The following is a 72,089-nucleotide window of genomic DNA, read 5'->3' on the forward strand; positions in this document are numbered from 1 at the left end:
TTCCCTCTTCCTCAGTTCTGTATTCCTCCAACTATAACATTATGTATGATGGTAGTAGTTTTAAGTAAGAGGCATAGGGAGTCAAAGGTACTCTTTTTCATTGATTTCTTCTATCTTTAACTCTTTTGCAATACCAAGATATGACTTTTATTTTTTATTAAGCCTTCAGTAAAAATTCAACTGATTTTCTCTTTTCTTTGCGTATTATGAACCTCTATCTAGTTTGAAATAGGGTATATTGTCATAAAAGAAGTTTTTAGGAAGCCATTTTGAGGGGGAAATAGATTTTTTAAAATATCTCTCCCTCTGTAGAATTTCTTAAAAAATCTATTGAACATATTCAATTTATATTTAAGTACTTCTAATCCATGTTGCCTCTAATTCGTGCACTCCATATACCAATTTGGAACCAAATTGATGATCCCAGTTGCCAAAACTTATGAAAAAAAAAGGTAAAGTAAGTTGCCATCCAGGGAGATGGAGAGATTTCATGCACAATACATCAACATGGAATTGAAATTATGTGTCTCTCTAGTTGTGGGGGAAATTCAGGAGGCCATATTCCTGAATCCCTGTCATACTGCTAATATTTAAAAATGTAAAAAATATATTACTGAATACATTACAAAAATATTTGCAACAATAAATATTGTTTAGATTTTTTTTAGAAAATAGTAATATAATACATACTTTGGAGTATTGTATTCTGAATTGTCCCCAAACTATGGAGGTCTCCAATTTTATATCAGTGAAGAATTTATTAGAAGCAGCATCCTAAATGATATAGTCAGAAAAAAAAATAGAAGGGTCATTTAGTGAGAGCATAGATTCCTCCTTAGATTTCAGGCTTCTAACACGTTTCTTCTCCTTTCTATTTTAAAAGCATTTTATTAAATGGTTCCTATGTACCAGTGACTATGTTTGGTGCTAGAAATAAAATAAACAAACAAAATTATTCCTTGTCCTCAAGGAGGTAACACCTCAAAGAGTTAGGTGTACAAATAAGTAAATATTAAGATTATACAAAATGATTTGTCTGAGGTGGGGAAAGGGAAAAAGCATCCACACCTGGAGTAGGGGGAGGGGGGATTAGGTGATCTGGGATCTTATAGGAGGGAACATGAAACTATCTTGAAGGGAACTGAGGATTCCCAAGGCCAAGGTGAAGAGACAGAAGATTCCATGAATGTGAGTGGGAGATGAAACATGGCATATATAGGGAGCATGGAGGTCACTTTTGACTGTAAGTGGGAATGTTATTAAATTAGTTTGGATACCTATTATACAAGATTTCAAGTGCCAAATAACCAGAAACATTTGTATTTATCTAGAAGTCACAGGAAGCCATTTATGCTATCCAAGCAACATGGTCAAACTTGTTCTTTAGGAGGATGTGTTTGGCAGTTGTGCTGAGGATGGTTTGGCAAGAAGGAAGGGCTGGGAGATCAATTATGAGACCATTGCAATAGGTCAAATGAAAGGGGATAAGAGCCTAGATTGTAGTAGTGTCCACATAAGTGGATTTAAGAAGGGAATGGATATGATAAAATAAAAATAAAAAAATCTATGAAATTTGGCAACAAATTGAATATGAGGACTGCCGGATAGTGAAGAGTTGAAAGTAGATCTGTTTTGAGAACTTGTTAATGGCAGAACGTTGGTACTCTCATCAAAGATAATTGGAGGAACGACTAGTGTTGGGAAAAGTTAATAGGTTCCATTGTTCAGGATCCAATTCCAAGATATTTTCTCAGTGAAATATCAAAATGACACCACTACAAAGAAGTCTTGTAAGATATTCTGAGAAATGTAACATACAATAAATGGATTGTGCAACCCCTCCTATATCAGTAATGATATAATTGATGATCTATAATGATTAATGAACTGCGGCTCATCAAAATAAGCATAAAGATGTATATTAACAAATGTTTGATATGGGCAGGTATTTTTCTTGGTAGCTACTTATGCATATGGGGGTATGTGTGTTGTGAAGATGGTAGCAGAGGTTTTCCTTATTGATAATGATCCCTCAAAGTCACAATCAAATTTAATTTTGAAATTGTCCAGTAATGGCTTACTTTAGACTAGCCTTCAAAGTCTTTGTAAAAAGCTATTCTCTTTAATTTTAAAAACAAGACAGGCACACGAGATGGGTACCCTAAATATTTTGCTTTTACAAATTTCAGTCCTAGAAAAATTCTAATTGACAAGAAACCCCTCAGTCATCTCTGTTCACCAGCTCACTTTTTAGTTCTGAATCTTATTCATTCAGGTCTAAAACTCCAGCAGTGATCAAAGGCATAATTATAACATATTCATATCCTATTATTATTGTAACATTCTGAAGCAAAAAGGAAAAATTCCACCCAGTGAACTTGTTCTTCCTGTTACCGACACTAAGATTGAGACATTTAAATGCTAAGACATGGATCCCTGAGGCAGAACATAAAATATTTATAATGAAGGGAGTATGGACCAATAAATTTCAGTTATGAATGTTTTTAGCTACATGTAGTAATAAATAACCTTCCAAAGGCAATATTTCAGTTTGCACTTATTGCACCTCATCATAGTAGATTTTCAGGAAACAATAATGATTACATAGTAAGGTACTAAATTACTCTCATGTTTAATGAACGATTACCCAGCTTAGCTTTGATTAAGTTATAGCTGCTAAGCTAATTTGACTGGGGTGCAGTTTGCTTGAAAAGGTAGAGCTGTTATTACCATCAGTTCAGGGATACAAAAGATGTGTGCGTTCTCTTCAGAGATTTGCAATTTCAGTTGTAGGTCAGCTCTGGAAAGAAAATACTCATTATGGTCAGAAAAAAGGGAGGGACAGAAAAAAGGAGGCAAAAGTTCAATGATATATTAGGTGAATACCTTGCTTTCCAATTGCCACTAGCTCCATTATGAAATAATAATAAGTATTCTTGAAAGGAGACTAAATTATTTGATACAAGTCTAGGGATAAATGAAGATTCATACTGCTTTGCCCGCTCTTAATTCATTTTTTGAATGGTTGGATGATTGGAGATTCATAGATTTACTTGGGATTTGTTAGTTCATGAATTGATCACATTTCAAAAACAACAACAAAGCAATAATTACTAAATAAAAAGAATTATAGATCTAGAATCAAACTTTAAAGGTCATTTCATCCAGTCCTCTAATTGGACAGTGAAAGAATTAACCATCAGAGTGCTTAAGAAACTTGACTGAAGTCAAACAGACAGAAAGAGACAGACAGGATTCAAACCCAACACTCTTTCCGATATATGATGCTGTTTCATCATCCCAAAATTGATCATTCCATTTAAGAAGAACAAAAAGGAAGAGGTGGAGGAGGACAAAAAAGGAGAAAGGAAAAAGAAGAGAAAGAGAAAGAAGAGGAAGAATATATAGTATTAGTAGGATTTATTTATCATTTTAAGGTTTGCAAAGTGCTTTATAAGTCAATTTATATAACTCTCACAACAACCCTGCGAGATAGGTACTAATATTATCTTTATTTTATATATGAATAAGAGATTGAAAGAGGCTTTGTGCTAGTAAGTGTCTGAGACAGGATTTGAACTCAGGTCTTCCTGATTCTAGGTCTCATTTTTCCATTGGCCAGAAAACATAAGATTTAGAGTAGGCCTTTTAAGTAAATCAGCCACCTATTTTTAAAATGCAAAGTAACAAGTTAAATTTAACTTCAATGAAATAATTTAAATGACAATATATTTGTGAAATTCATATTATATATCTTTCCATGTGCTTTATAAAACTTCCTCCTCTCCTCTCCCCAAATAATAACCTCCTAATTGTTCCCAAATTCTAGGAAATGCAGTCTTCTTGGAAAAAGATTCCTGAATTGGATATACCAGGAATATAAGTAATTTACATGGTCACATGAGACATTCATATGGTTATATATTTGGTTATATGAGACCACAAAAACTTTCTGTTATATTTGTTGGAGATGTTGGGTAAGATCATTATATTTCAGGGGCAAGTGAAAGGGTTTGTGGATTGGTGAAAGTGAGAAGCATTGAAAGGAAGTGTGGTTTGTGTGGTCGAAGAAATGGAGTCAGGAGTCCTGAGTTCTCTGACATGGACAAGTGTGGAGGTGACTGACTGGGAGCATAGGATCCCACCAAAGACAGTGATGAAGAACTAAGAAGGATGTTGACAGAGGTGCCTCATTTGTGAGGGTTTTTTTTTTTTTTGCATAATAACTGAAAGTTAAACTTGAAAAAGGGAAACTTCTCCATAGTGAATGGTGAAGGGTGGTGATTTTTTTTTTTTTTACAGCAAACATTATGATACTGAATACTGTTTGCAGCACTGCTGGCAGGGCTAAGACATGAATACTAAAATTGTAGGCTTTGCCCAAGTCATCATTTAATAACTACCTTATTTACCTAATAACTACCTTATTTACCTAATAACTGAGAAGGGGGAAGCAAGAAGAGACAGAAGCTGCTGCTCACCCACTATTTAGCTTTGTGTTCAGCTTTGGCACTGGGCCATTTCCAGGTGTTTGGTGATGAGCCAGATTCTAAAATTAGATATTCAGTCCACCCCTAGATGTGATGCATGGCTTACCAAGGGAAACTTGTGCAGTCCTTGGCTTCTGATATGGCTACTAGAGCCTCCCTTTCCTGGGCTGTTGAATTTACCCACCAATTTAAAAGAAAATGAAAATAAATAAGGAGGAAGAGTGATCAGAGAAAAATTGTGAAGTTTCAAGAGCTTATCATTCCTCTCTCAACCCCTCCCCTCCTCCACCTTAATTTTTAAGGTCTTTTTCAAGAGACAATTCATTGTGTACTTCTATTTTCCTCAAGATAAAAAGGGATGTGTGATATCCACTTAAGTTTTAAACTTTAGTACAGATTGTACTATGAATCATACTAAGCTACAAGTGAATGACACTGCCCCAATATTCCAATATTGTAGGAAAATATTCTTTCCAAGCATTTTTTCCTGCCCTAACCTTTCCCATTCCTTTCATGCTAACATTCCCATACCTTTCCTCTCCATGCTTCTCTTCCCATGTGTACAAATTGTGGACAAATTGCTGGAACTCATGTGGGGAAACCATCATTTCAAATTCTGCCCTGATTTTTTTTCTAGCTGTTTAATCTTGAGCAAGTAACTTCACTTCTTTCTCCTTTTGGCTCCAAACCCACTTACTCTTTCCCAATGAACCAGGTGACTTCTGCAAAGGACAGGGTGCTAAATCCAGACTCGGGATCCTTGGGCTCTCTACCAAAATCTCACACAGAGCACAATTACAGCATTCTAATGAGATGGTTCAGGGTCTAGGGTGATGGACTTTGAATCAGGATGACCTGAACTGGGATTACTCCTCAGTTGCTGTTTGTACTTTGTTCTTGAAGACCATGACTTCAGGGAGATGATTCCATGACTTGCAAATGAATTGGATTAAAAGTGAGGGAGGGCTGTGCAAAGTCACCAGTCTATTTTCTCCTTTGGTAGCCAGCTATGGCTCAGGACATCTTCAAGTGGCCCTGGATATAGAGGACTTAGTTGCATTGGGACCTAGATGCAGGGAAAGATCTTGAACTTTTTAAGATAAAATCTTTAACAGATCTCAATTTGACTGATACCCATTCAGTTATTAAGGATAGGTAAGAAATGAGGTAAATAATAACCTCTTTTCCCTAATTTAAAAAAACAAACAAACAAAAATCAATCTCAGAGGGGAAGAGTCTCAGAAGTTCTGGTCAAAACAATAGTTTGACCTTGGGCAAGTTATTTAATTTCTCTCATCATCTCATCCTTATCTCTAAAATGGGGATAATAATTGCAAGTATCTCACAGGACCAAATGTTGTAAAGCCAGAGGAGATTACCTAAATGGAGTGTTTTATCAATGTTAAGAAGTATTATTGGAACTCTAGGAAAAGTCTCCATGACCCTGAGATCTCAAGAGGGTCATGATTAGGCCTAAAAAGATGGGTGATTAAATAGTTAGTGAATGGGAAGATGGGTGGCTTCCTAGCCAACCTATGATAGCCAGTTACTGGTTTTCTCCAAAATAACCACATTTACCATTTCTGCAGTGCAGTTCAATATTCCCCCACTATATGTCCTCTCTCTTTTATGCAGGGTGTCAACCTTCCTTCAGAGCTGAGTTTTGGTCTCTCATGGAAGGTATATTTTAACCTCAGTACCCAAATTAACCCTTATAGAGGTACCATTGGGGAAATAATCCAGAAAATTCACAAAATTTTTTTTTTAATAGGAATGAATGTTCAATACTTTAGGATTTCAAGAGTAAATGACCCTGAGGCTACAAGGTGTTTCCAGTTACCGGGTATATAGCTTCACTCACTCCACCCCAGCTAGTACACAGGCCTCTGCCTCTTGGGGTAGGACTATTGTGCAGAGCAACTGTTCTCTAAGTGGTCACCATGGTACCCTGTTTGGACCCTAACAAAATGTGCTCCCACACAAAAGTTAGCTAAATATGACTGTGCTTCTTCCTAAAATGTTCCTTAAAAGGAAGCAGACCAAAGATGAATATTTAAAAATTATGACAGAGCTGAATACATATAAGGTAATTATCAAAATTCTAGACATTGCCCTTCCACACCAGGTCCTAGCTGTGTTTATTACTAGTTAATAATGATTCATGGAATTAATGGCTGATAATTTGTCTTTGTTTTGTTTTACTGGGTCACTTACTAGTTTCTATTAAATACAGTTCAGATCTCTATCTCCTGAATAAATAATGAATGAAGATCATGAAAATCCCCCACAGGTCCTGACCTTGTCTTTGGAGTTTCCATTAAGTGTTGCTCTACCTGAGATTTAGTCTGATGTAGTCATGGGAAGGACCTTCAGAGGTATTCTCATCCAATATCCCTCATTTTACAGATGGGAAAACTGAGGCAAAGGATGTATGAGGCAAATATACACAAGAGTATACAGTAGTGTTAGAGCTGAAATTTGAACCCTGGTCCTCTGATTACAGATTTAATGCTCTTTCCACTGTATCTATCAATCTGTCTCTGTAGTTGCCTTCCAGTCCTACAGTATGTAAGCTTCTTAAGTAAGGGGAGGGGTGGAATATCTAATTTTGGTTTTCCATCTCTAGTATCCAACCTAATAGCTAGTAGACTTGCTGCCTTCCTTGCAAAGCTCCTGTCGATTTCTGTCCCTAAAATAGAGTTCTATATTTGTGACAAAAAAAAAATGAGCATAAAAATGAGACACATTAAATTCACAAATTATAGAAGGAGATTGGTACCTTGAGTTACACAAAATGTCTTCTGGATACAGAGACAATCATTACAGACAGGAGGAATAATAAAGAGAGGGGGAAAAATAATTTTTGGAGTTGAGTACCTGCCCCTAAGTATTTTAGCACCTCAGCAAATTCAATGGTGCAAATGCTCTCAGGTGTGAGATTAACTCTTAACCAAAGTCTAACTGTGCCTGCAGGCCTCCAGGGCAGGCACTGGAGCTCCATTGACTTGGACAGAGTCAAGGATGTAGTGGAAAGTAACCACAGTCCCAGGTTGGGAACCAGTGATCCATTCTCCTAGAAGCCTGTGTGCTATGTCTATTTGAAAATCCCTTCTGTCAATGTTGGAGCAGGGGTACTTACCACCTGAAATCTGAATCCAGGGGATGACAAGTCCCAACATACCACAGCTCCCAGTGCCTACAGAATTTGTTCTCTTCCTAACCTATTGATTCCTTCAACTTGTTGCCTGAGGCAGAGAGGGAGCTAATTAAAAGAAAATAAAGCTTTGAAAAACTCAGAGAATCTCTCTGAGATGCTGCCACTAACCTCTGGAATTTGAATCCTGGCCCAGCACAGGAGCTAACAAATCTTTTCCCCATGCTGCTGAACTGCGAGGGAAGTCCTTGGACAAAGAGAAAAGCAGACATCTCCCTCATGTTAAGAATCTTTGCCTAAGGTTGTGAAGATAGTGAAAAGTCTTCAGAGTGGAGGTAGAGAGGTATTAAGCATGAATCTCCCTAAGGACAGCCCTAGCCCTTAGTACCTTGTGTTGACAAAGATTTTGATTGGTTCCAGTTAATTGTTTAGTGACACATGATGGGGGATTTGAGTTCTAGACTTTACCTCTAGCCAACTTTGAGGAGAGCCATTCACTTCCCTGGATCTTTCTGTAAAAGGGGGTAATTAAACCAGAAGATCTTAGAATTCAATCTTTCACTCGTTGGGACAAATTTTATGGTCCCCATTTTCAAGATGAGAAGGCTAAGGCATGGAGAGGGAAAATATTTCTCTCAAGTCATTTGGGGAAGACAGATATAGCTCAGAGTTGTTTTCACAACAAAACACAAGAACAAATCACTGGATTTCATATTTGAATATAATAATAATAGTATCAGATCACTTATAAGTTTACGTTCCACCACAGATAACCCATACTATTATGGAGGTATAACAAAAAAACCAGTAAAAAAATAGTGAATATCACCTTATGATCATAAAATTTGAAGAGACCATTCCTATCCCTTCATTTCAAAGATGAAAAAAAAGCCCAAACCCAAGTCTAGACAGTTGCTGTCACTTGTCCAAGGTGGTGGCGGTAATTATTTTGAGGCACATTTTGTTGGCACAGTCAATAGAGCACTGGATCTAGAGTCTGGAAGACCTGAGTTCAAACCTAACTGTATGACCCTGGTCCAAATCACTTAACTTCTGTCTGCCTCAAGTTCCTTAACTGTAATATGGCAATGTTCCTTTTTTTAGACTGAATCTGTGATTTTTATTGGCACAGAACACTTCTTATAAGGAAGCTCTCCTGTGCAAATTTGCAAGCTGTAGTTTTAGACTTAGAGAGTCTAAATAGCTAGTCTCAATGAGACTTGAACCCAGGTCTTCCTGACTCTGGGGTTATAGCTCTGTTTCTCCACCATACCCAATAGAAGCAGTGTGATACAGTGGAAAGAGTATTGGATTTGAACTCAAGCCTGCTTCAGCTTTCTATTACCCGATTCTGTGGGTCTCAGTTTCCTTAACTGTAAGATGGGTGAATTGGGCTACATAACCTCCAAGATCCCTTTTAGTTTTAAAACTAAGGTCATGAAGGTAATAAATGACAAAGCAAGATTCTGACTCCAGAGCTGTGTTTTCAACAACTACTCTACACATCTAACATGAGATTTCACTACTTTCTTTTTGGACACTCCAAGACCAGTGCTTGGGTGGGAAACTGAATATAGTTATAATTGCATTAAATCTTTAGTATATTCATAGTTATAGGAAATTTTAAAGAACACTGGGAGGAATAGGATGCTGTTTGCTCACATGAAGAAGCCTTTTGGGGAAATTCCTAGGACACAGACTCACCAGATAAAGTATGTCCCTCCCCTTAGAATATAGATTAAACCACAAACTTGCTAAGAAGCATTTTTATAAGGTCTGAAGATAAAAACTAAGGTTCATCTTCTGGGATTTCTTTCTGTGTGATGATCCTGTAAGATTTCGCATTTAATAGGACCAGGCAGTTTGCCATCCACCTGGGGTCTAGCTAGTCTTCCAATTTCTTACTTAAATAGAGAAGATCAATTCTTCTGGGAAAATACAAGGGATCCTATTCCTGAATAACCAGATTAAGCTGTCCTTAATGAAAGAGGATAATCCCTATATGAGATGCAAACTGATGCACAAAAGGGACAAAACTTTCAACTACATAGTTTTAAAGATCAACCAGAAGCATCTGGAATATGGTCAATCCTATTTCATGCTAAAACCAAAGGAAACACAGATGTGAATCCAATGGAAGGAGAAATCTGTAAAGGGAACTCAGGACAAGAGTTGGACAAACAGGAAAAATCCAGAAAAGGAAGAAGAGGACTACATGGAGGAGAATAAGAGGAAAGTGTTGTCTGGCAAAACAGTGTTATCTCCTATGAAGTAAACAGTGCAAAAAAAAAAAAAGGTTAAGTTCAGTTAATACACTCCACTTACATTAAGTATCTGATTCTAGTTCATCAAATGATTTGAGAATTGGAGGAGGAAGGAGATCAAGGCATGTGGTTTTTTCTTCTTTAATACTTATCTAAAATTTAGAGTTTTAAGAAGTTGTTTGAATTCACACTAAAAGTAAAATAACTTCTATAGAATCACACAACCAGTTCTTTTAGATGCATGACTGGAACCCAGGACTTCCTTGACTCCCAATATGATCTTCTATCCGTTAGTCTGTGTTACTTTTCTGGCTTGTAATTTCCCCTTAAAAAAAAGAATCAATTCTTAGTACTTGAGATGGAATTGGAATCATTTCCTCTCCTTTAATTTATGTATGATGCCCAGAAGCTTTTGGGATTCCTGGAGTTTTTGGTTAAGCCATCCTACCCAGATAAGGCTGTAATAATTTCCAGATATCAAAGCCCCTGCCAAGACTTACTAGGTCCCGATTGGCTCCTGAACCAGACCTGTATATGCATGTCCCCCTTTCTAGATCTATTATTGACCAAAACTTCCCTACCTTCTTTTTTTGGTAATTGAAGAAGGGTGACAGATTGCCAAAATAAAACATTTAAGCACAAGTGAACAGGACGTCAGAAATTATAGCTTGAGAACTGAAAAAGGATCAGCTCAGAATTGAGAAGGCCTGGGTTCAAGTCTTATCTCTGATTTTTACTAACTGTATAACATTGACATCAGTTATTGTTTTTCTATGATATTGGAGAAGACACTTCCCTTCCCTGGGTCTCATTTTCCTCATCTGTAAAAAAAATGACGTGATTGGATCAGATGACTTCTAATGTTGCTTCTGGCTCCTGAACTATGATCAATGGTAGTTTCCTTCTTCTGAGGATCTCAAGGACATCTATGAATCAAACTTTACATATTGCCATTTTTATATTAGTTTTATAAGGGAAGTGAAAGGTGAGAAAGGGGGACCGAAGTAGAGGTGCGTCTAGGTGACTATATTAGAAATCAACAAATGAATTCTGTAGCAAACTCAGGAATAAAATACTTCAACACCCACTAGACAAAGCTTAGGCAAGAAGAGTTTTACTGTATAATACATTAAGAACTTAATTTGGAGTGGGCTACTCCAGGGATTTTTCTGTCATTTTCAGTTACCTTGTCCTTTGTTTGGTGGGCTCAGAGAGCTTTTCTTTTTTTCCTTTATAGAAGAAAGATGGAGATTGAAAAATCCACCTGGCAAGTCGAGTGTTCACATCTAATTGCTCTGGGAAGTTAAACCAGTTGGTTTACCTTTTGGGAAAGCCAAGCCATTCATAGTCTTTGATCTACACTCAAATGACAGGAATGTTAAAATATGGGAAAGTAGAAAATAAGAAACAGGCTATTATTTGGACTTAGTATACTGTAAAACCACCTGAAGAATTCTTAGAAAAGGAATTCTTAACCTAGAGTAAATGAACTTTTTTTTAAAGAATATTTTGCTAACTATTTCAATATAATTGGTTTTATAAACATATGTCTTTTATTTAATGTGTTTTGAAATCTGATTCTGAGAAGAAATCCACACAATTCATCAGACTGGAAAAGGGGTCCATGATAAAAAATAAATTAAGAACCCCTACATTAGGGAAACTAAATGGAGAGAAAGAACAAGGTATATTGAATCAGATACTAGACTTTAAGTTATAAAGATATGACTTAGGTACTTACTAGCTGTGTGATTCTGGACAATTTAACTCAGTTTCCTTTTTTTAAAAAATTAAATGAAAGGGTTGGACTTGGTCTTTTAGGTCTCATTCAGATTTAAAATTATGATTCTATGAGTTCTCTAAAGAGTGAATCCAATGCTATGACAGAGGGTGCATATGTTTTTTGAAAGACAGGTACAATGACATTAAAAGTATTCCTACAGCATCACAATTTCTTTATTGATCTTAGGAAATGTAAACTGTATTTTACTTTCTTATATAGCTCAAAAGAGAAAAAGTTTAGAAAAATGTTTGTATGACTACTTAGGAACTCATATAGATATAACTACTTCTTTCATTGATATTTTATGAGAATTTCAGGAGTGTCCTTAATTTTGTGTGATTTAAATTAATCTGTATATTGGATTAATATGCTTTAGAATGAATGTTGTGAAGAATAAAACTACTATTGAAGCATAGGTGGTATGAGACAATGGAAGAAAAGGGGCAAATTGCTATTATGTTTGATTGCATAAAGCTTTACCAAAAGACCTTGATTAAATAATATTTTCTGTCTTCATTTTGGTTGCCACCAATAATCTCTTCATCTCAACGTGTAGCACTTTCTAAAGAATCTCTCTATCTTAGACTAGAAAAGGACTTCAGAGATCACCTAATATCAGGAATCTCCTCTCCCACATTCCTAATTTCAAATTCTGTTTGAAAACATTTGGTCCTGGGAGGAGCCTGTTTATTCTTATGGTCAATATTTTCTTCCTTTAAATCTAAATCTGCCTCTCTGCCGCTTACACCTATCATTACTGTTAGTTCTACTGTCTAATGCCAAACAGACCAGATCAAACCTTCTTCCTCTTGATAACCTTTCAAGCTCTTGAAGACAACTACTATAAGGCACCTGTGTGATATCTTTAATCTATTCACCTGCAAAATGGCATAATAGCAACTCATACGAATATTTTAAGGATCAGGTTGTAAGAATCCATTTAGTTTCCCTAATACAGGGGTTCTTAATTTTTTGTGTGTCATGGACCCGCTTTTCCAATCTGATGAATTCTGTAGATTCCTTCTCAGAATCACATTTTAAAACACATTAAATAAAAAACATGTGTTTATAAAATCAATTATATTGAATACTGAGATAGTATATGTAAAATCCTTGTAAATCTTTTTTAAAATTGTTTTTTTGAACTCTACAATTTTCCCCATCTTGCTTCCCTACCCCCACCCAGAAGGCAGTCTGATAGTTTTTACATTGTTTCCATGCTATACATTGATTAAAATTGAATGTGTTGAGAGAGAAATCATATTCTTAAGGAAAAAAATAAAATATAAGAGATAGCAAAATTACATAATAAGATAACTTTAAAAAAAATTAAAGGCAATAGTCTTTGGTCTTTGTTTAGACTTCCCAGTTCTTTCTTTGGATACAGGTGGTATTCTCCATCACAGATACACTAAAATTGTCCCTGATTGTTGAACTGATGAAATGAGCAAGTCCATCAAAGTTGATCATCACCCCCATGTTGCTGTTAGGGTGTACAGTGTTCTTCTGGTTTTGCTCATCTTGCTCAGCATCAGTTCATGCAAATCCTTCCAGGCTTCTCTGAATTCCCATCTCTCCTGGTTTCTAATAGAACAATAGTGTTCCATAACATACATATACCACAATTTATTCAGCCATTCTCCAATTGATGAATATTCACTCAATTTCCAATTCTTTGTCACCACAAACAGGGTTACCATGAATATTTTTGTACAAGGGATGTTTTTACCCATTTTCATGATCTCTTCAGGGTATAGACCCAGTAAGGGTATTGCTGGATCAAAGGGTGCACATTTTTATTGCCCTTTGAGCATAATTCCAAATTGCTCTCCAGAAAGGTTGGATAAATTCACAGCTCCAACAACAAATGCATTAGTGTCCCACATTTCCCATATCCCTTCCAACATTGATCATTGTCCTTTCTCGTCATACTGGTCAATCTGAGAGGTTTGAGGTGGTACCTGTGAGATGCTTTAATTTGCATTTCTCTAATCAGAAATGAAAATCCTTGTAAATCTTAAAGCACTATATGAATAAATGTTATCATTATCATCATTACAGTCAAGTATAGTAGTAGTTTTTCTAACACCACTGTGGACTCATATTGAATTCACAATTCATTAAAACCCAACTTTTATCTCCAATAAAATTGTTATCTACTCATCTCTCTCTCTCTCTCTCTCTCTCTCTCTCTCTCTCTCTCTCAGACAGTTATGAATTCAACCAACTGTAGTCATTAATAATTTGTTGTTGCCTTGGAAGAAGGTTTCTAGTAAAATGTTATTTAGCATTTTAAATAAGGATTCAGATGAAGGGACAGGTGACTTACTTTAAAAATTTGCATATGACTAATACATTACATTGGAAGATCAGAGTCTCAACAGGTTAGAATATTGGGCTGAATCTAAAGAGCTTAAATTTTTATAAGGTTAAATATAGTAACTCCTGTTTGGATTCAAAGAATCAGTTTCACAAGTATAAGGTGGTAGGACATATTTTTAATAGTTATTTTTTTATGAAAAAGACCTAAAGATTTCAATAGATAATAAATTCAATTTGTCAATAGTCTGGTAGGGTAGTTAAGAAAAAAGAACCCAGTACAACTTTAGTCTGCATTGGGAGCTACATTGCTGGGACAAGGGAAGTGATGGTCTTATTATATTCTGTATTTGTCAGATCACATCTCTAGTTTTATCTTCACTTTTAGGTGAAATATTTTAGTATTAAAAAGCCCTCTGGGACTATTTTCCTCAAACTGTACTTACTTTGGCAGGTCAGACATCCAGAGGATGTCAAACCTGGGGTAATCCAGAGAGTCATTAGGTTTTACTGTCACTTATGAGCCTCCATCTGGCATGCTTTCTGGTCTGTTGATTATCAGCTAGATTTAATTAGCTTTAGAAAAGAGTTTTTAGTAAGTAGTTATAGTGAAGGCAATTGGTAAAGAAAAATCTCTCCAAACCTCATTCTCTCCTTGCACAAACAAATTCCCTAGAGCTCAAAGCTATATAGCATTAGCAGTCAAATAGGAAATATATAGTTCCTGGTTGCTGGAAGTCCTTTTTTCTCCCCTTTTAATATCCTCATCAAGTTTCTCTTACATATAGCTTTCTGCTGCATTCCAAGGGTCAACAAGAAATCTATCCATCCTTGGTATATCAAGTTTGTCATCAGGATATAACTCAGCTCCCAAATCAGACAGATACTGTTGTCAGCCACTGATGCTATTTGGACACCTCTATTGATGTTGTAATGAATTTTAGATCTTATGATCCTTCAGAATTTACAATGATTGTCACCTGGCCCTGGGAGGGAGGTAAAAATATAACATTTCTAAGCTCACTTTCATTCTCTTGCTGCCCTCTGGTACAGAGGAAAGATTCTGACTCCTCAAGGTGCTCCTGAGCTCTTGGGGCTTACCCTGTTTGCTGTTGGACTGACTGGACTGATAAAATTCCTCGACTTTCTGCTTGTTTGGTTTGCTAGTCATACCTGTCCCTTTTTGATCGAGTCAAAGAGATTCCACAGAAGAGTTCTAATGATACAAACAATCTAATTCACACATTTAAAATTTCATCACGCCCTTATATTGACTTCTTGTTGCTGTTGTCTACCATTTTCTTGGTAAAGATAATGGAGCGGTTTACCATTTCCTCCTCTATCTCATTTTACAGATGAGGAAACTGAGGCAAACAAGGTTAAGTGACTTATCCAAGGTCACACATCTATTAGCTGCTTAAGGTTGAATTTGGACTTAGTAAAGTAAGTCTTCCTGATTCCAGGTCTGGCATTCTATTCACCTTGCCACCTAGCAGCTCCATACTTTGACTACATTACATTAATTAATTAAGGTGAGACTTAATTAAGGTGGGACTATGGAACTTTATCCCTTATACTAGGGAAATATTGATAAGCTGGAATCAGGATGGAGAAACATCTGGAGATCACTACACACAAGAATTACTCTAAAGTATTGTGCATATTTAGCTTGAAATAAAGTCAAGAGTTAGGTGGGAGATGCTCACTGTCTTCAAGTAGCTGGTTACTCTGGTCCCTGGAAAACAGACTCAGTCTGTACTAGGCCTCAGAAAACTAGAACCTGTTGGTCCTTCTGCTTTGTTTACATATGGACTTTGACAACTCACCGTGAACTCTGTACTAGGGTAAGGCATCAAAATATAGAACTTTGTGGAGTCAAGTCATATCAGTGATGGATATATGGAACATAATATTGAATTATGAAGAAAATCAACATTCTTAAAATATTAGAGCAGAAATTCAAATTAGCCCTCATTTTTACAGCTAAAACAGAACTTAAATATCAGTGAGACCAAACCCTTCAATTTATTTTTATATTTTAGTTTTAGTTTTTTTTTCAAGGCAATGGGGTTAAGTGGCTTGCCCAAGGCCACACAGCTAGGAAATTATTAAGTGTCTGAGGCCAGATTTGAATTCAGGTTCTCCTGACTCCAGGGCCGGTGCTCTATCCACTGCTGCCTCACTGTGCCACCTAGCCTCCCCCAAACCCTTCATTTTAAACAAATTGATTTCTAGAGAGGCCATAGATTTAGTGCTTGGCCTGTAGTGCAAATATAGCCTCAGATACTTGCTAGCTATGTGACCTTGGACAAATCACTTTAACCACTTCCTCTGTTTCCTCATTTGTAAAATGAGAATAATAATAGTAAATGTGTAGTAAATCTTTGTAAAGTGCTTTGCACATAGTAGGCATTTAATAACTGTTTATTCCCTCTCTTCCCCCAAGGCTTGGGGGGGGCATATAACCAGTTAGGGAAGACTTGATATCCAGTTAGTTGATGCACAATTTGATTCAGCTTGTTCACTCAGTGTAAATCTACCTGATTGTGTGTTACCCCACATTCCTAGCACTGTCACTCCTGAAACCCTAACTTGGTGAGCATAAAAGGGATGGAGTGAATTGTTCAAATCCTGCTAAAATAAAGGTACCACACATTAATAGCTTTGTCATATTTTACTGGATATCATTCTTATTTTTTTATTAATAAGACTAGTACAACATGACTTGTTCATAGTGAACTGATGCTGACTCCTCAAAATCACTGTGGTTTAGAGGACCCAAACTATAGTTTTGGGCTTAGCCACTGTCTGAATTTTGTCTGAATAATTTCCAAAAAGAAATATATTCAAATGCCTCAAAAGTCAAATGTTTATGTTCCTTTTTAAAGCCATAAGGTATCTGACCAAGCAATGCAGTATGTCTGGAAGATTCAATTCTATTCATTCAATTAAGCAAACATTGATTAGGCAGTCAGATGAGGGGATATAGAGCGAAAAATGGGGAAAATATAGGGGAAGTTGCATAAAGGAGGATTGGAGAGTGACATTTCCAGGTCTATCCTCCTTCAAACTCTCCAACTAGTTTGGAGAGGAAATACACTGAATTATTATTATCACTGATGTAATTTAGATATATCATTAGTAAAGTACTGACTCTCTACTTCATCTCACATACTTTAGATCTTTCCTTGTATCTGCATCATACTTATCTCAAGAATGACAATAGATATCCCTTTGGACTTTAAATCCACAATTCAATGGCCCTATTCCTCAGATGATGTATAGCACTTGGTCCTATGAATCTGAATCATGAAATCTCTAAGTTATCTGGTTGCAATATAGTTCCTTACTGCTCCCCAAGATTGTCACTAAATCATTTGGTCAAGAAAGGACAAAATTCTACCAAAAAAAACTGTCTGTTCTTGGGTTCAGTCTTAGCTATCAGAATCAACCAGTGAAGCAAAAACTAGTTTTTTAAACATCTAATAACTGTATTAAGTGATGGAGAATACAAAAAAAGACAAAAGAAAGCCCCTGTCCTCGAGGAGTTCATCATCTAAGGGACAACATACAAAAAGCTAAGAACAAATAAGCTATATACAGGATAAATGCTGTTCATCTATTTTTTTTTCCAAAAAGAATCAGTATCATCACAGGGTGATGTCTTGTCTTGCTCATAATTTGTATTTAAATGAGGCAGAATTTTGCAAAGTTAAGCAGCTTAACAATCTCTTCCAGAGTGATGGAAGGTCAGTGGCAAGACAAAAGGCATAATGACCAATAGTGGTCCCAAACGCAGTGGATAACTTTAGTATCTTTCATGTCTGATCAAACTCCAAGCACTTCACAACACCTGCTTCAGCCTTCTTCATGGTCATTGGAACAAATTATTCTTATCTGCCCATCCCCCTGGGAAAGTCTTCTCATGATTCTAGATTCAAACAGGATAAATAGGAAATAATCAACAAAAAGAAGCCCTTGTAATTAGAGCAATTGGAAAAGGCTTCCTGTAAAGGCAGAGCTTTAGTTGGGAGTTGAAGGAAACCAGTACCAAGTGAGGTCAAAGTCAAGATGAAGAATATTTTGTTTGAGAAACAAAAAGGTCAGTGGCACTGGTTGTATGTAAAGTAATATCTAGGGAAAGAACTCGTGTCTTGGTTGTGTGTGTGTGTGTGTGTGTGTGTGTGTGTTGGGAGGTAGGTTTGAAAGAAGTTTAATACCAGATAGAAGACTCTGGTGATAGAGAATAATTAGAGTTAATTGAGTAAGGAATGACCCAGTGGGATCTGTGCCACTTTAGTGATTAAATGGGGGATGAATTAAAAAGTAGGGAGAGACTTATGGCTGGCGGATCCATGAGCAGGCTGCAATCAAGGTTTGAGCAGATGAGTGCTCTTGAGTGGTAATGGCCCAGGGGTTTTCCTTGTCTGGTGAGAGATAACATTCTCCTACCTCAGTGATGCAGTGCCCACCAAGGGTCTTTCTCTAAGTCAAATCATTCTTCTAAGCTAACCTCCTACCTGTTTTGTTTTCCCACAAAATTTAGTCTTAGAGAGTCTTCCACCTGAAGGAGCACTCTTCCACTTGTTCAGAACCTAACAAAGCTATCTTATTTCTCCTGTCTTCACTTTTGCTTTGCTCAAACAATTAGGAGGTATTATTTAGATAATCAAAGCTGCTACCAATTTCTCTTTCTTATAAGCCTCATTTAGGAAGTTGGAAAAGAGACAAGAAGGGATGGAAATGGAGATCCATGCTTCTCTATGACATTAATTGCTTCTGGGAATACTTCAGTTGAGGAGAAGAGGTAAGGGTAGAGATGTCAGAACTGTGTTTGTGTTTCTGTCTTAAACCCCCGCTGGATTGTAAACTCCAGGTCAGAGAATGAGACTTCTCAACTTTACCTCTTTCCCAGTCCAGTATGGTGTTTTGAACACACTTGTTAGTCTGCAGAACTGGCATCCATTTACAAACATCAAACTTGAGTCTGATCCTGTCCCAGACTCTGTGAGAAACTGACTTTGAGAAACTGCTACCTATCTCGTTTCTTTGTCTGTGAAAAGGGAATAATAGCATCTATTTCAGAGATCTGTGAGAATAAAATAATATTAGAAAAGTGCTTTACAAACCTTAAAGTTTTATGTAAAATGCTAATTTTTAATATAATATATTTATATAAGATATTATATTTTGTCCAATCATTTTACCTCCTTATAAAATCTTCATTTATATTATAAATGATCTAGAATTCCATAGTAATTATATGTCAATATTACATATTATAATATAAAATTTTATAGATTATATAATATAAAATTTTATTTGTTTAATATTTTATATACAACCTATTGATTATTATATTTATATATTATTATATTTATTTATTATCTTTATATATTATTATATTTATATATCTTATGTTATTATATGTATTTTATTATACTATATGATTATGTTATAATAGGAAAATTATCAATCACATACAACATTATGAAAGACATCACCTATCTATATGATATATAATATATTGCCATATCATATTATAATATAAGTCATACATTTTTGTGACATAATATGGACATATATAAAATAATGAATGTTTTTGTAATCACAAAATGATTGGGAAAATTATTTCTTCTTTTTTTCTATCCTTCAATCATTCCTTCCTTTTCTTCCTTCCTTCTTTCTTTCTTTCTTAGTCACAAAACTTTTGAAATGTATCAGAGTAATCTGTGCTTTTAAATAGAATATCCAAATGATAAATTCATAAATTGATGTATCACAGATCTAGATATAGGATCTCAGAAGCTATCTTGTTCCTAGAGGCTAAAACTAAGAAGCAGGAAAGATAATAACATTGATGATGATAATAATAAATAACTCATATAAGTTATGGCTACTCTTTTCTAACTCTTCTTTTTTACTCTACACAGAAGTGTCTGACTCCATATAAAGGGAGAGTACACTACTTAGGGGTCACTTGTGGCTTGACAATATTGAAAAATTGCTCACATCAGAGGGGCTAAGTGATCCTCTTGTCTGCTTCTACCTTGGTGGTTTGGACTGGTGGTAATCAAGAAATCCAGAGTCCAGGCTAGAAGATAAAAAGTTTATTTGAATCAGCTGATGGGCAGTTGTCAGATGAATAGCAATACAGGGAATAAAGGGACAACCATATATATATGAAGTTTTATGTGGCCTTAGGGAGACATTGCAGGTGGGGAAGGGAGTCTAACAGGTGAGGCTGCTTAGCCACCTTCCTTATTTGGGAGGTTGTATAATAGGGATGAGATATCAGGTGATTTGGGAAAGAAAGTGTGAATCTTGGGGGTCTCTGGAGTTGACAAAGATGAGCTTTGTTCCAGTGGAATGTTTCCTTTTGTAGTTAATCTTATCAGATATCCTGGCAGAAAATCTCTAAGATAGTGGAGACTTCCTTCAAGACAGAAATTAGTAAAACTCATCCTGTCCTTCTAAGCCTGAGGGTCTGTCTCTATTTACACAGCTCCATAACTCTGTTTCTTTGATCTCTAAGATTTTCGGGGTGGGGGAGTGATTTTCCCCAAACTCATAGTCCACTTCCTCCACAAAAGCTCATGTCCATGATCTTTCCCAGGATTCCTGTTTACTGGATCCTCTAATCCACCTCACCAAATTTCTGCTGCCAGAGTTTCTCTCCTGTTCTAGTTAGCTCTCTGACAAAGTCCTTTGTCTTCCCTCATTCCCTCCTCTATTCTTTCTCTTTCTTCTTCAACTAGAGCTCTGTCCATTGTTTGTTTTTGTTTTTAAACTAGGTCAAAAAGGTTATTCTTTGCCTCATTTCTTACCTAGCTTTATTCACTGAATGGGTGTTGTCTCAGATGAACTGAGATCTGGGAAAGGTCTTAGCTTAAAATGCATCTGGGGCCATTTCCAGTTGTCTTGACCTATATCTTGCCCAAGGACCCAAATGACTCCAAGTAGAGAGTAAGTCTTATCTCCCTTAAATTCAATTGGCTTTCAAGTCAGGACATTATCTTCCTAATTTCATTAGTCCTCTTTGAGAAAGAAGGACAAACAATAGTCTACACACAGTAGGGACTCTGGCTCTGAGACCCTCTTTAATTCTGTGCTATTCTGTAGTATGAACATCTTCATAACTCATGATGAGGTGTATACTCCTTATTGGTTTCTCTTGACCCTCTAGGGAGCTTCTACTCAGAAACTTCATTTACCAAGGCAGATTCAGCACTTGGTCTGAAATTTATAGTCTAAGAGATCACTTGAGGTTTTGAGAATTTAAGTAACTTAACTAGTGTGATATAACCAGCATGTCTGATTTAATGCAGGTGTTGGAGGAGAGGCTGAACCCCAATCCTTGCTCATATCAGCTCATTATCCACTTAGTCTCTTAACCATTTGCATTTTCTTAGAAAAGGAGATACAAAGGTGGTTTGTTATGTAATAAATTTAATTCTATAATACATCAATATTCTAAGTCCTATAAACTTTTGGGACCTTGCCTGAAACCTCCTTCAAGTACTTTTCATGATATTATTTCTATAGAAAAATACTTAACATATCCCCCAAATAGCTTACAAAAAGACCTTTAGGAGTATCCTAATAACAGCTAACAAGTTTATAGGTTTGAAAAATACTTTACAAATATTATTTGTTATATTACTTATAAATGCCATTTTGTTCTTATAACAAACCTAAGAGATAGACTTTATTATTCCCATTTTTATAAATGAGGAAACTGAGGAAGATAGAGGTCAGGTGATTTGCCCAGGGTCAAACAGTTATTAAACACATGAGGCTAGAATTGAGCTGTTGTCTTTGTTGCTCCACACTGCACACTGCTCTGCCTAGTTATATTTATTTTGATATTCAAGTAGATAACCTTAATTTCATAGCATATCCAGTCCTTGACATCTATAGTTAATGAGCAGCTAGGTGGTACAGTGGATAGAGCACCAGCCCTAGAGTCAGGAGGATCTGAGTTCAAATACGACCTCAGACACTTAATAATTACCTAACTGTGTGACCTTTGGCAAGTCACTTAACCCCACTGCTTTGCAAAGAATAGAAAATTAAAAAAAAGATAGCTAAGATTAGAGACTGATTGCTTCTCTGTCAAACTGGAACCTTTTGGTACTTAATGAATGCTCATTGACCTACCTCCTTATCTCATGAGGACCTGTAGGCACAAATGCACTCTCAGATATGTGGGTACTAAAGAAACATAGAAAAGAAGGTATATAACTGTGAAAAAGGTTCTTGAGAGGATCATAGAATTCTGAATTAGAAAAAAAAATGAGAAATTCTCTAGTTCAATACTTTCATTCTACAGAAGAAATAGACCCCATGGGGGATGTGACTTACCTATCTTCACAGGTAATAAGTGAGAGAGGCAAGATTTGAACCCAGGTTTTCTGAATACAAATACAATGTTCTTTCTAGTTGTGACTTTTTGCATTTACCACAATTCTGGAAAACATTCTTAGTTGTTCAAGGTCTTTTTAGAGAAGAAAATCATAGCAGATAAGGATGATGACATTATTTCTAGAAGCTTTTTTCATAAATCCTTCCAAATCTGCTCTGAACTATCACAGTTCCTTGAGAGATACCACTAAACAACTATTGCCAGCATTATTTTTTGTTTATAGTAAATATTCATTAGAGACTGAATTAGTACCCTATGAGAATTTAATCCAAATCATACTGATTTTCCTCTGATCCATTTGTTTTCTATACAGAGTGATTGAGTAATTTTTGGATTGGATGATTTCCAACCTTGATTTAAATTCCTGTTACATGATAATTGTCTGGTTTTTATGCTCTAGCTTTCTTCTATCAAATCTTGTAAGAAAAGAACTATAGGCACACACAGAGAAGAAAACTTGTGCAGAGTAGGCACTTACTATAATACAGATTAGTTGAATTGCATCAATTCTCATTTTTCTTAGATGAGAAAAACAGTTGTTGACCCCATATTGGCAGGTGGTGGTATGCTATTTCAGGATTGTAGAGGTAAAAGAACATACAAATAACAGGAAAACATGTACATTTTGTTTTATAGTAACTGAAATTTATTTCCCCCAAGAAATGAGTTCAATTTTGCCTGCTAGTTAGACTTGGATTTAGATTATTCAGTTAAGTTTTACACAGAAAAGACATCTTTGTTCACTCTGTTACTGAACATGGTTTGTATCGGTTATGCCCTCAATTTTATGAAGAGGCATTTTGAAGCAAAACATAATGATTTTTTTATGACAAAAACCTCATGAAATATATGATAGCAATGTGAGGGTGGAGCATTCAAATGACAAAATTGTGGATTGTTGGGTCACAGACATAGAGCTAGAAGGGACTATTTAGTCCAAAGTCCTCAATTTATAGATGAGAAAATTGAGAATCAGGGATACAATGGGATTGATACAAGGTTAGATCAAAGTAGGATTTAAACTCAAGATCTCTGACTTAACAATAATTTTTTTCGGACATATTACCACATCTCCTTATGTCTTATGCTTATTCTCTGAATGAACATGGGCAACTTAGTCACTCAGTATCTCAGAGGCTCAGTTTCCTTATCTTTATAATAGAGATTATAGTATCAACAGCATTTCACAGGATTCACTAGAGCTAAATGAGAAAATGTTTGGAAAGTGGTTTACAAATTTTAAAATGCCATGTAATTTATTATTTATTATTTATTAAACTGGCCAGAAGTTACATTGTTTATTTTATTTTGCTTTATATAATTTTTGACCATTAAAACCTTTGGATCTTTTTCTGTTTTTGTTTAGGCTAGAAATCTGGGCATTCTTTTTTTTTTGGAAAGATTTTATTTATTTTGTTTTATAATTTTCCCCCATTCTTGCTTTCCCCCACTCCCACAGAAGGCATTCTTTTAATCTTTACATTGGTTCCATGTTATACATAGATCCAAGTTGAATGTGATGACAGAGAAATCATATCCTTAAGGAAGAAAAACAAAGTATGAGATAGTAAAATTATGTTTTCAAGATAACGGTTGTTTTTTTTTCTAATTTGGTTTTTGTTCAAAGTTCATAATTCTTTCTCTGAATGCAGTTGTTATTCTCCATTGCAGACAGCCTAAAATAGTCCCTGATTGTTGCACTGATGGAATGAGCAAGTGCATAAAGGTTGAACATCACCCCCATGTTGCTGTTAGAGAATACAGTGTTTTTCTGGTTCTGTTCATTTCGCTCAGCATCGGTTCATGCAAATCCTTCAAGGCTTCCCTGAAATCTCATCCCTCCTGGTTTCTAATAGAACAATAGTATTCCATGACATACATATACCACAGTTTGCTAAGCCATTCCCTAATTGAAGGACATTCACTCAATTTCCAATTTTTTGCCACCACAAACGGGGATGCTATAAATATTTTTGTACAAATGATGGGAGGATTCTTAAAGAAGGATGTTGAACAAACAAGTGGTGTCAGGGGATGTGAACACTTGAAAATCTTATCCTGATTAAAGATAATACTGGAAAGAGAAGTAATAAACTTTAGAATTTGAGGCAGTTAGGCAGTCAGTTATCATTTATTAAGTGAGGTCTTTGAGAATGAAGGACAAAAATTACCATTAAGTGAGGTGTATGGAGTGTTTAGGGAAGGTTTATACCTCTGTTATGAGTGCTTTTTAGGGCTGCTCATCTACCTTTGGTGTATACTTTTTACCTAGCTCCAAGAAGCTATAGCATGCCCAGTGCTATACCACTATTAGGATATTCTGGTAAACCATCTCAGCAAAAGGGGTTAACTAAGTGGAGGGCTGCTGACACACCTCTAAGTGGTCAGTAAGTTGGGGGTATGTCTACCCCAAGCATGGGAAAACTTACTTGATCGAATTATTCCAATAGCCATAAAGGCGACTGAAGAAGGCAATATGGAATATTTAGAGCTTGGTTGATATTGAAGATGCCAAAGTCATCCACTGCACCCTGGGTCATTGCAAGTCATCTTGAGTTTGTCTTGCCCCTGGAGTTCTGATGGCTTTGGAAGAGAGAATGAGTCTGATGACTGCAATTCTGCTTCACTTAAATCTAATTCATGTGGTATCATTGCCCCTCTTAGAAAATGAAGGGAAAACACCACCACCACAACAACAATAATTGTCTACCACATGCAATATTGCTAAACATTGGGGAAAAAAAAAACAAAAGCAAAGAATAATCTTTGCTCTCAGGAAGCTCAGTCTAATGGAGGAGACAATATGCCAATAATTATGTGCAAATAAGATAAATACAGATTAAATTAAAGGGGTAGTTTCAGAAGAAGATCATTAAGAATAAGGACTTGGAAATTTCCACAGAAAGTGAATCTTTTCACTGAGACTTCAAGGAAGCCAAAGGAAGCTAGAAGTAAAGATGAGGAAGGATGTTCCAGGCAGGAATCAATGAAAACATTTCTAATTTGGAAAATGGGAATAGAAAAAGGCTAGTGTCATCAGATTGTCAAGTACCTAGAGGGGAGTTAGGGGATAAGAAGACTGGAGAGGTAGGAATGGGTTTGAAGATCTATAAAAGGCATTGAGGTTTTCATATTTAATCCTAGAATTTATAATAGGGAGCTGCTGAAGTTTATTGAATGACATGGAAAGACCTGAATTTTAGGAAAATTAATTTTCCTACAGAGTGTAGAATGGAATGGAATGAAGAAAGACTTGGGGCAGGACAATCAACCAGTTGGTTATTACAATAATTCAGGAGTGAGAGGTCCTGCCTCAGGGTGGTTGCAGTGTCAGAGGAGAGACAGAGGTATATATGAGAATGGAGCACAATTAGAAGACCCAGTTTCAAATTCCACCTCTAACGTTTACTGCTTGTGTGACTTTGGACAAATTGCATCATCTCTCTGGGCTTGTTTTCTCATCTCTAAATTAATGGGGCTCTACTGGGTGGCCTCTGCTGTCTCCTAACTTCCCATCTATGATCCTATAATTCTACATAAGTTTTGCTCATGTACTGAAAGGCCTCCTTCCAAGAGGAGTACCCTCTGAACATGTCATGTGTCTCCTACAATCAGGATCTGATTTAAATTGTGTGTATACTTCATAGTCTACTTTTTGGTCTATTTTTACTGGGAATCAAATTCTTGGTCTCAGAAAACCTGGGCACTAGAAATGGTGATGTTGTTGTTAGTATGATAAAAGGAGTATAATATAGGTAAAGCATTCTTTCTTGTCTTGTTGCTGAAACATTCTGGTGATTAGGTTGCAACTCTTGAAGGACTGGTTAGAGTCCTTTAGGAAGTAGTAGAGCCATTATAGTTAAAGTGCTCCCCAAAGTAAATCAGAACCATTAAAAGAATCTCTTTATTGGACTATTTACTCTTAACTTTCCCAATACAAGAGTATTTTGGAGTGAGTTCTCAGAGGGACACTTAACCTTGGTCACTGTAGTCATACCCTGCATCAGTTCATCCATCTATTCCTTAGGCCCTTTTTTCTCTTCCTCCTACTCATATGGAGACCTCAATTCTCCTCAATTTTCATAGATCTCCCTTGATTGAAGTTTGTCATCTGTACACATTTTTTTCATTTTTTTGAGGCAATCAAGGTTATGTGACTTTCTCAAGGTCATACAGCTAATCATTGTCAGAGACTGGATTAAAACTTAGGTCCTCCTGAGACTAGGGCCAGTGTACTCTATTCACTGAACCACCATATTGCCCCATCTGCATACTTTTTAATGTGAAAATGTTCCATCTCTAAGAGAACTTCACATTTCTCTATATAATTTGCAGCATCTACATGCTGGTAGATGCATGTGATGATCAATAATTTGTGTTGAGGAAGGACCACTGAAATGAAAGCTCCAGGATCATTTTGTAAAGCCAAAAAGAAAGTGTCCATACCTATAATATTAGTCAGTCAACAGGGATTTATTAAGCACTTACTATTTCGACATGCTACAATGTGGACAATGTTATGTTTGTCCACTTGAAAAATCTGAATCTTCTGGTGGGCAACCAATACCTCCAGGACTCACTTCATCTAATCTCCTTTGTAAATTGTGTCCTTTTTGCAGTGGTGCAATGATGGACTTGGCTATCCAATTGGTTGCTTTGATAAACTTATGTACATTATTATACATATTAGAAAATAGAATTTTGAGAAAGTATCTATAAATTTCATCAAATTGCCAAAATGGGTTATCCATGATGTTAAAAAAAAGTTAAGGGGCAGTTAGGTGGCACAGTGGATAGAGCGCTGGCCTTGAAGTCATGAGGAACTGAGTTCAAATCCAACCTTAGACACTTAATAATTACCTAGCTGTGTGACCTTGGGAAAGTCACTTAACCCCCATTGCTTTGCAAACAAACAAATAATAAAAAAAAGTTAAGAACTCTCAACCCAGAATAATTGGTACTCAAACCCAGTTAGCAGGCACAGTTATGTTAACTGGTACTGACTAGGGGGACAGTGTCATATCAAACATCATTTTGTAATATCCCCAATGACTTCCTAGAAATTCATTATTTTTCCCACAATGTACAATAATGGAGAACTCTATAATCTCAAATTCTGGAGCCTTGCCAGCAAAAAACAAAAATTGAAGGAAGAATTCAAGGTTGCAGTTAATTTGACAAAAATAGATGTTTGGAAGTAGAGACAGCACTTGAATTTGGGTCCTGCTGTATTATGTAGCATGAGGACCCTCAGTGCCTGTCACTTTTCAGAATTTATGTTCAGGCTCCAATAGTCGTGGCAATTTTGTATAGAAAGGGGACTGAATCTATTTCAAACAAGCTTATAAAGCCATATCTCCCTCATCCCATATTTTATAAGTATAATTTGAACCATCTATAGGATTTAAAAAAACCTCTTCCTTTACTTTGATTATATCTATTGTTATTTTTGATTTTACATGTTCTTTCAAGACTTTTTTGAACCCAGATTTTGTCATTCAACATAACATGTTACTCATGTTATTTGCAAATAAAATAAACATGCTGCAGCATATAAATATATTTATAAGAGTTTTTGATAAAAATGTTGTATGGAATTAGCAATAAGGAAAGAATATTTGAGGATAACATTAATGATATTCCTCTAAGCTTATACTAATTAATTAATTACAATTTTGGGTTTAATTCATTCATGAGTTCCAAGATCACTTAACTAAGTCACCATCCTGCCCACATTTATCTGTCTTTTCTGAAAGGATTTAATAAAAGACATTGTTAAAAGTCTTGTGGAAATTCAGGTAGAACATGTCTACAACATTTTTCTGATATACCAGTCTAATCGCATTCTTAATAAAAAGGCTACAAGGTTAGTCTAGCATGACTTATTCTTGATGAACCCATGCTGGCTCATAATGATTCCCTAATAGTCTATAAATGCAGTGTGTAAAATTTCTGCTTTACCTAATATATAAAATTTATTATGTATTATGTAAAATTTCTACATTATAATCAGTAAATGCATTATGTAAAATTTCTGCCTTACTAAATTTGTCCAGGACATGTATCTAATAATATGAACTATTTATGTGAATTGTCTATATGCATTTTGAAAGAATTAATAATTTCTACTTTCCTCATAAATATATCCAAATGTCCATCACATCCAACCTTCATTAACTCCATGGACATCTCTACTTCAAATCTAAATGTTTTAGTTAATCTTTATTTTTGTTTGTTTGAATTATCATATTCTGATGGTGGGATTTTGATATTTCCTATCATGGCTAATTTTCTATATACTTTTTTTAAAACTTGTACTTTTTCCTAGTGCATTTATTGTGTGACTTCATATCCATAAATTGAAAATTAATATAATTTTTTATTCATTGTACTTTTTAGCATGCTATTATATCCATGTATTTCTCTCAAATTCAACTTTTTCAGTTATTCATCAATATCATGAGCTAATTGAAAAAGATATTTTTAAGGTAGTCTTTCATTTGATATCTGCTTATTTGTTGAGTTAGAAGTATTTCTTGTGGACAACATTTTGGTTGATGTTTTTAAAAATTCATTTTCTAACCTTTATTTTTTGGCTAAATAAATTTAATTTTCTTATTTTACTACTTGCATAGCGAAGGAAAAGAGAACAAAATTAAACACAATCCTAATATTTTATGCTATCAAATCTAGAGTTTTCTTGGCCCCTGTTCTTTATCCCAGCCCTATACATTGTCAGAAATAAGAATTTTGTTTTGGTTGCAAGCAATAGGACTCTGCTTCTTCTTTCTGATTTGTCCTGCCTCCTCCTCCTCCTCCTCCTCCTTCTCCTTCTTTTTTCCTCTTCTTTTTTAAATGTAATGTTCTTTGAATTATGCTCTTATTTACATTTATTTCATTTTGCCTTTCTATTCATTTTTTAAAGCTCAATTTTAATTTTTAATAATCCCATGTACAGTAGTGTTTTGATTTTAATTCTCATTATGGAAGTTTATATATAAATATTTCAGCTTTGCTTGTTAACTAGGTTTGAAAATCAGTTTTAGCTTAGGAGTTCTTAACCTCTTGTTATCATGGACTCCTTTGCCAGTTTGAGAAAGTTTATAGACCTCCTTCTTTAAAAGAAGTTTTCAAATATATATAATAAAATGCATAGGATTTTAGAAGTCAATTATATTGTAATGTAGTTATCATTATATATATATATATATATGATTGTACAAGTTTATATATATGTATATATATACATATATACATATACATATACATATATATATATGTATATATATATACATATATATATATATATATATATATATACAGGTATACAAGTTTTTAACCTAAGTTATGAATAGCTGTTTTAGGGGGCACTCAGGAAGGTATTTTTTTAACCTCTCAAATTGTAGATTCCCTCTCTTACCATCCCCGTACATTTTTTAATTCCTTTTGGTTTTTAAATGTCCATCTTTTCCCTTCCAATACAGTGTTTAAAATTTGCCTTGAAACTGATTCTGGCAATAAAGTGTGTATTTTAAATTTTTACATACATACATATTTAAAAAGTGCTATCTATATACATGTAATCTAAATGCACATATGCTTTTGAATAGATACATTCTGATTGATGGTTTTTGAAATGCAATCTCTTTGCCAGTTAAAGATTTTTTTTCTCACTGAAAATCTGTAATTTGATGATATTTTGCCTAGTTGACTGTGCTTTTAGGATTCCCTTTGTTGGGATTCTGTGAATTTATTTCTTTTGCTTCTGAAAGTTCTCAGAAAATTTCTTGAATTATTTTCTCAGTATTTTGTGAAAATGGCAATGAGTCCTTGAAGGCTATGTCAGAGAATCTTTAACTTAAATAGTTTTAATTTAAAGTAAGGACCAAATGTGGGACTGTGTATTGTCAAAAGACCAGGCAAGCTGCCCTCAAGGAGGCCATCAGATAGCACACAAAGTGATAAATTAGTTGTTTTTTTCCTACGGTAATTCATGAGCCAATTCACTGAAAGGCAGATTATAAGTTTCTTGAGGGTAGAAACTATCTTTTGCTTCTTTTTTGTATCCCTAGTAATATGGTGGCTGGCCTAGGATGTGTGTTTAGTAAATGGTTATTGACTGATTGAAGACTATAAAAGTGGAACATAAGCAGTGGAAGATCCTATCAGATTAAAAAGGTTTCAAGAATCATCATAGCAATCACTTCCGTATCCACCTTTTAAGAACCAGACTATTAAGATCAAAGACGTTCATAACGTACCAACTGTGATATTATTTTTTACTATAGCAACATACACCCCACCAGTGAAAAAATAAAGTATTACTGATGTGTATAATTATTTAAGTATAACTTATATGATATGCTCCTAATTTATAATAAACACTATAAAATATAAAGAAACAAAAATGGAAATAAAGATACAAATTTTCACTAAAATTCTCTTTATTTGAGCAATGTGATTAAATGTTTTATTATTTTAAAAAATCCATTGATCTGTTAGTAATTAATAATTCAGTTACCTTGATCAATGCTGCTGGAGGAGCAGGTAATTTTTAAAGATGCACATTGAAATACACATAACAGAAAAACTTAATGATCAATCATAGTAGTGAGTGAACATAAGAACTTTTCAGGAGGTGTCATAGATATTTGGCACATATAATGCAAAAAAAATCCAACCCCCCCAATACACCAGAGTAAATAATTCTTGATTGAAATATTTAAATAAGAGTCCATTCCTCTCTATGGTGTACTACTTAAGGAATGTCATAACTTATTACTTATTTTCCTATCTATGTTTGAAAATTTTCATTGTTTCTGCATGAATGTTGGGATGACAAGAAGGTCCAGCATGGGCTTACCTTAGGATCCTGGAAATCAAATTATATAATGGATTTGAGTGAGGAGATACTTGAGACAAGAAAACCAATTAGGAGGTCATCCAAATAGTCCAAGCAGACCTAAAATGGGGTCGTGGCTGTGTGAGGGGAGAAGGGTACAGATGTGATAATGCTGTAAAGATTGAAATAACAAGATTTGGGAAATGGATTAGATTTGTGCCCTGGGTGAAAGTGAGGAGTGCAAAATAATACTAAATTTTTGAAAGCCTGCAAGGATAGCAATGTCTTTCACAGAAACAGAGAATTTTTGAAGAAAGGTGGGGAAAGATAATGTAATTACGTCTTTTATGTAGATTGTAAACCATCCATCCTTGCCAATCCTTCATAACTCACTCTGTCCCACTCAAAATGAAAATGTGAAATTACTCACAAAGATCAGATTTTGTCCTGGAGTTAGGGTGATTTTTGTTTAGTGTTTTCTTTTTCTTTTTCTTTTTCCATCTCTAGTCTCTTCTCCCCACACCCTTATCCTAGGAAGACTCCAATTCCTGCCAGGAGGAGAAGCAGGAATTTGAGACCAGAGGCTACCACCCTATTCTCTTCAGAGAGAGGGGAGAACAGGCTAGAACCAGATCTATCTGCTTTCTTAAATATTATTTCTCTAGATTTTAGAGTTGAGAGTCTAGAGGATGAACTTTTCATGTTCAAACTACTTCTGATGACTGTTTCATTATTGGGGGACAGAGAGAAGGAGAGAAATTATCTTTTTTTATATCCTCAAACTTTATATTCAAAATTTGACTCCTTTTCCATCAAATATTGACTACACAATGAATATATTTCACACTTACCCAGGAGATCCTTTTATCCAGGTCGGTAGCAAAATAAAGAAGGTGTACATAGGAGAAAAATATACCAGAAAATACAGAGTGAAAGAATTCTCCCATTGGGATCAAGGTAACTTAGCTCAACCAAAAGAGAGAGAGAGTCCCAGATCTCACCTAAAGGGAAGTTGTTCAAAGTCTCTAAGGGTATCTGGGGCGCAGGAATTGATGGAGTTTGCCAGTTCCTCTCATATAAACTTCTTCCCAGTGTCTTTTAATTCAGCAACCTAAAGAGAGATTGGCATCTTCCATCTCTTCTATTGAAGCTGGAAGCCCCAAAAGATTCAATGACTCAAAGAAAACTCTAAGAGATTAGAGCTCTGCCACTCTTGCTAGCTCTTTCCCATCTTTATACAGGCAAGGGACATTGATCTCCATCAGTAATGGAAGATACCATATCAATGGGTTTTGGAACTTGGGTTACGTTGCCTGTTATTGAGATACTTGGATCATGATTGTTGATGAGGAAGGGTAGAGATTGAAAACTTGTACAGTGGCCAGAGAAGAGTTGGGAGTGTTGGATTCTAAGGGACAAAGGACAGGTATAGTTGCATTAGAGAACAGTCTCACAATTGACTGTGATAGGGAGAATGGGATGTTAATCATTTTCCCACACTCTTGATTAGTTGATCAGACATCTCTTTGGGTTGTGTCATTCCTTCTTCAGCTGACCAGGTTCTTCATTTTAGGAAATGATTTATAAACCTTTAAAAAATTAAATTAAATGTTTGTTATACCTGACACTACAGACACACTACACAAATACACAGACACACACAGACACAAACACACACACACACACACATATATACATATATATATATATATATGTATATATGTGTGTGTAAAAATGCTGATAACATATGTGGTTTATTTCCTATCTTCCTGCTTTGCTAAAATTATTAATTTTACAATCAGCCTTTTACCTGCATATCTAGAATTTTCCAAGTATATTATCATCTTGTCTGCAAAAAGAGATTGCTTTATTACCTCAATGACAATTCTGATTCCTTCTGTTTCTTTATTTATCTCATTGCTATTGCTAGCATTTCTAATATAACATTGCATAATATTGATGATAATGGATATCCTTGTTTAATTTCTGATCTTATCGGGAAGATTTCTAACTTATGCTCATTACAAATAATGCTTGATGATGGTTTAAGTAAGGAAAAAAACATTTATATCTATGCTTTCAAGTGTTTTTTTAAATAGGAATGAATATTATATTTTGTCAAATGTTTGTTCTGCATCTATTGATGTAACTGTATGATTTTTGTTACTTTTGTTATTAATATAATCAATTATGTTAATAGTTTTCCTTATATTAAACCACCCTTGCATTCTTGGTATAAATCCCACTTGTTCAAGATATATAATCATTATTATATTATAATATTGATAATCATTAATATTATCATTTTAATAATGATAGTATTTTATTTAGGATCTTTATGTCAATTTTTTTAGTGATTTTGGTCTATAATTTTCTTTTTCTGATTTTACTCTTCCTGATTTAGTTACCAATACTATATTTGTTTCATAAAAGGAGTTTCATAGGACTCTTCTGCCTATTATTTCAAATAATTTATTTAATATTGAAATTAGTTGATCTTCAAATGTTTCATAACTTGTAAAATCATCTTTTCCTGATGATATTTTTTCTTGGGAAACTCATTTATTACCTGTCTAATTTTGTTTTCTACAATAGATTGTTTAGATAATCTATTTCCTCTTCTGTTAATCAAGGCTGGTTAAATTTTTCTAAGTATTCTCCATTTCACTTAAATTGTTAAATTTATTGACATATAATTGGGCAAAATAGCTATGAATGATTATTTTGATTTCATCTTCATTAGTGGTTTATTTAGTCTTTTCATTTTTGATACTTGTAATGTGATTTTCTTCTCTCCCTCAATAACATATTAATTAATGGTTGATCTGTTTTATTGTTTGATAAAACCAATTCCTAGTTTTATTTATTAATTCAATAATTTTCTTTATTTTCATTTTTTTAAAATCTCCCCTTTAATGTTTAGGATTCTGATTCGGTGTTTAATTGGGGGATTTGAATTTATTCATTTTCTATTATTTTTAGTGGCATGCATCAGTTCATAGATCTGCTCCCTATTTTATTGACATAAGCATTTAGAGATATAAATTTTCCTCTGACTACTGCTTTTGCTGCATCCCATAGGTTTTGATATGTGGTCTAATTATATTCACTTTTATAAAGCTATTTACTGTTTTGATATCTTATTTTTTTAATCCACTAATTCTTTAAGATTAGATTATTTAGTTAACCTCACTATTCTTCAAATGTTTATTAACTAAAATTTTAGCTTTTTGATGATTGTTTAATCTGTTTGATAATTTGTTAAATTTTTATCTGTACACAGGATACTATGTAAGGTATTACAGAAAGTAAGCTAAAAAGATGTATATTGGTATTTTCACAAGTTTTTTCATCTAATCCCATAGAGAAGACAGACTTATAAAAGACACAGATAATTGAACAATTATTTAAGTATAGTTGCATTATTATGAAACATCATTTTCTTGATGCTTGCAAAGGAAATATGGCTTTGGATCTAATAAATAGGAATTTCCAGTAATCTAGCAAATAAAAAGAAGTCATCCAATATCCTATGAAACATATCATTTATGAGCTAATTGTCTTTAATTATATTTGTCTCCTTTTTTGCTGTTTCTGTATGTTTCATTTCATTCTGAACAGTCTATAGAAACAGAGCTGAAACCTTTAGAAAATAAACAAAGTATTTTAAAACAGAAAATTACATGTATCTGAGGCTTTTTTGATAGCCTGCCATGGGTTGCACTGTTAAGATGACTTAGGGTATAGAGCAAAATATGAAAATGAAATGCATAGTGTACCTTCTCTTGATTGACAGCTTATTGCATCATTTGATGTTGTGGCAAATAACTGATGTAGAACTAATTTTCAAATTAAAAAATAGCTCAAAGGTGAAAGTTTAATCTGCCACTCTCCCTTTAGTGGTCTACTACCAGTGGTGAAGTGATTATTTTAATGGATTTAGTATCTCCCTGTAGCTGCTAACCTGAGGTGTGTTAGCTGGTGCTAGCTTACCCCAACTTCAGCTGATAGTTAAATTTTTACTGTAAGTTTTTACATGTTAGAAATAGACAAATTCTACAAATAAGGGCTTGATTGTTTTGTTCTTAGATTCAGAAAAGTAATGGAGAAAATGTTAATAATGCAAATTAAAATATATTTATTTCCAATATTATTCATACTTCATCCTGCTCTTTTGTTCATTTCTATCTGTAAATACTCTAGAGGGGGTCTACCAAATATTTTAAGAACCTTCCTTTAGAAATCTTGACATTGTGTGGGGACTAATCCAACACAAACTATCACTTGAGGGGCTGCTGGGTGGCACAATGGATAGAGCACTGGCCCTGGAGTCAGGAGTACCTGAGTTCAAATCTGACCTCAGCCACTTAATAATTACCTAGCTGTGTGGCCTTGGGCAAGCCACTTAACCCCATTTGCCTTGCAAAAACCTTAAAAGAAACTATCACTTGGTTATTCTTTTTTTCTCACTCAACAACCAGCCCATCTTTTTTTTTTTATCATATATCTTTTTGAAGGTCACTTTTTAACACAATTCTTCAATGTTCATGTGCTGTTCTAATGTTTAAAAATTTGGTATTATTTGGTTCCCCACCCCACCCGACCTAGTCCCTGGAAAAGCATTGTTCAGTTTTCTAAATTCACTTCTCCCTATTGGATTCTGGGTGCAGGTCATTCATTGTCTATAGTATCTGTCCAAGTTGGACGTAATAATGAATCAGTTCTATGTGTTGCCTAACCAGTTACATAACAGAGGTTGAATAAGAGATATTGTTTATCTATTAAGTTTATTCTATATGGGTAGTCAAGCAGATCTCTTGTGAGTAATAAAAGATCTCGTTTGGGAGGCTTTACAATGCTCTGCAATTAGTACAATGTCATTTGCCAATATGAATACTCTATAGGAAGTTCTTATTTCATTTGGACTCTGTAATGGACATCTTTTATGGAAAACATTTTAAGTGAGCATCTATCTTTCTACTTTATATTTTGATATTTATAATATCAGCACATATTAATATATGTATTGAAAACACATTTTCAGAGATGAGATTTTTTGGTGGCTCTTTGCTCAAAAATTTTATCAAATGATTTTTTTTAGTCAAAATCCAGTAAACACAGTGGGATGTAACTTGTATTTAAATCTATTATGTGATTAAAAAGATAAAGTCTGCCCTAAGATAACATTTGTAAGTAAAAAACAAAGATGTGAGACAAGCAAATTCTCTTGCCTAAATGGAAAATGAATAAATAATGAAACAAAATATCTTGAAAAGTGAGTCATTGTTTTGACCATTGTCCTTTAGGACAGTGGATGGGTCATTTCTTCAAAGTAGCTTCTTTCCTGAATTAGCAGATTCATAACTAGCATTGGGAAAATGGAATTTTCCTCCAGGTACTAAGAGGAGAAGAGTACGTTTCTTTCTGGGAAGACACACTTTATCACCATGGGGACTGCTATCCTCATATCTCACTTTGACTTTACCTTTTGCTTTACTGCATATAGTAACTGTACCCCTCCCCCCTTCCTTGGTGCCCAAGACCACTTCTACCTTTTCCTATCTACTCTAGGTAATGGTTGGACTAAACCTTATAGCACAATTAAGGATGCTGTAGGACTGCCCCTTGTACTTCTCACATTGACTGTTTTTTTTTTTTCCTCAATTGCAAATATTTCTAGTTAAGTTCCTAATCTTGGGTGGTTGCTGCCATTTTTACTGAAAATCCTTTTAACTGGGGCTAAATGTGTCTAGTAGCTGTCCTAGGAGGGAAGCTCATATACATGCACTTCCTTGTAGATGAACCTAGAACATAGATTCCATCTAGAACATGTCTCCAAACATGGATTCTATATCAAATTGAACATGCTATAGATCACCCCAAACTCAAGGGTTTAGAAATATGATTCTGGAAATATTTCTTCTGAAATCTTCAACAGTTTCATGACTTAATTGATAATAAGTGTTTGAAATTGTTTTGGTCAATATGACCTTCCTTGCATATTTGTGAATGTCAGTAAATGTTAAATGGACCAAAGGTAATGGAGAGAAGAGGAGGGGAAGCTCTCAAATGTTGAGTAAAAGGGAATTGGTCTTATGCTCTTCTCCTTCCCCAGAAAGGAAAAATGACTGTCCTCATGGGTGGCTCTTGGATCGATATCATTTTATAATGTGTTCTGGTCGAAATCAATTCAAATTCATTAAGCAGTCACTCTTGTGGTATTGCAGTGTGGTGATGTAGTATATAGGAGCACCACAAAAGTATGTTCCTCTTCAGCCAGGATGAAACATTCTGCAGTCATCACTGGCTGTCAACCTGATGGGTTCTGGCATCTGACCAAACCCAGCCTGGGGCCTTGCAAGAGAATCAGGCCTGTGGAAATCTCCTTAATTATAATATGTCTGTGTTGTACTTAACAAGAGGCGTTTCTCAGAAGATCTCAAAGTGTTTTTACCAGCCTCCTCCACCATGGCTCTCCCTTTGATGAAGATGAATGGCAGACATGACTATGGAATGAGGAAATGAAGCAATTCAAAGATTAGGGGGAGAGGCAGGAGGGTGCTCTGTTCTTCTTTCCTCTTATTACCAATTTGGATCCAGGAATCAAGGTTGTTCTTCCCAATTTCCAAAACTCATATAAACAAGATATGGGTGTGTCTTTGGAGTCAGTAGAGGCTGGGTGCATATTGTGCCTTTGTCAAAAACTGAGTCATGTCAGGCATATCATTTACTTTCTCTGAGTCTCAATTTCCTCATATGTAAAGTGAGAGATTGGACAAAATGGTCTCTAAGCTAATAATAATAAAAATAATAAATTAGCATTTACATTGTACTTTAGAGTTAGAAAATCGCTTTACAAATAGTCATTTCATCTGATCACCATAACTACTCTGGGGGATAGATGCTATTATTGTAGTTGTTGAGATTTTTTGTTGTTTTTGAAGAGAATCAATGATATCATGGAGATGTCTTGACTTCTGTGTTAATTGGACTGGATTTAAGTGAAAGCAAAGTTGCACAAAGTTGTCAGCCTCACTCTCTTTGGCAGAGTTATTGATTTGCAGAGGGAACACAAAAGTCAAGATGACTGGCAATGACCCAGGATGAAGTGGATGAATTTGGCATCTTTGATGTCTGACCAAACTGTAAGTGCTCCATAGTAACTGCTTTAGCCTCCTTTTATAAGCTTTCATCCATCCATTTTCCATTTTACAGATGGGAAAATCAAGCAGACAGATGTTAAATAACTTGTCCAAGATGACACAGCTTGTGTGAGAGTCACAATTTGAATTGGGGTCTTTTTGACTTCAGACTTAGCTGTTTCTAAGGTCCCTTCCACTCTTCATATGATCCTATAAAATAATTTTTCCAAACCATTTTATTTGCATTAATAATAAATTTCTCCTATATAGCACAATCCAATCACAAAGAACTGTATATATACCTTATTGTATTTACTCCTCTTAAGAATCCTGTGTTTTAGCTGGTAGTAATATTATGATTCTCATTTTACAAAGGAGAAAACAGGCTTAAAGAAAAATGAGAAAGTAACAGAACTAGGACATATACAAACTAGATCTGGATCAGGTCTTCAAACCCCATGTCCTATGTTCTTCCCATTATACCCCATCATCTTTGCTTCTGGAAAAAACCAAGGTGCATCACTTCAAAGGAGAAACAAAAATCATCTTCTCTTTATGAATTTCACTCAAGCCTCTTGGATATAATTTAAGAGAAGGAATATTTTAATCTTTAGTCAATAAATGAGTGGCCAGGAAGTAAATGTATGAAGAATATAGCAATCCAATATCTGTCCCCTTCATCAAGTTTATATATATTTTTTTAAGTTTCTTTTTTTTGCAAGGCAAACAGGGTTAAGTGGCTTGCCCAAGGCTACAACAGCTAGGTAATTATTAAGTGTCTGAGACCGGATTTGAACCCAGGTACTGCTGACTTCAGGGGCCCGTTCTTTGTCCACTATGCCACCTAGCCGCCCCTAGTTTATATTTTTAATCTGGAAAATTTCAAACACACATTAAAGTAATGCACAAAATATTCACTAAATCAACTGGCAAGTACTTTATTAGCTCTGGTCAATGAGTGTGCTAAGCACTAGAGATTCAAAGAAGAATAAATATCGTGGTGGGTATTAGACCTACTTGATAACCAGATTACCTAGATTTCTACCTGTATAGAATCAATATTCCCAATCACCTTTAGGATTTAGATTTATTTTAGTGAACAAGATTAACCTGTAGGGCTTTATTAGCCCCATAATAATACTAGCAATATTATATAGCACTTTAATGTTTACAAAGAACTTTACATTTATGACCTCATTTAATCCTCATAACACATCATTGAAGTAGAAGAGGAAATTGAGGTTTAAATAGAGATTAAGTGCCTTGCCCAGGATCACAAAGTTATTAAGTGTCAGAGACAGAGACTGGATTTGAACTCTGGTCCCCCTGAATTACCAGTTAACATATAGTTATGATGCACCTGCATAAAGTAGGTATGAGGGAAATGTGGAGTTTAGATAAGCGATGTTCCTTGTCCTGATAGTTTATAGTTGTAGGGAAAAGAGATTTTATTTGCTATTTGTAAGCAGGGCAAAGGTTATTAATGCCACCTGGGCATTTTTAGTTTTCCCCCCCTGATTTGCTTTGCAAGACAATCAGAGCAACTTCCTTTGGCTTAGAGACTAACCTCACTCCAGATCCTACCCAACTCCTTTGTAGTTTTACTAATTAGGATCTCTGGGATGGTTTAAAGAGGAACTACGCTGTCAAACAAGAGAAGGGGTGAGTGAAAAATTCTTTTTTCAAGATAAAAAAGATAATCTCTGCTCTCCTCTGCCTTCTTCAGCCCATCTCCACCCTTCTACTGATTCTCTGTTCTATTTCCCCTATTATTCAACTACTTCCTCCCTCCTCATTCTCCAACTCCCTGGGATACTCAACTCCAGCAATTCTGTGGGCCAGAATTTTAAACCACAAAACAAGTTAGAGTTTCAACTGAGGAACCCTGAGTAGGAGAAAATGAATTTAAAAGATAGAGTTACTGCCTCTTTAGTTGTGGTGCAGTAATATTAAGGTGGTGCTGACTGGGGTTTGCATCATATAAGGGCTGAACATCACACACTTCTTTGTCTGAGGGAGAAGAGTCTCAGGGATAAAGACTCAAGGATGGCAGCTGAAGCTGCAACAGTAAATGCAATACCGAACAAAGAGCAGCAGAGTTAAGAGAAGGCAGTCAAAGACCACAGTTAAACTGAGAAAGCACTTCACTCTGTACTATCCACAGGATTCATTAACAATTCCCTTGTCACTCCTCTTGTTTCTGAATATACACCTTTAAGTGTGTTCCTGTCTTAAGACATTGTTGCCTACAAGTATGTTTTTCCTACAAATGTGTATTGGTTATAGCTATTCTTTGCATAGGTGATACAATAACATTTTATGAGTGGGTTTATGGGTGATTCTCCTCATCCGTTATCTTGCTAAGTTATTTAATTGTCTATTGCCTTGAATTAATGTAGCCTCTGATTGCCAGGTAAATGAAACATCTTTGATGTGGACCCATGCATACAGCTTGCATCCAACCTGGGGTAGATTCAGGGAGACTCACTGGGGAGAAGTGATGTACATTTATTAGATGCTTTGAGGTTAACATTATGAGAAAATTCTTTGTCTGACACTTCTTCATAGAATGACAGTAACATTAGTTTCATGATACTTATTTGTTCATTGCTTCTGCATTGACACTTTCTCATTCTCCAGGTATATGATCTCAAATAAAAGAAGGCAGCTGAAAGGATGGCAATCTAGAGGAGTCCAGTAGTATCAAATTCGAATACAAATGGGAATCATTTAACCATTCATAAAGATGCCTGCAGGTCCCATTTTGACTTAGCTTTAAAATGTAATATCATCTATATTTTATTATTTTTTTGTTAAATATTTCTCAACTATACTTTAATTCTACTCAGGAATATTGTGGACCAGTATTATGGGGCTGGATATGGTCCATGAGCCATGTTTGTGATTACTCTAGTATAGTAGAAAGAAGTCCAAAGGACTTGAGTTCAAATACTGGGGTTGCTATTTTTTGTCTGTACAATTGTGGCCCAGCTACTTAAACTCTGTTTCCCTTTTCTCATCTGTAAAGTGAAGGGAATGGATTGTTTGTTTGCTCCTTCTGGAAAGGCATTCTGGGAAACCATGAAATACTATTCCATCAATCAATCAATAAGCATTTAATGAGAACTTTCTGTGGGCAGGTACTACCTAAGAGCAAAAGTAGAGTCCCTGCTCATGATCAACTATGAGAGACTTAGCTCTTCTCAGAAATGCAATGATCCAACACAATTCCAAGACTTATGTTGGAAAATGGTATTCACATCAGGGAAAGAACTATGAGGTCTGGATGTAGATTGAAATATGCTATTTTTTGCTGTTTTTTTTTGGGGGGGGAGTGTTTTTCCCTTTTGTTCTGTTTCTTCTTTACAATATGACTAATATGGAGATAGGTTAAGCATTATTGTGGATGTATATCTTTATCAGAGTATTTTCTATCATGAGGAGAGGGGAGGAAAAGGAGGAAGAGAAAAACTTTTACAAAAAATGAATGTTGAAATAAACTCTGGTTGACTGTGAAAAAAATTCTTTTTAAATATAAAAAAGATAACCCCTACTCTCCTCTGCCATCTTCAGCCCATCTCTACCCTTCTACTGATTTTCTGTTCTCTTTCCCCCTATTATTTAACTTCTTCCTACCTCCTCATTCTTCAACTCTTTGGGATATTCAGCTCCAGACTATTAAAGAATGAACCCCCCATTCAAAAATATTAACATTATACAAGTATACACATATATAATATATATGTATACACATAAGTTATAAATATAATTATGCATATAATCCAATAAATTATAGATTTTTCTGAAATCCCATAGGAAACAATTCCTTCACCATAAATCAATCAGCAAGCAGCCATTGTTGTTATTCTACAACCATTCCCAGTCATCACTGACTTTCATGGTCCATTTTGAGTTTTTCTTGTCAAAGGTACTGGAGTAATTTGCTATTTCCTTCTCCAGCTCATTTTGCAGATGAGGAAACTGAGGCAAACTTGTTTAGGGTCACACAGTTAGTAAGTATGCTAAGCCAAATTTGAACTCAGAAAGATGAGTTTTCCTGACTCTAAGCCCAATACTCTATCTATTGTGCTCAAGCATCTATAAAGCACCTCCCATATTTCAGGCAATGACCTACAAAGATAAAAATGAAATAGACCCTGTCCTCATGGAATTTATATTCTATAGGTAGACACATTTACACGCACATGAGATTATACACAGATATACATGAGATACAAATATATGCAAAATAAATATGATAATTTTGAGCTAAATGATGCAGTAGATATAGCACAGGGCCTTGAGTCTAGAGGACTGTATTTAAATGAAATCTCAGATATTACCTGTTTCAGCATGGGCAAGTCATTTAACCTTGTCTCAATTTTGTCATCTGTAAAATGGGCTGGAGAAGAAAAGGGCAAAACAATTCAATACCTTTTCCAAGAAAACCCCCAAATGGGGTCCCAAAACCACTGAACAACAAATTTTTGAGCCATTATCAGCTCTATGGATGAGGAAAAACCTTTTATTGGAAGAAAGTATTATCTGAGCTTAGTTTTAAAGGAATCTAGGGTTTCTGAAGTAGAGGTGAGGAGAGAATACATCCCAGGTTTGCAGGGCAGCCTGTTCAAAAAACATGGAGATAGGAAATGGATTATTCTATGGAGAAGGATATGAGGAGCAAGGATCTTATATGTAAACTTTCTAATCCTTATCATCAGAGTACCTTCTAAGACTTTATAGCATAGACCCATGGAAACTAATGAGTGAGTGATTCAGTTATTAGGCACTTAAGTGACAAATGAAAGGAAAAAATCTTATAAGAAAAATGACTCTCTAATTATGGACTAAAGGAAACTTGAAGGGTATGCCCTTTGTGCATAAGACATAAAATCATAGGCTTTTGTATTTGCTCCAATGCGCTTTTTTCCCCTACAAACATAAAGACATACTTAAAGTCTTCCTTTGTTTTCCACTTAAAGAAGTATTAGCTATGTGTTTTTAAAGTTCCCTGCTGTGACCTTAATTTCTTCCACGTTTCCAAACCACATCTGTCATTTTCCTTGATGGTGATTCCTTCCCCTTTTGGTGTATAGTTTTAATTTATCTTCCTGGCACACACTGATTAGTGTCACTTTTATCCTGTATAATGGCAAGTTTTGAATCATTTGAAGAAGCTATCTATATCCCAGCCCAGATGGGCCTGTGTTTTAGAGTAAAGCAGGAATGCATTTCAAAACCAAAACAAACACTTTTCTCCTAAAAATGAAAAGGGAATCAATCCGTTGAGTTCTAAGTAGGGATGGGTCGTGTTCAGAAGACTGAAAATAATGGAACCATGCTTCATCTGCTGATTTCTTCTGTCTTAATGATCAATTTCTGATTAATCTAAAAAATGATTTTTTTAAAAGTGTGACAGAGTTTTGGCTTGGGTCTGAGGAGGTCCCCTAGAAGTTTATTTTTGATATTGTAATATAAGACCATGGAAAGTCATTCATAGTACACAAGGCTTTGTGCTGAGGATACCTCAAATTCATTCAGATGGGCAAAGGTCCCTTGCCCAATTGCTTATCCAGGTCCACCAACTAAGCAATAGACATTTTGACTCTTTTAATTTATTTTCTTTTTATTTTTAGGTTTTTGTAAGGCAATGGGGTTAAGTGGCTTGCCCAAAGCCACACAGCTAGGTAATTATTAAGTGTCTGAGGTCAGATTTGAACTCAGGTACTCCTGACTCCAGGGCCCGTGCTCTAGCCACTGAGCCACCTAACTCCCCCAACCTTAGCTGATAAAGAGAAGGTGTCCCCTTGAGTTCTTTGAGCCAAGCAAATCCTGAGGATATTTTGACACCTTTTTTTTTAAGGAAAAAAACTAACCTAACCTGAATGGGGACAAGGGTTAGGATATTGTTTCTACCACAAGTCAGAAATTTAAAAACTACAATTTTTTGGTCTATTAATTTTGAGACAGGTGTGGTCGTGCGAATAGCTCTTCATTGAAATTCTATTCTGATATCTCAGCCTAGTGGGGTGATTACCCTGGATTTAAAAAAATATTTGTTGTTTTATTTTATTTTTTCCAATTACATGCAGAAATGGTTTTCCATATTCATCTTTTTGGTAAGCTTTTGAGTTTCATACTTTTCTACCACCCTCCTTCCCACCCCCACTTCTTAAGGCAGCTATTATTCTGATATAGGTTATACCTAATTTTGTTTAACACATTCCTATGTTAATTATGTTGTGAAAGAAGAATGAGAACTAAAAGGGGGGACCATGAGAAAGAAAGAAAAATATGAAGGAAATTTTAAAAAGTAAACATAAGGGGTGGCTAGGTGGCACAGTGGATACAGTACCGGCCCTGGAGTCAGGAGTACCTGAGTTCAAATCTGACCTCAGACACTTAATATATAATTACCTAGCTGTGTGACCTTGGGCAAGCCACTTAACTCTATTGCCTTGCAAAAACTTAAAAAAAAGTGAACATTGTATGCTTTACACTACTCACAGATTCCATAGTTTTTTCCTCTGGATGTGGATAGTATTTTCCATCACCAGTCTTTTAGAATTGTCCATGATCACTGAACTGCTGAGAGGATCATGGTTGATCATCTCATAATATTACTGTTAATGTGTACAATGTTCCCTTGGTTCTGTTTATTTTGCTCAACAACAGTTTATGCAAGCCTTTCCAGGTATTTCTGAAGTCTACCTACTCATGATTTCTTATAGAATAATAGTAGTCCAGCACATTCATATACTATAATTTTTCCAGTCGTCCCCCAATTGATGGGCATCTCTTCAATTTCCAATTCTTTGTCACTACAAAAAGTGCTTATAGAAATATTTTTGTACATATGGGTGTTTTTTCCCTTTTATAAAATCTCTGGGATACAGATTTAGACATGGTATTGCCACATCAAATGGTATGCACAGTTTTATTTCCCTTTGGGAATAGTTCCAGATTGCTCTCCAGAATGGTTGGATCAGGTCACAACTCCAACAACAATGCATTAGTGTCCTAGCTTTTCCATATTCTCTCCAACATTGATCATTTTCCTTTTTTGTCATTTTAGTCAAAATGATAGGTGTGAGGTGGTACCTCAGAGTTGTTTTAATTTGCATTTCTCTAATCAATAATATTTTAAAGCATTTTTTCATAATTTTTTTCTTTGTACTTTCAGTGTACTTTCCAAGAAGGTTCATATTGATTGAAGGTTGATATTGGGAGGTTGTGAAAAAAAAAGTGTGAGAGGGAGGAGACTATCACATTGAAGATCCACAGGTGTATGCGTGTGAAACCTAGTCTGTCTACCAGTACCTTGCCAGGAAAGTGAACTGTTTCCATTTAAATTGTCTTGGGAAGATTCTGAAAATCATCTGGCAGGAGAAGACACCAAACATTGAGGTCCTTTTTCAAATTAAACTGCCCAGCATTCCAACATTACTACAGAGAGAGCAACCACAATGGGTTGGGCATGTTAGAGTAGCAAATGTACCCTTGTCAAAAAGACTATTTTTTAGACAATTCACACAGATAATTCACTCACAAGGGGGTTAGAAGAAGTGATCCAGGAAAATCCTGAAGGTCTTTCTTATGAACTTTGGAATTGATTGTGCAGTGTGGGAGACACTGGCACAAGTACTGCTCAGTATGGTGTGCCCTTATCAGAGAGGGTACTGAGCTCTATGAGCAAGGAAGAATTGAAGCAACTCAAAGGAAAAATGAGATGTGTAAGTTTAAAGTAACCACCTCAGGTGTTCACATGACCTATTTGTGCTCAACCTGTGACAGAGCATTTTGAGCTAATATTGGTCTGATCAACCAGTGAGACACTTTGTGACTTGTCTCTAATAAGTCTCCTGTCCAAGGACAAGAATGATAGATATTTTTAATTTTGTCATCTTAAAACTATCTGTTCATATCCTTTGCCCATCAATCAATTGGAGAATGACTTATATTTTTATAAATTTGACTCAGTTCTCTATATATTTTAGAAATGAGTCATTTCAGTGTTCCTTCTAATCTTGACTACAATAATTTTATTTGTGCAAGACCTTTCTAATTTAATGTAATCAAAATTATGCATTTTGAAGTTTATAATGTTCTCTGTCTCTTGTTTAGTCATAAACTCCTTCCCTCTCCATAGATCTGACAGAGAAACTATTCTTTGTTTTCCTAATTGTCTTATGATGTCCTCCTTTATGTCTAAATTCAGTACTCATTTCAAATTTATCCTGTATAAGGTGTGAGATGTTGGTATGAGTCACATTTTTGCCATATTATTTTTGTCACATAGTGAGTTCTTATCCCAGAAGTTGGAATTTTTGCACTTATCAAACAGTAAATGACTATCGTCATTTACTGTAGTTTCCTTTGTACCTAATCTATTCCAAAGATACACTATTCTATTTCTTAACTAGTACTAGACAGTTTTGATAACTGCTACTTTATAATATAGTTTTAGTCTGGTATGGCTAGGCTACCTTCCTTTTTTCCCATTAAATCCCTTGATATTCTTGACATTTTGTTCCTCAGAAGAATTTTGTTATTTTTTTTCTACTTAGTAAAATGATTTTTTGGTAGTTTTCTGATATGTCACTCAAAAAATAATTTAATTTAGGTAAAATTGTCATTTTTATTATTTTAACTCAGTCTATTCATGAGAAAAATTGACATTTTTCCAATTGTTTAGATCCGACTTTATTTGTGGGACTTTGTGTGTGTTTTGTAATTTAGTTCATATGGTTTCTGGGTTTGTCTTGGCAGATAAATTCTCAAGTATTTTATTTTGTCTACAGTTACTTTAAATGCAATTTCTCTTTCTATCTCTTGCTGTTGGTCTTTGTTGGTAATATATAGAAAAGCTGAAAATTTATGTGGGTTTATTCTAAATCTAAGTGCTAAAGTTGTTAATTTTTTCAAGTAGTTTTTTAGTTGATCATATCATCTGCTATGAGTTTTGTTTCCTCATTGTCTATTCTAATTCCTTCAGTTTCTTTTTCTTCTCTTATTGCTAAAGCTAACATTTCTAAAAATAATATTGAATAATAGTTCACCCCTGATCTTATTGGGAACGTTTGTCCCCATTACATATAATGCTTGTTGATGGTTTTAGATAGATACTGTTTATCATTTTAAAGATAACTCCATTTATTCTTATATTCTCTAGTTTTTTTTTGAATAGGAATGGGTACTGTATTTTTATCAAAAGCTTTTCCAGCATTGATGGAGATAATCAATTATTTCTCTTAGTTTTGTTATTGCCATGGTCAATTTTGCTGATTGCTTTCCTAATATTGAATCATCCCAGCATTCCTCAAATAAATACTCCCTGATCAAAGTATATTATCCTAGTGATAACTCATTTTCTTTGCTATAATTTTATTTACAATTTTTATTAGGGAAATTAGTCTATAATTTGAGTGTTTTGGCTCTTCCTGGTATAGATATTAGCACCATATTGGTGTCATAAAAGGAATTTGGCAGAACTCCTTCACCTATTTATTTTCCCCAAATACTTTATATAGAATTGGAATTAATCATTCTTTAAATGTTTGCTTCAATTCACTTGTAAATCTATCTGGCTCTTTAGATTTTTTTCTCAGTAAGTTCACTATTGGCTTGTTCAATTTCTTTTACTGAAATGGGATCATTTAAGTATTTTATTTCCTTTTCTATTAATCTAGGTAGCTTAAATTTTTATAAATGTTCATCCATTTGGGGGGTAGATAGAGCAATGGACCTGAAGTCAGGAGGAACTGAATTCATAGTCCAGCCTCAGATACTTAATAATTATCTAGCTCTGTGTCCTTGGGTAAGTCACTTAACCCCATTGCCTTGCAATAAAACAAAAAAAAAATTCATCCATATCACATAGATTATCAATATTGTTGGCATGCAGTTTGGGAAAATATCTTCAAATTATTACTTTAATTTCCTCCTCATTAGTGATGAGTTCACTCTCTTCATTTTTGATAGTGGTAATTTGACTTTCTTTTTTCTTCTTTTTAATCAAAATAACCAAAGGTTTATCTATTTTATTTTATTTTTTCAAAACATAAAACTCAGTTTCATTCATTAATTCAATATTTTTCTTGCTTTCAATTTTATTAATTTCTCCTTTGATTTTTCAGAATCTCTAATTTGGTATTTAATTGGGAACTTTTAAATTATTCATTTTCTAACTTTTTTTAGTTGTATGCCCAATTCCTTGATTTCCTCTTTCTCTATTTTATTCATGTAAGCATTTAGAGATATAAAATTTCCCCTAAAAAGTGCTTTGGCTGCATCACACATATTTTTTTTTTTTTATGTCTCATTACTGTCATTGTCTTGAATAAAATTGTTGATTGTTTATATAATTTGTTGTTTGATCTTATTTTCCTTAAAATTAGGTTATTTAGTTTTCAACTAATTTTTAATTTAACTTTCCATGGCCCTTTGTTACATGTAATTTTTTGTCGCAAGTATGCATTTAATATTTCTGCCTTACTGCACTTGATTGTGAAATTTTTGTGACCTAATTAATACATGGTTAATTTTTGTATGGGTGCTATATACAGCAAGAAGAATGTATATTCCTGTCTATTCCCACTCAATCCCCACTAATTTCTCCAAAATTCTATTTACTTTCCAATCTTCTTTCTTGTTTATTTTGAGAAAGGGAGGGTAAGTTCCCTCATGATATAGTTTTGCTATGTGTCTTCCTGGAACTCATTTAGCTTCTCCTCTAAGAATCTGGATGCTCTAATCTAATATTGATGTTATTTCTATTGTCTTTGATATCTGTTAGGATGATATAATTTCCTTCCTTAGCCCCTTTAATCTATTGTTGCCTTTGCTTTGTTTGAGATCAAGATTTCTATGTGTTTTCTTTTTCTTTTTTTTAATTTCAGCTTCTCTGGGAAGGGCAATGCCATCGTGGATTGAGTTCTCTCTGAGAGAGAGAGACCTGCACCTTGGAAAGTGTTGTGGCTCTGGCAGTGTCCGATGTGCTTAAGTTTTGGGGAGTATACTAACTGAACAGAGCAGCATAGATCAATGAGTGGCAAGCTGACATTGTCCTAAAGTTAAAGCTGCTGCCGATTGTGTCATACTGATGAGTAAATTCAAGGTCTGAGAGAAAGGCCATACTGACAATTACTATTGAGAGAGGTCAATTGGGTGGTCACATTCTGTTGCCAGATGTCACATGCTAGTGCTGCCCTACATTAGTAGTGCACCATGGTGCCTTGCTGATATGGGAGGAAGTGAAACCAATTTAAGGCCAAGAGATTTTTGCAGCCAGATGATGATTTCCAATAGTCTTGTTTCCTATCAATTAGGCCATGGAATGTAGCTGTTCAGGTAAATGCACGTGAGAAGGTTGCATTGCACATATAGTATGTGAAATAATGTCCTCACTTATAATAAACATAATTGGACAATTCATTCTGCTAATCACTTGGTTGGTTGATGTAATCCTCTTCTATACCTAAGTACCAGTCTTAGTACTTGCTAAATATATTTTGCTCCAGCCTTTTATGTTTATTCTGTGTGTATCTCTCTGCTTAAAATGGGTTTCTTGTAAATAGCATATTTCAGGGTTCTGGTTTTTAATCCACTCTGTTACCTGCTTTCATTTTATGAGTGTGTTTATCCCATTCACATTCACAGTTATGATTACTAACAGCTATGGGGAAGGGATGTGTATATGTATGTGTGTGTGCATATGAAGTGCATGGATATAGTCTAGCTCTTCTCATCCCTGAGCTGTTAGTATCCCAGAAGACATATAATAAATATGATACCTTACATGTTAATGTCTGCAAAAGTAGCTTGTAGAGAGGTTTCTGTTGGTGTTCAGTTGTTTTAGTCATGCCTGACTCCTTGTGATCCAAGGTGGTGTTTTCTTGGCAAAGGTACTAGAGGGATTTGCCATTTCCTGCTCCAACTTATTTTACAGATAAGGAAATTGAGGCAATCAAGTAGAAGTGACTTCAGGGTCAAACAACTAGCAAGTGCCTGAGGCCAGATTTGAAGATGAGTCTTCCTGACTTCAGGTCTAGCTTCTAGCCATTGAAACATCTAGCATCCTAGAGAGCTTACAAGGGATTTAAATTTCAAACAGAAAAGTTTCTATTTAATTCCATAAGCAAGAAGGATCTATTAGGGTTTACTGAGCAAAGGGATGATCTGGTCAGGATTTTGGTGTAAAGGATGGGTTTGTAGAGATAAATTGAGTCACTACTGTGCTAGTCTAAGAATAAGTATGAGTGGAAAGAGAAGTTCAGATGCTCAGTTTCACCTTTGGTCCTTGAGATAATCACCTAACTTGCTCATCTGTAAAATGGTAAAATCACTGCCTATTTCCAAAGATTGTTCTGGGCAATGCTTTTTGAAAACCTTTAAAAGCTATATAAGTCAATTACTTCATGGGACACTTGTATAAAAAGAACAAAAGTAGCTAAATTAATTGGTAGATGGAAACATCATCTTATATGGGGGGAGCAAAGAAGAGTGTGAGAGTAATAGTAATAGTTGTCCTTGGAGCATCCTCTATCATTTGAGTCTTCCCCATTTTCACTGAGTCACTTGATGAAATTTCAGAATATAAAGGGATAACAGGGACAAGGAAGTGTTAATATCTTTTTTTTTTTTAGGTTTTTGCAAGTCAAACAGGGTTAAGTGGCTTGCCCAAGGCCACACAGCTAGGTAATTATTAAGTGTCTGAGACCCAATTTGAACCCAAGTACACCTGACTCCAGGGCCGGTGCTTTATCCACTGCGCCACCTAGCCGCCCGTTAATGTCTTAAAGTAGAAAGTTTATACTGTTGTTTTTCTTAAGGAAGACTAAACTTGATAGAATTCTAGAGCTCCTAGGTATTGGTTGGTAAATGGATCAACCCTGTTGACTTAAAAAGTGAGGCACATGTAAATCAGGGGTTAATAATCTGGGGTTTGTGTCCTTGAAAACATATAGGCAACCATTTTTCAATAGTTATTCTATTTTTCAATAGAATTTGTTTCCTTTGAAATCCTTTATAGTTTTTTTTATGAATTTTAAAATATGATTCTCAGAAGGGGTCCAGAGGTTTCACCAGACTGCCCAAAGTGTTTGTGACAAAGTGGGAAAAAGGGTCAGGAACCTCCTGGTCTAGAATCAGAAAATGGAGCCATTTTAAAGGAATTTTTAGAGCAGAATTTGACAAAGAGTGGGGAGAGCTGAGCAGAGAGGAGCAGAATACCACTGTGAAAGACAGAAAAAGGGCTTCAAGTAAAAAAGAAAAAGAATTAAGGCTTCCACCAGAATTGAACTGAGGAAAGAAACAAACCCAGGGGGTCCAGCTGAGTCTCCTGCTCAGTAGACCAAAGGAAAACAGAGTAAGAGGAGAAAGAGAAGAGAAAAAGGACATGGGGGTAGTTGGATTCCTGGAGGTGGGTAGTGCCTTGAGTAGATTTTCCCTAAGTGTCTGTTCCTCCTGTAGTGGACTCTTCATGTGTGTCCATTCTTTTCAATTAGATTGTGTCATGATGGGAAAGTATCAAGCAGATTTATGGAGGAATTCTTTTATTCTGATTTTTATGCAAAATAAATTTTAATCTAAGTTTGAAACACATTTACAATATCCACATACATATGTGTATATACATATAAACCTCTGCACATATATATAGAGATCTATCACCTCTCTCTCTCTCTCTTATCTATCAACATCTTGGTGAGAGATGGAACTTTTAAGGAATCCCTCAGGGTTGTCCTATAGTCAGTTTGTACTAGTTTTCAGAAGCTGATTGTTCAATTTTTAATGTGAACAAGCATTTACAAATCATAAATTGACAAATACTGCTATGCCATTCATTGTTTTCTTGATTGTCTAGGCTTAAGCTAGTAATGGTGAAAATGTTAATAATTTTGATGAAGCTTAAAAGTATATCAAGCTGCTTTTTTTTTAATTTTTGAGAGGTGATTGTTATATATTTAACAGCGATTCCCTGACCCTTGATTGCCAGAGACATCTTTATCCACTTTTATAATAATGTTTATTCTACAATTACTAGTTATGTGATCTGGGGGAAATGATTAATTTTCCAGTCCCAGGTACATCTGTAAAATGGATATGACAGTGTTTTCACAATGTAGCTCATAATGCTGCTGTGAGAAGAACTTTGCAAAGTTAGAGCTTTCACAGCTGGGCATAGTGAATAGAGAGCCAACTTTTGAATCAGGAAGGCCTATGTTCAAATCCTCCTTCTTAGACATTCTGGTTGGGTGAGGTTGGGGACATCCTTCAAGCTCTCCGAAGGTATAAGAGATAGATCAAGTACCTATCTCCATTGAGAGAGGGAGTTTTTCTTTGGGAGATTCTTATTGGAAAATCTTCATTTCCAAAGAAGACCTTGACATCAGGGAGGTGATACTATGACAAGCACATGAATTGGATTTGAGTAGTGGGGGGTTGTGCTAAGTCAATGACTTAGCTCACTTTCTCCTCCAGAGCTATTCAGGGTCCAGTGTCCAGATATGAATCAGGACAATTGGAGATGACCCTGGATGTAAGGCAATTGGGGTTAAAATGGCTTATCCAAAGTCACACAGCTAGAAAGAGTCAAGTGACTGAGACTGCATTCAAACTCCTGACTCCAAGACCAGTGCTTTATCCATAGCACCGACTAGCTATCCCTTGGGAAATCATAGGGTCAGACAAAAAAGTAAACAAAAAAAGTTGTAGAAATTACAGAAATTCTAATTCTTATTATCATTCTTACATTGAACAATTGATCTGATTTTTTTAGTAAGTTACTTCTGACATTAGTCATGAATTTATGAGGCTAGAAGTTGATGGTCCTTTCACCTTGCAGCAAAAACACATCAGAATTTTCCTAGAAAAATACGAATTTACCTTACATCTAAAACAGGGCTTCTTAACCTTTTCATATGCCTTGAAGGCCCTATGATAGCCTGGTGAAGCCTAGGGAAGCCCCCCCCCCTTTTCAGATTAATGTTTTTAAATGCTTAAAATAAAATACATAGAATTTCAGAGGCAGTACAATAAAATACAGTCACCAAAATATTTTTAAGAGTTCCCAGGCTTTAGGGGCAACCAGGTAGTGCAGGGGATAGAGCACTGGCCCTGGAGTTAGGAGGACCTGAGTTCAAATCATTCCTCAGACACTTAATAATAACCTAAGTCACTTAACCCCATTTGCCTTGCAAAAAAAAAAAAAAAGAATTCCTAGGCTTTAGCTAAGTAATTGTGTTTTAGAAAGATCTGTATACTTCTTCAATGTCCCAATAGAATGTTTAATTTTCTGTCCTCAAATTATGCCTTTCTTGTAACTTTTGGAGTACCTGGTAGTCCAATGCCTCTTCTCTCATCAGTAGAAGGAAGCTGTAATACTGTTTCCATAATCCTTCAAGACCTGACTTTCAGGCTTTGTAGTTCACTGGAACTGTCTCCAATATGGTGCATGCCAAACTTCTTGTATCTTTAAGCTCTGATCCTATGTGGAAATAAATGTGGATGATTCCTGAATGGTTTTACTCTTGTAATTTCTAGTGATGCAACTCTCTCTGCCATTATTTTTGAGAGATGATTGTTACATATTTACCACCAACCCTCCTTCTTCATAGACATCTTTATCCACTTTTACAATAAGTGGATAATATAATAAGATCAGCTTCTTATCTGTAATTTAGAATTGCTTCAGACACTGAAAAGTTAATTGACTTACCCAGGGTCCCACAGTCAGTCTGTAACAGAACGATTGAATTAAGTTCTTTACCACAATGCCATGCTGTTTTGGAAAATGAATTTCCATCTATAATTCCCATTGACCATGAAATTTCAATGTCCTCTAGAAGGGAAATTTCAAGCTCAAATTGCTTGTTAGGGTAACCCTTATAAACCACTAACATGATTACTCTTCATTTCACTAGAGAGAATGTATGTAAATTGATTTGAAAAACCTAAAGCCCTGTGTAAATGTCAGATAATTACTACTGTTAGAATATTGATTAATCTGTGACCTAGGACTTTGTTCTTGTGAGACTTCTGGATGTGAGATTTTTTTCCCACTGAAGCAGATGGTGATGCCTCTGTGTATTAGAAATTGGGTTGAGATTCAGGTGTAAAATTTGAAACCAGGTTGTCCTGTCTCTAATTGAAGCACCCTACCCACATCAAATTGTTTCCTCATTATTTTTCTGTAATTCCCATCCATCAGATTGTATATTCATCCTGGTAAAAGTCTGCCTCTCCTTTCCTATACCCAAAAAGTTCAGTTTGATGTTCCCACAAACTTTTTTCTTCTTCATCTTCCCTGGGGAAAAAAATAACTCTCTGTATTCAAAAAGCTTAATGTTCAGTTGTGTCTTTTTGTGACCTCATTTGAGATTTTCTTGGCCAAGACACCATTCCAATGGTTTGCCACTTCCTTCTCCAGTTCCTTTTACAACTGAGGTAACTGAGGCAAACAGGGTGAAGTGACTTGCTCCAGGTTACATGCTAGCAAGGGTCTAAGGTCAGATTTAAACTCAGATCTTCCTGACTACCCCAAGTCCAGTGTTCTATCCACTCTGCCTTCTAGCTGGAGGCTAGAAAATGAGAAAAGCTAGAGATGTTAATGTAAAAAATGCTAGGTACCTAGAAACCATTCATCCTCATATTGCTATGTTCCTTCTACTTTTTTGTCTGTTTTGTATAGTGGAAAAAAATGTTGAATCTGGAACTACAGAACCTGACTTTTACCAGTACTTACCAATATTGCCAATTTCCTTATTTATGAAATGAAGGGTATTAATTAATAATTTTCTTAAGCTATAAATCTATAATCCAACAATCATATTTCTGTCTTTTGAAAATAAAATCATAAAAACCCAACAAATTCAGTTTATTTCCAGTGATGGAGTCAAAATAAATGGGGAGAATGGGTTATTCCAAGTAGCCATCAGACCAGCATGTTGTAGAGTTAGTTTTGCTGTTTAAATGTGGAATGACAGATTTGAAATCCCTACTTCTAGTAAAATCGACTCTGAAAGAAATGATTATTTCCCTCTTGTATTAAAAACTAATTATAATTGAGGAGATTCAGGATTTTTTCCCCTTTCTATTTCCTCATTCTCTACTATCTCAAATCAGTATCTGAAGAATAGGAATTATAAAAAGATTGGATTACATTTCTCCTCAATTTGATTCAGAAGTCCATTGTATTCTACTCAGGTTTAGGGAGAGAGGCTAGGGATGGTCTGGGAGTAAAAGTGACATAATCAAAGTCAAGTTTCTCCAACTCCTCATTAGAATAGGCCTACTTCTCATTATAATATTCATTTTACTCATTAATTATTAATTAAACAGAGTTGATTGCCATCTGTTGGGAACACCCACTCTTCCAAAAGCATATCAAGTAGCTACCATAATGCTTCCTTGGCTTAGCTAGTCAAATGATCATCGTTTTATTAATAACTCCCTAGTCAAAATTAATAAGAAAGTTTAATTACTCAGAAATTATGTATCTTGAACTTTTTATACATCACAGACATTAACCCTTTTATAAGCATTTTATCATACACATCACTGGAGGAAACCCATGAAATAGAATTCATTTAGGGAATAATATGAAGGTGATTTCTAAAACCAAAGATTAGTTATTTTACCAAGTGATTTATCAGGAGATTATTATCATACACACATGTCTATCCACCCCCATATATATGTATATATATACACATATATATCATATATACATATATGGATGTTTATTTAGTATATATACACATATAATGCACATATACATACATATATGTATATTTGTGTCTAATGTAGCCATCTCTAGGGTGAAGGTGGGGATAAAAGAAAAAAAGGAAAAAAGATATTTACATGATAACTATTGTATATTTAAAGGGAATAGCAAGTTGTATATAATAGATTTGCAGTTTAATGTGCATTTTTCTATTAAACTGTATTATGGAAATAATTATTTTATTCTATAAATTAAAATTAAAAGAAAAAATAAATAAAAGAAATTAATATGTTGAATTCTATACTTAAATAAGTTTTATATAACAGAGATTCTCAGTTTCATATATATTTGCATCTAGAACACTTCATGTTTGTTGACGATTATCAAGTTCAGATGAACCAATAATAACAATCATTTTCAAAATAGAAAGAAGATAAAGAAGAGTAGAATAGAAAAGAGTTGAACAAGAGTAACTTTTTGTTAAAAGAATGTTTTCTCTAAGAAAAGACTCAGCCTCAAAATATTGGTTTTCCCTTGTATTCTGGAAAGGTTTTATTGAAAAATATTATTTAATATTTATAGTTTTACCAAAAAGGATATTTAAATTTATATGTATATAAACACCCATATATCCATATATACTTGCAGATATAAATTTCCATACTTGCCCAAGGTCACAGAACATTGTGTAAATGGAGGTACCTCTATACCAATAGTGACCTATAGATAAATACTCCAGCACGTTCACTCAGTGTTAAAAACCTATTGATTTCAAAAGGAAATCTGCAGTTAGAAAATTCATGTAGACATAAAGAGTGGATTAGACTGGGACTATCCATCACTCACATTGTCCTAGAGAAAAATTCATAAATCACAAAAGTACCTTGAAATACAGGTATTGCCATGGTATGGCAACATTTTTTCCTTAAATATACTTAGTAGACTTGTGAATTATAAATGACGGCCCCTCTCCCCAAGGGCAACATTAACCTACATACCCTTCTGGTTTCTTTTTTTGGAGGGGGGGGGATATGCATTTATTATTGATGACCTTTTAAAAAAATTCAAGAAATTGGCATTGCATTGTTTCCAAAGCAATTTATCTTTCAAATGAATAGCTTAGAACTGTTAACTCCGATGTGGGGAGAAAGAGAGCTAGGAGATTGCTAGCAGCCACTCAGTGCCACAAATAAAATTATGGAAGTGTCAGAAGCTTAAATGGGGACAACTAGGTGATACAGTGAATAGAGAACTGGCCCTGGATTCAGGAGGACTTCAAATACCACCTCAGCCACTTGATACTTACTAGTTCTGTAATCTTGGGGAAGTCCCTTAACTCCATTGTCCCACAACCCACCCCACCTCCAACAACAAAAAAAAGATTATTTGCTGGAGAACTTTATGTTGAAGATGTCAGGGGTGACCTTCATATCAAGTAATCAGTAAGTATTGATTAAGCACCTACCATGGGTTAAACTATGCTGAGCTCTGGGGGATACAAAGAAAGGTAGTAATGTGCCTCTAGGTGGTCCAGAAGGTCAATTTGACATGAATTTCAGGGAATTTTAGAAGTAGTTTCATATATTAGACTATGGCAGAGTACAAAGACCATCACAATTGGAGTTAGAAGGCCTGACTACAAGCTTTCTCTATCACTCATTAGTGATATGCAACTTTGAAGGAAGTAACTTTGCGTCCTAACTTTCAACTTCTTTCTCTGTATAATGGAGATGATACTTCTTTGCATTATTTACTTTATAAGGTGGTTGTGAATCCTTCAAAACCTTAATGTTGTATCAGAATGAACTGTTAATTAGGACAATTTCATTAAATTTCCATATTTTACAGATAGAGGAAACTGAGGACCATCTATCTCAATACCCTTTTGTGAGCTTATGTCCAGCAGAGCTAGAATTAAAATCCAATTTCTAAAGTTTTTTCTAGGTACACCAGACACAAATGTGCAGAGCACTTCCAGAATGAGACAGCTACCTGTAATCTAGGATAACACCATTGCTTCAGGTGTTGTCTGTCTGACAATCAGAGACATCTGGCCAGTAAGCAGTGCTGAAGACTTCCTGTGGTTCTTAAAAAGGACCCTTCTGGTTATCTCCTGAAGTAGAAGAAGCTTTAGGAGCTGAGAGCTTTTAACCTTGGAAATCTTCTTTGGGGCAGAATCCTTCCTCTCCTGAGCTCTATTACCAATTGCCTATTAGAAGTCTTCACTTATATGACTTGTAAGGGACTTAATCAACCAAGTATAAGATAGAACTCATTCTCCCTCTTTCTTCTGATCCATCCCTTCCCTAAACTTCCCTGTTTTAGTTGAAGGCACCACAATCATCCTTGTCATCAGCCTGACTCACAGATCAGAATCATATTTTTTCCTTTCTTTTCCCCCACCTCCAATATAATTAGCTGCCAAATCTTATCAATTTAACCCCACAATACCTTTTCTATGTGACTCCTTCTCTCCAACCATACTACTACTTGCTATTTCACTCTCTCATCATCTCTAGCATAGTCTAGTTTGTCACTCGATGAATATTTATTAAGTTCCTATTATTTAACTCTACATAGTATTAGAACTGGACTAAGCAATGGGAATACAAAGGGAAAATGCAGTCCTTGCCCTTGAAGAGCTCATGATCTCAAGGGGGAGATAGCATTCAAATAAAAAATCTGTGCACAAGATAAACAGGAAACAATTTACTGAGGAAAGGAACAAGAATTTAAAGGGATCTGAAAATTCTTCCTAAAAATATAGCTGGAATTGGAAGGAAGCTATGGAAGCCCGGGAGGTAGAGTTGAGAAGAGAGAAAATTCCAGGCCTGGGGGAACATCCAGATGTGTGGAGGAGGGCAGGAAGAACAATTCAGAATAGTACAGGGAGAGGTGATGAGGGTTGGAAGTAGACTAATCTATAGAAATCCACACAACTGTCAAAAGTGTTGAAACAGCATCTGACCATGCCAGATTCACAACCAATTCAGGGCAACAATGACTGTTACTTTTCTGCCATCTTCCCCTTCTCTCCACTCACACCGCTACTGTCCTAGGTTAGACCCAATGAGCTTATAAGGGCTTGTTAGTATCAATTCTTGAAAGGCCTTTAAAGCCCTTCAAAGTTCTGGACTACCCTCTCAAGTTTTCCTCACATTCTTTCTCCTTCATATACCTTTGTATTTCAGACAATAGTCTTCTGACAGCTTACAGCTCTTCCTTACTTAAATCTAATTCACTTGCATGTCAAGGTAGTGCCAGTTATGGCATTACAAATAATAACAACAGCCCATGTTATTACGGGCAGCTAGGTAGTGAAGTGGATAGAGTGCTGTTGGGCAAGTCACTGAACCCTAATTGCCTCGCATCCAGGACCATCTCCAGTCATCCTGATTCATATCTGACAGTGAGGCTGGGGACTTAGCACAGTGTCCCCCCCACTCAAATCCATTTCATGTGCTTATAACGGCATCATCTTTCTGATGTCAGGGTCTTATTCACAAAGGACAAACATCATCAACAACCTATGTGCAAACTCGTGCTCATTCCTATGAGGCTCTTACTTTCTTCTCACCTGTTGTGCCCCTTAATTATAACTTCCTTGAAAGTCAGGTCCTGTGACTTTCTGCAGGAAGTCTTTCTCCATTTTTCCTTGATTGTTAGTGTTTTTCCCTTCTTCAAATATTCAGGTATATGTGTCCATGTTTCTGTGAGCTAGCAAGTTCAGAGAAGCTACCCAAGATGTTCATATGGACTATTTGTGCCTGACCTGACCATGCTGAGCTCATAGTGATCTGATGAGTCACAGCTGGACACTATAACTCCTCTCTAACATAGTGATGTCATTTTGATTTTCTTCAATAACAAAGGACAAGTACCAACCACCAACCAACCAACCAACCAACCATATGCTTATATTTCTGTGAATTAGCAAGTAGAAGTGGAGAAAAGTGGAGCAAAGAAGGCACATAGAAAAGGTGTCTGTGGGGTTTCATTGATAAAGCTTGACAATTATGTTATGGGATAGGAAAGGGAAAAATATGATTGATTTATGAGTCAGGTATATCGTATCATACTGGGAATATAAGCTACTTGGAGATGGAAACTGGTTTATTTTCTCATTGGCAGTGCTTGTTATGATAGTTTGTTCATAATAGAACTTTAATAGAATGTTGGATTGAATTGGGATTCTTTCTTCTAAAGAAACAATTTTAGTCCTAAATTCTTTTTGCATATTGTTTAATTTAAAAATAAAACAAGTTATTGTTATATCTAGAGAAATTTGAATATACACAATGATCCACTTGCTTCTGATTTTTTAAAAAAATTTTCTAGGCTTACTGTAACAAAAAAGGAGGGCCCTTTTTGCCACCTTAATAAATCTTTTAGTGCTAGTTGCTCTTTTTCCCCCGGAATTCTGATTGTTTCTAGAACTTTGTTGTTCTCTCTTTTCTTTCCATTTCAATTTGCCTCTCATTGATAAGTAGGCAACTAGTCCTGGACTCAAACATTCATTTTTACACAATTTTGACAGCCCTTTGAGCTAACTGTTGTAGAACCTTACCCTTTCTATCCCTCCCTGAAAAATCATCTCATAAAAATAAATTCCAAGCAGTTTTGCTGCTACTGTTGGCAGTTTAACAATGTGAAATGAAGAGGGGAATAAATGGATATGAAAAGTGTTATCTAAATAAAAATAGATATGTTTCTGAATATATTGCTTTTTAGCTTGAACTAGAAATAATAATTTTTAGAATCAGTCACCTTTTCTATCAACTATTCAATATGGAAAGTCACCACTTAAACATTCAGTGAGGATTTCCACTAAGACTATTGACTCTGTAAGTGCTCATTTCCCCTCTGCTTTTCTATATACCTGCTTTTTCCCCCCACTTAGATACCGAGCTACCATGTATCTCCAATGGACTGTGGAATGTCTTTATGAAGGAAAGAGTTCTTTTGGCAATGTGGCATCTTAGTGTTCAGTTAATTTTGTGTTTTGATTTGCTGATTCTGGATAGAAGGTTAAAGCAGCTGAAAAGGTTTAGATCTCTTCCCAAAGAAACAATGTTTCTGTTATTAGGCAGTATTGACTTTGGCAGAGCATAGTGCATGTTGGATAGGAAAGAAAACTAGTACATGGAAGGGAGAAAGCAAACTCTTAATTTACAAGCCTGCTCCAGATACTTGTTTCTGTTAAATAAGACTTCCCTAGGCAGATTTTTCCCAGTTGATAGCCCTCCTCTAACATTTAAAAGGAAAGAGTATGACCATTCATCTGCAAGTCCAATTTTAGGATTAATTCAATACTATTTATTAGATTTGTCTTTGTTAGTCTGTTCCTTCGCCCCCAACCTAGAGAGAGAGAAAGAAGAAAGACTGCAGAAAACTATAATTAACCACATTCAAGAAAATAAACTGGAGTCCTTGTAACACTGTAGTGGTCCTGGTTGGGGGGGGGGGGGTATGTGGATATCCTGGCTAGGAGTATAGAGAGAAGGTGAGATCAGACCCTGGTATGCAAAGCTGATGAATTAGCTGGTTAAACAGGCTGCCAAGATAATTACATTGTCTGTTTTGTGACACATTATACCGCAGCACTTGGGATTAACCTGTTCTCTTGTGTCTCCTTCGGATCAGTTTTTTAGACAACCTTTTATCAGATGAAGGAGTACAGACATCAAAAGAGAAAGCAGAGTAGGTGAAAGAGGGGGCTCCCACAAACCTGCAAGGGGTGGGATTTCTATTGAAATAATTGAATGTATAATCTTTGTCATACTGTTCTTTGCTCTACAGTGACCTCTGCTGGAAGGGAAAGGAGGTGTCATTCTCCATTCTTTTCTTTGGATTATCTTTTCAGTTTATGTGGGATCGTAAATAGGATGAAAATGGCAACTAGCAGCTTCAATTTGGGGTCCCAAAGCTACATCAGGTGAAATAGGTTGGAGCTTGTGAGTCAGAATTCTTTTTAGAAGTTTAGAAGGTTTTTTGACACAATAACAAACAGCAGAGTAGATCTTGTGATTTCAAGATTATTGGGGCCTTTCATTGAGAGAACTTCTTTTGTCAAAGAAGATGGGCCACCATTTTTCACTTTATAACCTTACAGAGCTCACTACATCCCTCATCAAAATCTAGGTTTCTCTGTGTGTGTGTGTGTGTGTGTGTGTGTGTGTGTGTGTGTATGTGTGTGTTAGTTTTTGTTTGGTTTTGGCTTTTTTTGGTTTTACTATTTTTGTTCAAAATAACTGGAACTGTTATTTATTTTGAAATGTTTGGCACATAGTAGGTGGTTAATGAATGTTGAACTGAATTGAATAAAGAAGTTTCCTAAAGGTTTATAGTTCTTTAATTCTGCGTAATTATCTTCAAAGGGAAAAATATTTAGATCTTTTGATTATATGCGAAAGAAGCACACATAAAATTTCATCATTGGGTGACAATTTAGCTAGAGAACAATTAGGAGAATAAATAGAAAAATCTACCCATTAACAGCCCTTGGCAACTCAAATTGAATTTAACCAGAGTCTGAGCCTCTGGCTACAAGGGTATGTAATTTAAAACAGATATAATAGATTTTAGCAACTAAAATTTGTTTGTTAAACTGTACCAAGCAAGATATTAGTTAAATGGGCCAAGAAATTTCCCTCCACATTAATGAAAATAAAATTTAACTTTAGTACTCCATTTTTCTGAAATAATAAGGTTTGACTTGAGTTGCCTGCTTTCAAGCTAGGTTCTCTTAGTCATTAATCTAGGGCATCTAGGGTATCAGGTGTTTAGTACCCCATCCTGTCAGTCACAGCAGTGGGTTTCCAATCTGATCCTAGAAAACCATAGATTCTTTAAAAAAATAAATATTAACCCCTTTACTTCCAAAAGCAGTGATCAGTAAACAATGCCACCTTTGAGAAAAGAAAAACTAAGTTATATATGTAATCCATAATAATTTATTACGAGAATCAACATTGCTATAGGGAAAGGAAAGAAATAGGATTTATATGGTACCTACTATTCATAATGCACTGTACTAAGTATTTTACAAATACTATTTCATTTGAGAGTAGGAATTTTATTGCTTACAAAGTTCTTTTCCGAAGTTATTTCACTTTGCCTGACAACTTTAAGAATAAGGTAGGTGAGAGAACTGAGAAAATCCCATCAAATTTAGGGATTCAAAGATCACTAGTTACCTTGAAGATAGTAGTTTTAGTTGAGAGAGGCTGGAAGCTAGATTACAAAGTGATTATCAGAAAAGAAAATAGAGTCAAAATATATTGATCATTTTTTTATTAGGATTTTGATCAGTTAGTATGTAGCAAAAGCAGAAATTATATCTTCAGTTCCCAAATCTAATACTATTTTCACTATACCAGAACTGCCTTCATCTAATGAGGAGTGAGGAGGCATGGTGATTGGAACTGGAAGTTGAGAAAAGGGGAGTTAGCTAAAAGCAATTAATTTTGCATATAGATTTACATTTTTTAAAAAGATTAGCAGGAATGTACATCCTGTTATTTTAGTATCTCAGAAAATATATAGAGATGTGATCATACTCCTTTCCCTTCATGGTGACTAATCCAACCCAGAATTCATTACATTCTGTGCCCTCCACAACTCAGATGCCAGCCTTGACCTGGAAATGGATCTAGAAACAATGGTCCAGAGGGCACTTTGCTATATTGGTTACCACTTATCCAACCAGAGTGTGGAACTGATATATTGCAATCTGCTGATGGTCAGTATGATTTTTCATTTGCAAAGATTAAAAAATAAAAAAAAACTTTCAGAAATAGGGGTGTTTGCCAACTCTAAAGATAGAATTGAGCAAATGGGATGGAACTAAAGGAAATCAATACTGATGTGTGTATTAAATATCAGGTTTCAAGCTAAGCAGGGGTTGCCATTTTGGAAGGAGTGGGAAGGAGAATGATTAAGCAGCAAGAAGGAGAAATGATTAATTGATAGCTTCTGAGTTCCAGTGGTGCCTATTCTATGTTAAAGTAAGGATATATGGCATGGTGGATAGGGCACTGGATTTTGAATGAAGAAAACCTGGGTTCAAAACTCAATTTAGATATTTCCTAGCTATGTGATTTTGGACATACCATTTAACCTCTGCCTCAGTGTCCTCATCTATACAATTGGAGGGTTGGATTCTCAAAGTCCTTCTAGATCTAAAGTTATGAGCTTATTTGGAGTATACTCTCTTTGTCTAATTTATGGGAAAATATGCTTAAGAGTTTGGGTTGCAATCCATAACTCTGGAGGGAAACTTTACATTGATGAGAGGACAGATTTACTAGTCTAAGTCTCAAAAAAAAGAAAGAAAATCAACTTTATCCTTTCTTAATTTCTGAATTTCATTAGAATCTCTTTATGAAAGAGGAATGACTATTTGCTGTATATCCACTGTCATAGGAGTAATATCCTAACTCATTCCCTCATACAAATTAAGCTAATTTTTCCTTAAAAAGTATTGAGCCCATACTTGAAACTTGATTGTTTCCAAGTGCTAAGGTTCAAGCTGTTGACATCAATTTCTATTTATTTACCTAAGGACAAAATAGGAAGAGTACTGGCATGTCTAGGAAGCTAGGCTGGTGGATCATTATGGGCAACTCACGCAAGGGAGCTTCCTCAGGGTGAATTACCTCAAAATATTCTCAATATCTATCCTTTTTTCAATACCCTTCTGATATGGTTAAGTAAAATTCCTTTCATTAACTGTTGAATGACTTGTTAGTGTCTCATTTTCCTCTAGTATCAAACTTATCACATTTTTCACAGAACAAAAATCTATAATGTTTTAAATTCTATCAAATTACAGGATACTTTGTTGATTATCAACTACAATTCTAACTAGAGTTGTCTCTGTAAGTTACCTTTCCCCTGCTGCATGATTTTAATACTTGATTCTCCTTTCCTTTCTACTCCATGAATCAGAATTAAAAAAAAATATTGCAATTGGAAAAAAAAAAACTTCAGAACTATTTAGTTCAAATCTTTCATTTTACAGATAAGGAAACTGAGACAGAGAAAAGGGAAGTCATTTATCCAAGCTAATATGTGGTAGAGATGACTCTTGGACCCAGAGTGATGCAATTGTGATCTTTCAATCTCAACTTTCCTACCTAGTACCCAGGTCTTGAGAGCGTGGGGGGTGGGTCAAAGGAAAATGTTACTGTCACTTAATCTATGCTTGTTGCTCCCTAAGGGTGACATAGTGGAAAGACTGCTGGGTGTGGAATCAGGAAATTCTAGGTTGCAATTCTGCTTCAGACACTTAAGAGTTATTTGACCATGGGAAATTCCCTTAACTTTTCTCAACCTCAGTTTCTTCATTTGCAAAAATGAGGATAATAACAATGATAATAATAATAATACCTACATGACAGGGATCTCATGAGGCTCAAATGACTGTCTGCATGTGGAAAATGTGCAAACCTTAATGGACTATGTACATGTTGTTGTTTAGAAAGTTCTTCAGAAGTAATGGAAAGAGAAAGAACACAATGGTTTTTACCCCTTAAACTCTTACTCGTACAAAATCATTTAATTTTGAATTCATATCATAAAGCATAATTTACATTATGGGAGAGTTTATTCTAATATCATTTAGTTGTACTGCCATCTTTGGATCTCTTGGTTATGCTCTCTTCTCCCTAATAAGTTCGATAACTGAATTACTGTTTTGTCCACTCTCCAAAACCTGCCCCCTTTCACGATGGCATTTATTTTCTCAAATCCTTCAATAAACATGTCACATCTTTCTTAAGCCAGCATCAACAAGTAGTGTCTCAGTTTAGGCTTACCTATCCCACTCATTCTCCTGTTACCAAGGCTCCAAAGTTCTTAGTTATGAATTGGTTTATTATCCATATGGTACAAATGGGATATGGGGGGAAGCAGTGAACTCAGAACACATCTATTGAAGAATTTCGTTTTTGTTTTTGTTTTTCTGCATCACAATCAATTGATGATAATGGTCCAGTTCCAGTGTTGTTTATTGTGAGGTCCTTATTTGAAATAGGGAATTTGTCACTTGTGAGTCAATGAAAGATAGTGATTTTCTGATGTGTTCATTCTAGGCCATTTGGAAGGTACACAGTTTCTGCAGACTGTAATACATCACATACTTTCTCTTGTTACTTTGCATAATCTCCCTTGATTACTAAGTCAGGATCCCTTAGGAAAATCCTTCTGTACAATGACCTGGTCCTGAATTGCCATAGAAAGCCTAAAAAAATAATTAAAAAAAGAATTTAGAAGGCCTAGGCTAAAAATTACAGTTCTCCAGTCAGCAATTGTGTTATTTTTGACAAGTCATTTTCCCTCTCTGACCTTGTTTCCTTATCTATAAACTGTTGAGATTACTCATGTTATCTACCTCAGAGAGACATTATAAAGATCAAATGAAACTTTGCACATAAAGTGTATTGCAGTAGGAAAATGTAAATATTAATTACTGACAAAAAGATAGACTTACACAATTTAAGAATTTAAGAGGTCAGTTTATTCCATATATCTACATACATGTATCATATTCAACAATATTTAATTAACACCCTCAGCTTGAGGACCTTCAAGGTAGAAGAACCACCCATCAGCTCTCCAGGCAGTCCATTCCCTTTGTGGATAACCCTGATAATTAGGAAGCTTTTCCCAATTTCAAGTCTAAATTTGTATCTTTGCTATTTTCATCTATTGCTTCTGGTTCTCCCCTTAGGGGAATCAATCAGAATAGGTCTAATAATTCCTCCACACAGTAGTCCTCAAAAATATTGGGAGACAACTACCATTCCCCACCCCCACCCCTCTAGTCTTCTCTTTTCCAGGTTACACATTCCCAGTTTCTGCAAATTTTAGGGATTCAAGACTCTTCACACCTTAGTTGCCCTCCTCTGTCCCTTCTTAAGTTATTGGTGTTCAGATATGAGATATGTTTCATAGGGCAGAGTATATAGGGACTATCACCTTTTTTGTTCCTAGAAGATATGAATCTCTCTTAATGCAGTCCAAGATTCCATTTTTTTTCGACTGCCACATTACTTGACTAATTCATAAGTATGTAGTACACTAAAACCCCAGAACTTTTTAAAGGATAAACTGTTGTCTGAATGTTTTTTCCCATAATACCCTTGTAAAGCTAATTTTTTTTTTTTTTGGCAAGGCAGTGGGGTTAATTATTAAATGTCTGAGGCTGAATTTGAACTTAGATCTTCCTGACTCTAAGACTGATGCTTGACCCACTCCACTACATCATCTATCTGTCCCTAAAGTTCATTTTTTAAAACTCATCTTTAAAACTTGATATTTGCCATTATTAAATCTCTATCAGCCCAGTGCTCTAGTCTATCAAGATCTTTTTGAAATTTAACTCTGGTATCAACTTCATTAGCTATCGCTTCTAACTCCATGCATTTACACATATTACAAACATGTCTCTATCCACATCACTGATAAAATTGGGCAAATATTTTAATTTTCCTGAGTCTTTTACATCAATACTAAAGCACATTTCTATAATTTGGTTCCAGCTCAACTTTTCAGACTTATATCACATTATTTCCCCTTCATGCATCCTATATCACAGAAATATTGTTCTTTCAAGTTGACATTCCATTTTCTTTTACCATTTATTTGTACATCATGCATATTTCATTACTAGAATTCCCTTCTCATTTCTACGCCTAAGAATCCTGATTTTCTTCCAGAGTTCAGTTCAGTTCAGGGGCCATGTCTCTATATAACCTTACGCTGTTCTTCCTTGACCCACTCTTCTCCCTTATTAGTGGTTGTTCTCTTCTTAGTACCTTATATTTCCTTTCTGTGTTAAATTTGTACTCCCCTCTTTTCCTTCTCCTCATTTTTGTTTTTGTATTGCCAGGGACTAAATTAGTACTATGCAAATACATGCATAATCAATGTTTTTAGAACTGAGTGTCTCAAATCTATCACCAAACTCCAAAGCATTTTAATTGGTAAATTAATTCATTAATTGAATTGGTAAATTGGTAAATTGAAATGAGAGAATTTTGAACTGGATTCAGACTTTGTATAGTAAATAGCAGTTTGAGATAGGAAGCTGTAGTTTTAAACTCCCTCATTTTAGAGATAAAGACCACTTGGAGAGATCAAATGACTTACCCACCATAACTCACACAAGTAGTTAAAGAAGCTAAGCCCCTAAGACAGGAAACACTGAATCCCTTTTAAGACCAAAATATTTGTCTTTTATGATAGTTAATCACCATCTCCACTTCAACATATCAGACAGATAATGTGCAACCATACTGTAAACCCTTTGGCACTTATACCTGATTTTTCTGAATTCTGTGAATGAAACCTGATTTTCCTATTAAAATAAAAATCTTATCCAAATAATAGCAAAATTATGATTTTCATAGTGGATAGGTGGTGATTTTTATAATGAAATACCTTTTCATTTGAAAAGTCAATGGCAAATTTGAAAATGAGCTCATAAATTATGATAGAAGACAAACAGCAATCAGATAAAAACCTTTACATAAAATCTTTACCATATCTCTTTCAGGTGGAATCATCTTCTCTATCTTTCTGTGGTCTACAAAGGGTATTTTTTTTTAAGAATTAGGGTTAAATGGAAACTTTTGAAGGAAACCAGCAGCACAAATTTTCTTTAGCTCTGATGTTACAAAGAAGTTTATTATTTCTCACTTGTTGAACTAAAAAAAAAGTAATTCTCACCAAAAAATTGTGAAGCCTCCTTTATTTTTCGAACAATGGTTAAGAAGATTGAGTTTTCTTTTGTCATTTAGACCATCTTGCTTTTTGGAGAAAAATGAAATATACTTAGGTATGTTTAGTGAAATTACAAGAATTAATCCACAAGATTACTCCATTAGATTAAACATATTTATATTTGATTTTTATTGATTTGATCATTCCTAGATTGGAAAGAATATTTCACTGTCATTAGTGAATGCAAACACTTATTTCTTTAGCATTTAAACATAATTAAGCAAATTCACGATAGCAATTTTAATGGATACCAATAAAATATAATCCATATTGTGATTTAGTAAGTAAAATAGTTTTGATTATTATATTTTTCATATAACTTTTTGTTATGACAAGCATTTCTATGGTATGAATGAAGATTTCAAATGAGACATACTTTAATTATAGAATTCCCCTTTTGAGGAAAAGATCAGGATTGTTAATAGCAATAGTGAATTTAAAATAATTTATTCTATATGCTAGATTATACTTTACACTGTCATCACTTCTTTTTGTTTTTAGGTTTTGGGTTTTTTTTTTTGCAAGGCCAATGGGGTTAAGTGGCTTGCCCAAGGCCACACAGCTAGGTAATTATTAAGTGTCTAATGAGACTGGATTTGAACCCAGGTACTCCTGACTCCAGGGCCGGTGCTTTATCAATGTCATCACTTCTTTTGGACTACAGCAATAACTTTTTTTAATGCAAGACAATGGGGTTAAGTGATTTGCCCATGGTCTCACAACTAGGTAATTATTAGGTATCTAAGGACAAATTTGAACTCAGGTCCTCCTGACTCCAGGGCAGTGCTCTATCCACCACACCACCTAGCTGCAATAACTTCTTAATTGGTCTAGCTAGCTATTTTCCTCTGTAATCCATCCCCATACAGCTGTTAAAAAATGATATTCTGAAAACCAAGGTCTGACCATGCAACTCTCCTGCTCAATAAATACCTGTGTCTCCTCTTGCCTCAGGGATAAAATGCAAACTCCTCTAGATTTGAAGTCCCTTCTATTCTGGGATCACTCCACGTTACTATTATTCATTCACTCTACATCACATTCCAGTTAAGCTGGTGTACTTGCTGTTTCTTCTAAGTTGCCCATGACTGAAATGCATTCCTTCCTCAAACTTTGCCTTATAAAATACATAGCTTGTTCCAAGACCTAGCTTAGAAAACAACCCCTACATAAGACCTTTCCTGATATGCTCAGTTTGTTAGTTTTTTTCCCTCATCCTCCATCATTTTAGATTTATTTTGTCTATATGTATGTATCCATATACCCAGGAACCTGATGATGTTTGTCCTTCATTTCTTGAAGAAAACCAAGGAGGTGATGCCATGACAAGCAACAAATAAATTGAATTCAAGTGAGGGGGGGGCTGTGCTAAGTCATCAGCCTCAACTTCTCCTCCAGAGTCATCTGGATCCAGTGGCTAGATATGAATCAGAGTGACTAGAGATGGCTATGGATGCAAGACAATCAGGGTTAAGTGATTTGCCCAAGGTCACACAGCTAGTATAAAGCATCTGAGGTCAGTTTTGAATTCAGGGTCTCCTTATTCCAGGACTGGTGCTTTTTTCTACTGTACCCCTGGCTACCTCCAAACATCTATTCTTCCATCTACTCATCTGTCCATGCAAGACTGGAGCTGGACCATGATCACCAATTGATAGTGCCCATCTGTCTGTCCATCCATCCATCCATCCATCCATCCATCCATCCATCCATCCACTCAAATAACCAACTCTTGGCAAAGGGCTGGTTAACCACAAAACCCCTCTGAGAGTTGTAGTTCTCACTTCAGGAAGAGAAGAAACTAACTTAAGACCAACCCTCAGAAAGGGACTGGGCCCAGTGCTGGTAACTGGAGTTGGGTGGTGGTGGTGGGGGGGGGCTTTTGAGGAAAGCAGGAAAGAGAAGAATTTCTTTTTGTTTGTTTGGGGTTTTTTTAGGTTTTTGCTAGGCAATGGGGTTAAGTGGCTTGCCCAAGGCCACACAGCTAGGTAATTATTAAGTGTCTGAGACCGGATTTGAACCCAGGTACTCCTAACTCCAGGGCCAGTGCTTTATCTACTGTGCCACCTAGCCACCCCATGAGAAGAATGTTTCCTCAAATTTATTCTGATAAAGAATATATTTGTAGGATGTAATATAATTTCTCAAAAACACCTCTGGTCAGCTCTGACCTTATATTTCCTGGTGTCCCTTTGTGACATGTGGATACAAAGGGAGCTGCAGAGGAGAGAGACTTTCCCTATGGCACTGCTGGAACCTCTGCCTCTAGCCCACTGTGAGATAGGTATACTTTAAATCTGAGGGGTTAAAATCATAATATCTTTCTAAGGGCAGTGTCACCATAAACATAGACCCTAACTGTATAAATCTGCTGTGTTCCTCCCCTAGCTCTTGAGGACAAGAGACATTTAATTTTATCTCTATTTACCACTTGGCATTTTACCAAAGCTTTTTGACCAAACAAATACAACGTGCCTCTGTAGTTCCAGAAGACCTACTTAGAATAGTGCAGGATACTTGACAAACAGTTTTTAGTAGTTTTTGTGCTTTAATGATATATAAAAATCCAAGCACCACAGAATAGCTACAATTGATAGAGGTAAGGGCTACCAAAAGTCAGACCAAGTTTATCTGAACTTATCTTATCATCCTCATGGGTTTTGAAATTGGGAGTTGTAGATATTCAGAGGAGACACAGAACACTTCCCTATGTTATGGTGTTAGAAGTATCATAATTAGGGTTGTCTCATTCTGTAATGGAACCTAATGCTAGTTTAAGATTCAGATGACCTGAGTTCCCCTTTTCCTCCTTCCACTTAACAAATTGTGTCCTTGAGAAAATGAAAACCTTAAAGGGCTTTCAGTTTTCTCATCTTTTAAATGAAAAGATTGGAGTAATGGTCTTTAAGGCATTTTCCAGTTCAAAATTTTAAGGACTCAATATCCTTCCCTATAAAATGGGGATAATTTTATTTGAACTTCCTACTACAATGGATTGTTGAAGGCAAAATGAGAATATATGCAAAATATTTTGTAGATGATATTGCACTATTGTGCATTGTGCAAATGTAAATTGTCACTATTGTCATTATTATTATTCTAACACATTAAGATGGGTAGACAAATTGACCAAAGTCAGTCAATAATTTATTAAGCATT

The 72,089-nt window shown here is 35.3% G+C and overlaps 1 long non-coding RNA gene across 6 annotated transcripts; it reads right to left on the minus strand.

The window, feature by feature from the left end:
• Positions 1–2,696: 2,696 nt before the first annotated feature.
• On the minus strand, positions 2,697–59,904 carry LOC141491706 (uncharacterized). Of its 6 annotated transcripts, none has more exons than XR_012469723.1 (8): positions 59,722–59,904; positions 53,755–53,906; positions 45,740–45,865; positions 32,279–32,866; positions 24,865–25,018; positions 20,023–20,104; positions 11,095–11,264; positions 10,000–10,233 (listed from the first exon to the last, which is right to left on the minus strand). It is a non-coding gene; the product is annotated as an uncharacterized LOC141491706 (long non-coding RNA). The 6 variants fall into 6 exon arrangements; XR_012469724.1 differs by lacking the exon at positions 45,740–45,865 and having other exon boundaries at positions 10,003–10,233; positions 32,279–32,388; positions 32,732–32,866; XR_012469720.1 differs by lacking the exon at positions 45,740–45,865 and adding an exon at positions 22,171–22,224 and having other exon boundaries at positions 10,004–10,233.
• Between the last annotated feature and the right edge of the window lie 12,185 nt (positions 59,905–72,089).

The sequence above is a fragment of the Macrotis lagotis genome, chromosome 6 (assembly GCF_037893015.1).
Source record: "Macrotis lagotis isolate mMagLag1 chromosome 6, bilby.v1.9.chrom.fasta, whole genome shotgun sequence".
In the NCBI taxonomy this organism is placed as follows: Eukaryota; Metazoa; Chordata; class Mammalia; order Peramelemorphia; family Peramelidae; genus Macrotis; species Macrotis lagotis.